The 68413-nt window shown below is 39.3% G+C and overlaps 2 long non-coding RNA genes and 1 pseudogene across 6 annotated transcripts; 1 reads left to right on the forward strand and 2 right to left on the reverse strand.

The window, feature by feature from the left end:
- The first annotated feature begins 18894 nt into the window (after positions 1-18894).
- Positions 18895-38514, forward strand: LOC145657365 (uncharacterized). The gene is made up of 4 exons (XR_014122988.1): positions 18895-18975; positions 36791-36955; positions 37053-37095; positions 38197-38514. It is a non-coding gene; the product is annotated as an uncharacterized LOC145657365 (long non-coding RNA).
- Positions 38515-39789: 1275 nt separating this feature from the next.
- LOC113591993 (CMP-N-acetylneuraminate-beta-galactosamide-alpha-2,3-sialyltransferase 1-like) lies at positions 39790-49715 on the reverse strand (annotated as a pseudogene). The gene is made up of 6 exons (XR_014122984.1): positions 49434-49715; positions 46758-46952; positions 42165-42362; positions 41184-41229; positions 40935-41046; positions 39790-40563 (listed from the first exon to the last, which is right to left on the reverse strand). The product of XR_014122984.1 is annotated as a CMP-N-acetylneuraminate-beta-galactosamide-alpha-2,3-sialyltransferase 1-like (transcript).
- Positions 49716-49993: 278 nt separating this feature from the next.
- On the reverse strand, positions 49994-57159 carry LOC145657642 (uncharacterized). Of its 4 annotated transcripts, XR_014123518.1 has the most exons (5): positions 57021-57142; positions 55687-55780; positions 53081-53290; positions 51895-52000; positions 49994-50279 (listed from the first exon to the last, which is right to left on the reverse strand). It is a non-coding gene; the product is annotated as an uncharacterized LOC145657642 (long non-coding RNA). The 4 variants fall into 4 exon arrangements; XR_014123517.1 differs by lacking the exon at positions 55687-55780 and having other exon boundaries at positions 57021-57159; XR_014123516.1 differs by lacking the exon at positions 57021-57142 and having other exon boundaries at positions 55687-55815.
- Positions 57160-68413: the final 11254 nt, after the last annotated feature.

Below are 68413 nucleotides of genomic sequence, written 5' to 3' on the forward strand. Positions count from 1 at the left end.
TGCTCTGTACAAGAGATCTAGCTCACTCATAAACCCACATGAAGAGAAGGTGATGAGGTTCTCTAGCTCCATGGTACATCCTATCTCAATCCTGTCTTGGTATTTGAGTGCAGTTCCAACAATAATGTTTATATTATGTCGTAAGAATGTTTACATTTCAGGAGAGTTTCTGTGGAAATGCCAGTTTCGAGTTTACACCCAGAATTTACAGTCATAGTGGCTGCCCTCTCTAAATTGGAATAAAGACAATTAGATGAGTCACAGACAAAAGGGGAGGAGCAACCTACTGCATGTTCACATGGAACAGCACATGCACGATCCAGGAAACATAAAGTACACAGTGTGTAATAGATGACTAGAACTTCCATATGACATATGAAGTTAGTTTTCATTTGAATATTAATAAATAAAGTTCTCTTTCACTGTACATTTGTAGATGAAAAAACAATAATTTTATTACACAAGAAGCAGAAAACTCAATAGCTTTCTTCCTGATAGATTTTTCAGCAAACTCATGATAACCTGAGATAAATGTAGGCATACACCCTGATGCAGAGACTTATGATTACAAAATACCCAGAAGACAATAACTATATAATAATGGTTTGTGGTGGTATTGGAATTGCTGGCCCATACTGAACTTTACTGAATTGCAGAAGTTATTATTTATGAAACATAAATTAAATGGTGATGTTTTCAAATTGAACTGAATAATTTCAGTAAAATGCTTGAAAAATATTTTTATTAAAAACTTGAATGGACTGGCATATATCTAACGAAAACACAGTGAAAGCATTTCACTGATTTCACCTGAAGCACTCCCCTCTCTGTTTTCACCTTTAGCTAGCTACTTCAACTGTCAATGTAACCTTCATTTCCAGAAATATTGACACACTTAATTTAATGCCTAGGAGGCTATAGAATAAACTGAAGAGTGTGTCATATCTCCCTTCCACACATAACCCATAGATAGAGTGGAACAGTTTGGCAGTCACTCCTTTCAAGTGGGAGCACTGTCTCGCTACCTGTGACACTGTTTGTGAAGGTACTGTATAGCTACCCGTAAAGTGAGTTGGAGCTTGTCGGAAGCTAATATTGGAAAACTTATGAAGGAGCCTATAGTTTGCACTGTTTTCAGATATGTGAGAATTGTTATATTAGCTACTTTTTAATTAGCTACCTTTTTTGGAATTTTCATGGTATTTACTGCTCTGTATGTCAGAACACTCATATAAAGTGTTCTCATTGGAATATGAAGAATGCTGTGTCATAAAATGTTTTATAAATTTATAAAATATCTAAAATTATAAACTTATACAATATTTATTGTACATTTGCAGGTGAAAGAGTGTGTGTGTGTGTGTGTGTGTGTGTGTGTGTGTGTGTGTGTGTGTGTGTGTGTGTGTGTGTGTGTGCAAATAAATCCTCTATGCATTGTCAGACACAGTGTTCCAGTAGCAACAGCACATGCATTGAGAAAATACTGCTAGGGTTTTATTAACAAACAAACTGAATGCAATAAACTGGGTGTAGAGTCAGAATCCTGGCCACTTTCCACCTAAGCAGAACATGTCACTAATTTGTGTGTTTGTTTGTCATTATTTGTACGTAGAATGGGAAATATTATGAAATGCCTGAGTCATACACCAAGCAGTATTTGGTGTTGAAACAGAGAGACAATGAAAGAATGAGAGAGAGAGAGAGAGAGAGAGAGAAAGAGAGAGAGAGAGAGAGAGAGAGAGAGAGAGAGAGAGAGAGAGAGAGAAGAGGGAGGCACTAATGGGGAGGTTAAATACCTTCATTGTTTGCCATACAAACATCTAGTGTGCACTGCGTCAAGCTGTTTCTACAGTGACAAGCAGACAAAATACCTACTGTTGTGAATCTGTTGAAATTTATATTGCAGTGCAGTGACTGAGATTGAAGATATACATTTCTGATAAACCTGGCAAAAGAATGAGACACAAATAAGAGAGAAGGTGAAAAAAGAGAGAAAATATAGATGAGAAAACAAGAGAAATAAAATAAATAAAGGAGACGCAGAGGGACTGAACATCATGTGGCTTAGGGTGTGGTGCACAGGCATTTTACATGACTATGAGACTCTGAGTATGGCGTATGTGCGTGTGTGTGCGCGCATGTGCGCGTGTGCGTGCACGTGTGTGTGTGTGTGTATGTGTGTGTGTGTGTGTGTGTGTGTGTGTGTGTGTGCGTGTGTGGTATGTTTGAGAGGCATACTTTCAAGGAGTGATTTTATTTTTATATTTTATTAAAAGTTTTTTTATTGATGCACAAAAAAATAAATGATCATTTCTACTTTAACTCATACCAGATAATCTCATATTCACAAAATATCCTAAAATATATGGGGCTATTTGTCTTTGAATTGAATGTAATTGTACTGAAATGAAATGCACAGATGTTTCTGGTCTTGGTGCACTGCAGTGGCTCTCTCTCTCACAATGAATCACACATTCATTTACTCTATTAAACCCTATGCAGAAAAATCTGTTTAGTTTGCTATGTATGGAGTTGGCCAGTAAAGCAAGATGACTGCTTTCCGAGATGTATTATATCAATTACCTAGCAACATTTGCAAAACTGAAAGAATGTAGCTATGATTTTGACAAATGGAAGGCTTATCCGGTTAGCAAATGACATTCACTCTTATACACAGCGACTCATATATTTATCAGGGTTACAGTACATGTGCACCATGGGAAATAACCCATGATCTTGGTGTTGACAGCACCATGCTCTGCCTGCTTTGCCAGATTTGAATGAAGCAAAGTTTAAGGGTTAGGGGAAGAAAAATAAAAACATGTTAATATCATAAATAACTAAAATAGGAACATTTATGTTCTTAAATGTTTCAAAATCACTATTCTCACATCAGTGTATGTTTACCTGCTAAGAAATTACAATATTGTACCATCTTTCCAGAGAGAGAGAGAGAGAAAACAGCACCAAGACACACCCTGAACAGGAGAGGAGAGGAGAGGAGAGGAGGAGTAGACATTTATTTTGTGACAAATATGTCATTATATTAGACTAGATCTACAACCATACATTTGTTTACATTTTCATTTACATTTTTGGCATTTAGCAGACCCTTTTATCCAGTACAGTAGTTCAAACTCAAGATTACCATTTAACTAGAATACTGTTGTAATACAGGGATTAAAGCAGATACCGAAAAGTGTTAAATAAGTATAAGTTCTATAACCAGACAATGATAAGTATAATAACAAACAATATCAAACTATCAAGCTAGAGTTTCTTTTACCCTACAGGTGCAGGATCAATGGTCAATTTAAATATTCCACAATTAGATATGTCTTCAGCCTGTGTTTGAAGACTTCAAAGGACTGCTGTCTGGACAGACAGTGGTAATTTATTCCACCATCTGGGAGCCAGGACAGTGAATAGTCTTGATGCTTATCTTCCATGAGACTTGAAGCATGGTGTATCAAGCCGAGCTATACTTGTGGTCTGAAGTACTTGAGGATTGGGCTTCGAACATTATCATCATGTATGGAGGGGGTGGTCTAGTTTAAAAATCTGAGTCGGGCAGCTACTGGAACCCAATGAGGGCAATGCAGCAGTGGAGTAACATGTATGAAGTTCGAAGACTCATTGCAAGTTATGCTCCTGCATTCTGGATCAGTTGTATAGGTCTTATGGACCATAGAGGAAGACGAGAAAGTAGCAAGTTGCAGTAGTCTAGCTTTGAGATGACAAGAGCCTGCACAAGCACCTGAGTAGCTTCCTGTGATAGAAAGGGATGAATCCTTTGTATGTTATGAGGAGCTTCAGATGGTGATACCAGTGAGTTCTTGAAGGAAACTGTCATGGTAAGGATTGGGAGTTCCTGGGATGTACAGAAGCTTGGTTTTACTGGCGCTTTAAGTGATGGGCTGTCATCCATGCGGCAATGTCAGTAAAGCATGCTGAGATACACCTGGAAATCTGAGTGTCAGAAGGTGGGAGGGAAAGAATTAATTGAGTGTTGTAGCATAGTGCTGGTAGGACAAGCCATGAGAAGCTATTATATCACCAAGAGAGCGAGTATACAACGAGAAGAGTAGCAGGCCTAACACTGATTCTTGGGGGACAGTGAAAGAGAGGGTACATAGATTGGATCCTCACCATGTTACCTGATAGGACTGACTCTCCAGACAGGACTGAAACCATTTCCATGTAGAAAAAGTCACACCGAGGCTGGAGAAAACAGCAAGAAGGATGTTATAGTTTACTGTGACAAAGGCTGCTGAATGATCTAGAAGAATCAAGTCAGTTTGGCATCTTTGACAGCATGACATTTCTCTGTCACTGCCATTTCTGTTGAATGTGCTGGTTTGTAACCAGACTGATTGGGGATTGTGGAGCAGGTTCTGGGTGAAGAAAATAGATAATAGATTGTAAACTGCTTATTCAAAAACTTTTGAGACGAAAAATAGACGTGATACCAGTTTGTAATTGCTTATGTTTTTGAGCTGTCAAGTGTGGCCTTCTTTAACATTGGTACTACCCTGGCCATCTTGAACGCAGTTGGTACATGTCCAGTAATAAGGAGTTGTTGATGACAGAGATTAAAGGAAGCAAGTTCAAGTTCAAGTTTCAAGTTTGGTTTATTTGTCACAATATAACTTGCAGTGAAATGGTTGAGAGTGCGCTGTCCAAACTGAGGAAAAAGAAAACAGGGGTGCATAGAGAAATATATTATTCTATATATGTACAAAATTACATTAACAATGTATGTACAATATATGTATATTATGTTTATATACACAATGTACAATGTATATAGTTGCATATATATGTATGTACACAAGGTACAGATCCATTTTGTAAAATGACATAGTTACAGTTTTTTGTTACATGGTGGTAATTGAATATATATATATATATATATATATATATATATATATATATATATATATATATATATATATATATATATATATATATATATATATATATACACACAGTTATGTTACATGGTGGTGGTGGTCCCCACAGTTTATCAGTTTCCCTGATTCAGGGACCGAATGGCCTGTGGGAAGAAGCTCTTCTTCAGTCTCTCTGTCTTGGTCTTCAGGGAGCGAAAGTGCTTCCCTGACCTCAACAGAGAGATGAGCCTATTGTTGGGATGGGTGAGGTCCTTCACAATCCTCCTGGCCTTGGTCTGGCACCGCTTGTAGTAGATGGTCTGCAGGTCAGGAAGTTCCGTGTGAGTGATGCGCTCTGCTGAACGCACTACCCTTTGGAGTACTTGTCTGGATGTGAACACCAAGGTACCTGAAACTATCTACTCTCTCCACCGTGGTTCCACTGATCCTCACAGGTTGGTAGTGCCGCTCCTGCTTCTTGCTGCAATCCACGATCAGCTCCTTTGTCTCACTGACGTTTAGGAGGAGATTATTTTCCTGGCACCAGTTTTCCAGGTGTTTAATCTACTCCAGGTAGGCCCTCTCATTGTTGTCCGAGATCAGGCCCATGACAGTGGTGTCGTCAGCAAACTTGACAGTGATGGTGGAGCTGGAAGTGGCTGTGCAGTCATAGGTGTACAGTGAGTAGAGCAGGGGGCTTAGGACACAACCCTGAGGAGCTCCAGTGCTGAGGGTGAGGGTGGATGAGGCACAGTTGCCCACCCGTACTGATTGTGGTCTGTCTGTTAGGAAGTTGGAGATCCAGTCACACAGGGATGAATGCAGTCCTAGATCCTCCAACTTAGTAGTGAGTAGGGAGTAGATGATAGTGTTAAATGCTGAACTGTAGTCGACAAACAGCATTTTAACATAATTACCCCTCCCTTCGTCTAGGTGTGTCAGTGTGGTGTGGAGCAGATGTGCAATTGCATCATCAGTGGAGCGGTTGTGGTGGTATGCAAACTGCTGTGGGGCCATGGAGGCTGGCAGTGAAGATGTGATGAAGTCTCTGACTAGCTTTTTGTCAGCCAGGGGGCAGACGGGGGAGATCTTGCAGGTCTGGAAGAGAGAGGGCACAGAAGATTAACTGTTTAGGAGAGTGTAAAAAGGAAAGTATGAGTAACTGTAGCCAGAGAGAGAGAAGAAAGAGAGTCAGGGTGACGAAGGATATAGTAGAAGTAAGCGAAGAGGGAGTGAGGGAGCACAGATTGTGATGGAAGGAAGAAGATGATGTGGGAGAGGTGTGGATAGAAAGAGTAGGGAGGGAGAGAGAGAAGTACAGAAAGTGATGGTGTGAGAGGTGGAGGAGGGTAACTGCAATGTCCAATGCTGTGGTGGTCAGGGTGAAAATCAGTCGGCGGAGACGAGCTGAGGGTGAGGTCAAATGATGACAACAGTGAAAGAACACAGAAGTAAGGTTGAAGTTACCAAGGAGACTGAGTGGGTTTCCTTCAATAGGGAATTAACTCAAGAGGATATCAAGCTCATCAATGAAGTTATCTAGGGAAACTGGAAGGTGGTGGATGATGTGAAGTTTGGTGGGAAAAGACACCACAATAGCATGGAATTCAAAAGTAGAGACCGAAAGAGCAGAGAGGAAAAATGGGTGAAAAGGCAGAGGATAGGGCAGCCGGATTTGCAGAGTTCTCAGGGGGCTCTGTTAGATCCAGGAAGTCTAGTGAGTGTAGCGATTCTAGGGCTAAGATGAAGTCAGCCTTCTGGACAGCCAACTGGCAATTCATCGTGCCACCATGGTCTGAGATTGTACTGAATTTTGGGAGTAAATGAGGTTGTTGAAGTTGCATCCAAGACGATGGTAGTGTCTAAGAGATTTGTGGGATATGTAGACAGGAATTGAGAGACACATTTCAGATCGGAAAGATGTTTAGATTTGTCAATGTATGTGATGAAAGTCTGAGAAAGTATCTGAAAAAAATATATACTTATGTGACAAATAGGACCTGTATACATTGAATTCCTTTTGGTATGCTGGGTCCCTTTAAGGTTACCACCTCTACATGATTAGGAATCTCACAAGAACTATTTAACTTGCATTTGTTGTCATTTGGAAAAATAGAGGTGTATGTCCTTTGGTTAGTTTGCGATGCCCCACATTTTAATTCCTGGATTTTAACTTTTCAAACGGGCTGAGGCTGTAGACGTTTTGCGGCACTAGAGATTTGTCCAGTGCTGGGTTTTAATGTAAGTATATGATGTTGTTTATAACAATTTGCATTTTAATGCTTCCATGTTAGCATGAGAGTAATTATGTCTTTAAAGTTATAACGGACATTATGTTGGGAATCTAGGATATTTCGCTCCTGAAATTTGAGTCGCAGTTGGTGGTAAGCACATTCAAATGGCAGAGTTATTAAATCCAGCATTGGTTTTGAAGCACTCTATTCATATATGTGCCTGCTTGTTTAGCTTCAGTTGAAGAGTTGAAGACCAGTAGACTGTAGCAGAGTAGGTAACATACGTGAAGGGGTAGGCAATGTCATGGGTTTGGGTTAATTGTATCCTGTTTTAATGTTAATTGTGGTGTTTTACAGGGTTGAGCCTATCGTGCAGCAGAGCAAGCCACTGTATTTTCCCCTCTCCAGTTTTGTTTTGTTTATTTTTTGTTTGTTTTTCTTCCTGTACGGATGGAATTATGTTACATTTTAACTGTATTTAATTTGTGTTTATCGGCATCACTATTGCTGTTTAGGTTTTGTCAGCGGCGCTCGACAGTGGGGGGGGGGTGGGGTGTTGGGAACGGGGGTTAATGCTACGCATTGCGACTGTGGGAGAAAAACTGGTGGAATAGTAACTGTATTCTTGTTTTGATTTTGATGTGCGCCTTATTTATAGTGTGGGATTTAATTTTTATTTTGTTTCATTTTGGGTTGCTCACATCAGGAGTGTGTTGTGATTTTTTTTTATATGCACTGATTCCTGTTAGCTGGGTCAGAATGGTCGGTGTGTTGTATTGTACACCAATGACTAGTAGTTCCAGGTTATGTAGCCCTTAACTATACTATCCCGGATGAATTTTCTATGTTGCCAGTGATTAATGAAAACTTTAGTTGTTGATGTGAATGTAATTTACTTGATGTCATTAAATGATGTATTAACTATATTTCTTATGTGAATTAATAAATTATTGGTGCATCAGTTTCTGCTGTCCACCAATCTACTGCCAGCAGTAAACCTCTGTGGGTAGACATCCTGTATATGGTGTACTAGTAGATGCAATAGGTTTCCCTCTTCAATTATTTGAGGGTGGTGTAGTCAACTGGAGTTTGGCATATACTGAATAAAGGCCCTATAAGTTTGACTGTTGCAAGTGAGTGACATGACGACTGATACACTTAGATGAGTTTGAGAGCTCTGGTTTCAGTGTAGGTGAGGAACTAGATGAAAAGCAGAGCAAAAGCCTTTTACAGGTGTCAGAGGGCTTAGGACTCTTCCTAATTTAGCAGTTTAGTAAGTGTTATGTCCGCCACCCAATTCACACCTAACAGCAAACAAGCAACTAGGTCCAGACAAGAAGCCTTGAACTTAACAGAATTTAAAGCAAATTTAATTAAACTCAGAGCCTACCTTAACCAAACAGAAGATAGTCCGAGAGAAAAACCAAAACACTCCATTAACACTAACACTAACACTAACACTAACATTAACATTAACAGTTGTATGTATTAATACTTTAAATGTAAGAGCTACTTTCATAAAAATAAGTAATTATGATTAATTATAGATTATTCAACTTATTGAATTATTATTCAAGAAAAACAAGAACTAAAGATGCGGCATATGCAGTATTATTTATTACTGCTTATGAAGAATGAATCTGTCCCTGTTAAACTGAGACAGGAGGCACTAGCAAATCTAGACTGTAATGGATAAAATACTGTATATAGATATCAACTGGCCCATCCTTTGTGTGCATCTACCTCACTATCCTTCCTCTAATGTCCTTGTCACTTTATTTATCTATATATTTAACTCCTTCTGAACACTCTCTCTCTCTCTCTCTCTCTCTCTCTCTCTCTCACACACACACACACACACACACACACACACACACACACACACACCACACACACCTACACACACAAACACAAACAAACAGCATCAAAAGATCACATTTTGGGGGGAGGGGCAAACATTTGCTGCTTTTATGAATAATCTCCTTTGGGGCAAAATTAAATTAATTCAGATTAACTCAGATTTAAATTAACTCAGATAAATTAACTGTTGTTGACCTTTTATTTGTTACTTTCCAAGTAGAACAATAAGAGTGCTAAATATTATTTCATTTAGCTCCCTCCCCCTGTATTATAAGACAATATGCAGTTTGAATCAAGGGTTCACAGTTTGAATTAGGGGTTTACAGCAGGACACAACAAACTGCACAGTTCTTCACCTCTCCAGAACAGTGGCCTGGAAATCACATGATTGCTGAAGGAGGCAAGTTTATCTTATTTCTTTGTATACACACACACTTTCACACTCTTAGCAAAGCCTGCATAGACATACTAATATACACACCTAGAAGTCCAATATTTGTGCGCAAACACACATATGTATGCACGTGTATAACACGGAGTACAATGGAGAAAATGCTCTATGAAGTGGGAGAGAAACTGAAGGAGCTGTCTCACTGAAGCTCCATTGTTACAAGTCAGCACAGTCTCGTGCTGCTGAGGTCATGATCGAACCAATCAAGACAATGGAAAATAACCACACCATCCGATAGACAGAGAAAAAGAAAACAAGGCACACAGACAGACAGACAAGTAAATACACAAAATACACAGAATTATATTTCGGTGTATAGGTACCAACCTAGAGACAGAAACACAAAGATATAGAGAGTCCTGGAGACAAAGAGAGAGATGGCCAGCCATCAATTAAAGCATTAAGGAGCAGTTGTAACCTGATCATAGAATTGACACAGCACTGGCCAATTGTGGACTAATTATATCTTAGGGAACCCCCATGCGCACACACACACACACACACACACACACACACACACACACACACACACACACACACACATATTTTAAGACTGGTCATAAAGAATAGGTCTTTAAAGAGACCTGTTGGCATGCTAATTTCCATCACTACCTTCCATCCATTTATAATCTTATTACATAGTATTATATTTGTCATGTTCACTCACACCCATTAAGCAAAAAAAAGAACAAATAAACCAGGGTATGGCTGCCAGGTGTATGTGTTGGTAGTCAAAAAACATGATGGAATTATTCAGAATTATGACTGAACAGCATGCTTTAGTAGTCATCAGTGGCCAGCCCTGCTTCCTACAGTGCATTACCATGTTCAGCAGCAGGGTGTATGTTTTAGATTTGAGTGGGAGCCATAGATGTGGGGCAGTAAATCCCCAGGAACAGTGGGGTCTATCCCTGACCTGATGTGTATATTTAGATTTTAGGACTCTTAATTTAGAACCTTTATTTTAGAAATCCATGGCATTTTTCATGGATTGCTGGAGTGCAAGGGAATGTTTATAAGCTCACTCTGGCGTCATCCAGAGTCAGCAGAGTTGCTGTTGCTAAAACACCTGTAGCTTGTTGACAGAGATATAAACCAGTGTGACAGAGATATAACCCAATGTACTAATATGAAACTTTTTTTTCTTTTTTCTTTCTTTTTATTGCTAAATACGTCCAAGTATGTATGACATACAGTAAAGCTTCATGACTATACTGGCAGTACAAAACATGACCTGACTGGCAGTACAACACAACCTGACTGGCAGTAAAACACAAACTGACTGACACTACAACACAATTTGACTGGCAGTACAGCATCTGAGGCTTAATGTCTGTGGGTTTGAATAGTGAAAACAGGCAAATGAACCCATAGTGAAGAAGCTCTGTTGTCTGCACTGTTTATGAATACAGGTTAGCTATGATCTTATGCCACTTCACATTCACAGAAAGAGTAGTAAGATGTTATAACCGGTTCACAACCATTTTGCGCAGCTAAGGTTGAACTGCTGTTAATTCCCAGGAACACAAGAGACTCAGTTGGTGAAATGAAGTTCTTTGGTATAGCTCTTAAACTCTGGAACTGTGTTCAACATCGAAAGTAAAGTCAACTCAACTAAATCTTTATTGTCATCGCTGCCATATAAAAGTTGTAGTGCACAGTGAGATTAAATTACTTCTCCCCTGGACCCAAGGTGAAAGATACATGCATACATGTATGACATACATACACAGTGCTGAGAGTACAGACATGGCCAAATTCTAAGCATTTCATACGTTTTTTGTTTTTTTTTTAAACTTTTTATTGACAAATACATCCAGTTTAAGCAAAGACTTAATATTTACAGTGTTGTCTTCTGTTTTAATACTTCTGCAATTTGCCTTGGCATGCTGGATATCAGCTTCTTACCTAATCAGTGCTTGGAGTTGATCACAGTTTCTGTGTTTTTGTTTGTCCAGCCTCTTTTTGAGGGTTGACCACAGGTTCTCAATGGAATTGAGATCTGGGGGGTTTCCTGGCCATGGACCCAAAATTTCAATGTTTTGTTCACTGAGCCATTTAGTTATCATTTTTGCCTTGTGTATCACGACTATAAAAAGATATATACAAAGAGTGCAAACTAGTAGAGGTTTTTAATTACATATTTAAATCCATAAGAACTAATTAATATCATTGACCTTTAAATGCCTACATGGTCTTGCCCCGATTAATGTCAGTAAATTATTAGACTTACTCTCCCAAAAGCTTTCAGAACTGCCTACAGTAACATACAGGTCTTACTTACTACCTGACTACTTAGTATGGCACTCAGCTTCAAAATTCACTACTACTGACCTGAGGGTTGCTGGTGATCTAGGAGGATTAAGACATATATTAGCATCTAAATGTATTCATTTTATTTTTACATTTTTTTTGCTTTAGTATTTGTTTATTTTTATCTTAATGTATTTCATTTCATTTTATTTCTACTCTGTAACATACTTGGTAAATCTTGTGCATACAATATATAATAGACTGTTACATAAATAAAGCTTCTTGATCTTCATGATCTTCTTATCATTATTAGCTATTTAACCTGACATATATGTAGTTTTTTTGCTACATAACAATTGTTATATTGTTAGTTTCATTGAATAAATTTTATATTGTTAGTTTAATTTAATAATTGCTTTTCTTTCTGATTATAAATGTTAGAAAAAAGATTTGACAATAACAAAGTTGAAGCTGATTGAAATAATAACTCATAATGAATATAAACCCAGATAAATGTTTCACCTTTGACTCCTTGTGAGGTAATGTATCACTGATACTGTAAAAATTGTAAAGTCTAAAAGAGGTGACTATATTTGAGAAACACGAGAAATGTAAATGTAAATAAAAATAAGCTAAAATGGGATGTCAATGAAACTGTCACATCTTCTTCTCACATCATACCTGCTGCTATGCTTTCGCATTCCAGCTCCATTAATCCTCCTGTTGATCTTGTTAGATCTGATTCCCCTGCTATATATATATATATATATATATATATATATATATATATATATATATATATATATATATATATATATATATATATATATATATATGCAGATCTCATAGTTCTTTAGATGTCTCTCTCAGGTATGGTTATTAAGTGAAATTTACATATTACTTATTCATATATAAGCCTGCTATTACACATAAAATTGTACAGGTGTATGTATTTCATGAATATTTGGACCCAGAAACATCCCTCTTCAGTGTCCAGTAATAGTCTGCCAACACAGAGGGGCTCCTCTTTCCTTGGTACAGATTTTCCATAGGCCTTTTATAGGCTACTTAATGATATGTGAATGTGATTGGTTCTAAACTATTTGTTTACATTTATATTTACATCTAAGTAGACATGTCTGCTAAATGCCATACATATAGATGAAAATATAATGGGTAAAAAACCTGAAAATATTTTTAAATTTAGTATGAAAAAAAACCCATAATAAACAGCCGTTTTTGTTTGATCTGGGTCTGTCCTACTTAGTTTGTGTGTTACGTTTAAGCTGAGGTTTTTCATATTGGCTAAATAATGTACATGTAACATAAGCCACAAGCAACACATTGGAATTAGTGATCACTTTGTGATTAGCACAATGTCAGAATATTCAGAGGTCTTGCCAAAGGTATCTTACTGGACATCTTATAGTTAATAATATTTACCTTGCAATTAAGTGACCAATGAGCCAGACCAGCTAGCTAGCTTGATATCCTACATTGATTATCTAACAACTGCACCTGCATGTGGCCAAAATAAATATAAATATATAAAATTAATAACAAACCTTACTTTTTATAACTTTGAAATCTTTATAATCTTGAAAATATGTCTCAAAATTGGGGTGTGCATTACTGCACGCCATGAGTTCAGTTCAGCTGCTTATTCTGATGCCTATAGTTTACAGCAACATATGTTCAACAGATTTCTCATTTGTAGTGTGTGTTACATTTGATTTCATAGGGTATTTTTTCTTCTGATGCTTGTGTGCCTTCTCTCTATCCATCCTTTCCAGTGAACTGAGACTTCCAACAGAATTATATTTGACCTCAGAGTCATTGTTACTATTGTTCCAGAAACTTCAGCTGCCACTCATGAGCTGTGTTTAGCATTCCAGTGGAAGCCATGTGCTGTGCTGAGTTTTTTTTCTGCTGCCATGCCAAAGGCAAAACTGGGTGTTGATTCTTGCATTATTGAATTTCTGTGTAGATGTGTCAGCTTACGCCTTCAGCACAGGATCATGGCACTACCAATATCTCCCCTTTCTTGATTCTTCCAGGTAGCAGGTCTTATCAGGCATAGTGGGCATGCTGGAGTGTTGGCTAGATCCCAGCAATGTAGGTTAGATGGGCTTGGGAGGGCATCATATACAGACTGGATCAGGAGCTTGAGACTTTCAAATCTCTGATCAGGTAACCTTATGGGAAGTTGTATGGTCCCAGTCCCAGGTCCCCTGCCTACACATGTTCACTGTCCTGCTAGCATGTTTTTTTTTTTTGTTTTTTTTTTCAAATCTGCATGGTTCTCTTCCAGAATCACCCAATGTTTCTCTTTTCCCCAGGATTATTTTAACAATGTTTCTGAAGCTACCAAGCCCAGCTTGTACAGCTGCTATGGAGACTATAAGGATGTCATTTCTCCTTGCTTCCATCTGACTGCATGCTGTACCCACCACTTCCTCTCAGTTCTAACTGTGATGTCTTCAGAGGATACTCTAGTGTCAGTTAAGTCTATATAAAGTAACATCTCTCTAGCTCAGGTAAATTGTCCTTTGCCGTCCTCTGTCCAGCCAGTGAAAGGAATCTGCTGCTTATTGGAGCACCCATAAGGGGCATTGCTACTGAGGCTCTTTGGTAGGCCCAGCCACCTGTGAAGGAACTGGCTGATGTTGACCATTTGGGGCTGATCAGTCCGGTTAAAGGGCATGCTACTTAACCTGATATCCAGCTACAGAGTTTATAAAAGGCCAAATAGTTAATGTTTCACAGAAGTGTTGTTACATAATTTAAATGTGTCATTATGGTTACTAGTCCAGGTGTAAGATCAACGTGATAGTCAAAACAAAGACAGAGACATAATTGTAATTAGTAAACAGTATATTCCAGTCTCAGGGATATTTTTTTCTCAGATAGCTAGTTCATTCATATGTAAGTGGTACTTTGTTGTGTCATACTTTTTAAACAAGTAATCTCTCATTGTGACCATTTAGCAAATGTATAATGATTATTTAGCTCAATTTTCTGGAGTTTACTGTCAAATTTTAAATAAAATCTTACATGACAGTCTACCCTTATAACTCAAATGCCTTTGTTTTTTTAAGCCAAGCAATGTTTTATAAGCACACTGTGAAACCATGTAACCATGTAATGTTTTCTAAACATTAAACTAGCAGTGAATGTGATGTGAATGTCACATATCCTGCAAGAAATATACTTAATTCATCTTTTGTTAAACAAGCTGTTGGAAGCTATTTGCAACTATTTTCTTTTAGTTCTGAACTGTAAGAAGGCATTGGGAGATTCATTAACCAAACTTAGGAATGACTTGTAACAATGTTAAATGGTAAAAAAAAGGCCTATGTCACCAGTTTATTAAAACAAAATATGCATGGAAAAGCTCATTCATTAGACTCAGGAATGCTGCACATGTCTTCAAATACAATGGAATCTGTTTCAAAAGAGTGGAATAGGACTGATAAATGACCATGGAGGTTAGGGTTAAGGTTACATTTTTCCATGAAAAATACTTTCACAAGCATAATACAGATGGCAAACATTGTATTTTGAGTGTATTTCTTCTCTAGACATTTCCCACAAACATATGAGGCTGTAACAGCCCAGCCCAGGTCTGGGCCATCTGACAGGCTTCCTTTGGTCACCAGTGGTTACAAGGTAATCAGGAGCAATTAGCCACACCTGTCCTCCTGGTTATGTAAGAGCAACTCACCGGCTGTCCTGTCTTTGTTCAGTGTTCTGGAAAAAAAAAAACAAGGCTAGTATTTTGGGTAGAGATTTCCTAACTGTCATGTCTTCTTCCTCTGTGAGTTCTCTCAAGTCCTTATCAGAGTTGCCCAGCCCTTCTGATTCCTCTGGCTTTCATTTTTCTTGCTTTTATTCCCTAGCCTGCTTCCTCTTTTAGCTGGGAAAACCAACTCCTGGTCAGTTTTAGCATTCCTTTTACTGATCTATCTTGAGCATGTTAATCTGCTCACCCCTGACAGGCTCAGATTTTCCTGTTGAGCGCCCTCTGTGGTGTGCTGGTAATGCATTGGCTTGGCAACCCTGAGACTGGCAGCTCCAACCCTACCTTGGGTCTTCTGGTTTTCTGTTTGGAAGCATTCCCCCAGTAGTTACAATTTTAAAGGGATTGAAGAAAGAAAAGCCCTTGAATGTGAAGAATATTCTAATGCTACTTCACTACTTTTCTTCTCACCAGAGCATCTTTCATAACTCTCCGTGAAGCACCTCCTTATTCTAAACTTCTGTAAGCCTCAGGCTGACATCTAGTGGTACAAATCAGGTTTAATCAAGACCAGTCAAGTCAGATTTATTTATGTAGTGCTTTTTACAACAGATGTTGTCACAAAGCAACTTTACAAATGTCCAAGTCCAAGCCCCCACTGAGCAAGCCAAAGGCAACAGTGGCAAGGAAAAACTCCCTAGAGCATGAGGAAGAAACCTTGAGAGGAACCAAGACTCAAAGCAGGGCCCATCTTCCTCTGACTGAAAACAGACACAACAATATAGGCAATAAGGAGTAGACTCAGTAGTGAAAGAGAAAATTAATAAAGAATAATAAAATGAAAAATGAGCAATTAATGTCTAGTCCAGTTCTGGACTAGTCCTAGTCTGGTTCCGATGGTGTGTGCATGTCCCATCCCGCTTGAGAACGTCCATTAAGGTCAACAGAGAACTATTTGGCTGGGGTGGAGGTATAGTGGGCTACAGCAGGGGACATCAGGGGGTGCTGGTAGTAGCCATGGCAGCTGAGGTTAGGTTGAGGCTCAGTAACATCATGACATCGGGGGTAGGTGTCAGCAGAAAGACATTACTAGGCATGTCCAAGTATGAGGGTGTGTAAATTAGGGAACTATAATGTGCAAAATTGGGCTCTGGCAGCATAGTTAAAAGATTACAGCCAGAAGGAACCACAGACATTAGGGCATCCTGGAACATTTTACATTTAGCCGACTTTTATCCAAAGAAACTTACAATTATGACTGATTACAACTTCAGCAATTGAGGTTTGCTCAGGGGCCCAACAGAAGGGTTTGAACCAGCAACCTTCCAATTACAAATCAAGTACCTTAAACACTGAGCTACCACTGTGACTTTAGCAAGCTGTTGCTCTCAGTCAACATACTTGAGTGACAAAAGAAAGGTGAAGTGATAACATTCTAGTTTACCATAGCTCTGGGAAGATGAGAAGTAGTTAATGAAATGCCTGAGTGTACAGATAGGTTTTCAGCCTAGCCTTAAATATTGAGACTGTGTCTGAATTTTGAACATTTAGAGCAAGATTATTCCACAGTGTGTGAGCTTTATAGGAAAAGGATCTGCCCCCTGAGGTAGATTTTCTTATTCTTGGTAGTAGTAAAGAGCCTGCACCTTTCGGTTTAAGCAGACGTGGTGGGTTGTAATGCACTAGAAGTTCTCTAGGGTACTGTGGAACAAGACCATACAGTGCTTTGTAGGTTATTAGAAGTAATTTATAATCACTATGAAATTTTACTGGGAGCCAATGTAAAGTAGCTACGATAGGAGTTATGTGATCAAATTTTCTAGTTATAGTAAAAACTCTGGCTGCTGCATTTTGAACTAATTGAGCTTCTTTAGGCACTCAATGGAACAGCCAGATTGTAGTCCAATCTGTTAGCTACTGGAGCCTTTCTGTCTTCAGGCACCCAACACAAGATCTCTGCCTATCAGCCATGACATGGCAGCTTGATCTGCTCCCTCTTCTTGTCTCCTTTACCCCTCCCTTTCTCTTTCTCTCTCTCCATCTCTCTCTAAGCACAGGAGTGGCTCATGGCAGGCACAGGAACAGCTCGTGGCTCGTTCATGCAGAGAACATCTAATCTTTACTAACCTTGTCTCTTTCCTTTCTACGTAGACCCTTAGAACATGCCTCACTTTTCCTCATCATCCTGTAGATTTAGATAGTAGATATAGGACACATATATACTCTGTGCTTTTCTTAATAAAGTGGAACTCTTTTGATTGTCACTTGACTTCCCCGGATTGATCCGGCTACAGAGGATAGAGGGCATAGGGTAATTTGGAGGAGATCGAACCTGAAGGACTGGTCACTTTGAACCAGTTTCTAACAGTCTGAGTTAGAAGTGGGACACTGTGCAGGTAAGTGACACCCTAATATTTAATGTGTCTTCTTCCTGCTCAGTATCTCTGTGCTTAAATTTAGTTTAGGTGCATTTTTATCTCAAATAAAGTGGAAGAAGTCTCATCCGTTAGAATGAGCTGAATGTTGAATTTTGTATTTGTTATCCTGCCTGTTGAAAAGGTGGAGGAAGTCTCATCTATTGGCACGAGCTGAATTTTGTGTACACTCTGTAAAGATTTGTTATCCTGCCCGAGACTTAATGAAACGCAATACCTATCTGTATCTATTTGTGCGGTCTTTGTATAGCTGTATACTGGTTGTAATCCTGCCTGTTGAAAAGGTGGAAGAAGTCTTGTCTATTGGCCCAAGCTGAATTTTGTATTTGTTATCCTGCCTGTTGAAAAGGTGGAAGAAGTCTCATCTATTGGCACGAGCTGAATTTTGTGTACATTCTGTAAAGATTTGTTATCCTGCCTGAGACTTAATGAAATGCAATACCTATCTGTATCTATTTGTGCACTCTTTGTATAGCTGTATACTGGTTGTAATTTTGCTGGGTGACCCATGGGTTCCGGTATTAGTAAAACCCAAAAAGGGGGAAACATCGAAGGATTGGATGTTTCAGTGTGGTTTGAGCTCACATTGTGATCTGTACATTGATTGTCTGGCTAGTTGGATTGAATGTGCTGGGTTTAAACTCTATCCACGTACAGGCTTGTTTCAAAGGGAGTTTATAGTGCTCAGTACTATGTTTGTTTATGAGGGATATGGGGACCCTAGCTGGGATTTTCAGTATATGAAGAATTCTTGGCAGGCCTGGAGTAAGGCCAAGCCGGTGTCGGACAAGGCGCATGGGATAAAATCCAATAAGACACCTGGGCCTGAAATAGCTGTTTTTGCTGCCACACAGCTGAAAGGATCCCCTCCTCCACTTGTGAAGCATGCACTGATAAGACAGGCTCCTGCTTGGGCAGATGTTTCTGTGCCAAATGCCACAGACACGTCTGAGCTTAATCAGTAAGCTGAGAGGGGGGCTTCTGGAGGAGGAGCAGACGACAAGCCCACAAGTAAGCCCTCTATCCTAATCTCGCCTCTCTACAGCAGAGCAAGACTTCGGGGCATGGCTCCAGCCCCCTGTGAACGGTTCTGCTCCATTCATGATGTTGGGTGAGAAACTGTGTAGAATTATGCCTCCTAGCATGACTGATATTAAAAATATTTGTGACAGTTTACCTGATCCAATTAATGTTCATGTATTTGTGGATGCTTTAAAGGGATGCACCAAATATGCTCAATTAACAGGACCTGATTTCAGGACCACTCTGATGCATTGTTTAAAGCACAGGTTTACTGAGGAGGAGCTGATTAATGGCATTAACCTGTTCTAGAAGTAACCAGGGTAAAACACAAACCAGACATAATGCCTTGCCGGCTCCTGAATATCCCTTTCAATGTCTACAGATAGACTTTATGCACATGCCACCTTGTGGTCAGTTGAAGTACCTGCTCGTGATTGTAGACAGGTTTTTCAAGTGGACTGTTGTTTCTTTGTTCTAAGGAAGACGCCCAGACTGTGGTTAAAATCTTAGCCAAGAAGATAATACCAAGGTATTATCCTTAATAAAATTAATGGTTTGGCATAGCAGGTACTTAATTGAGCCAATAGGACTGAAAACGCCCTGGCATTGCTCAATGATGAGGTAGATAAGATCTGTACCGTTGTCTTGCAGAACCGCCTAACCCTAGAGCTCCTCTTGGCAAAGGAGGGAGGCATCTGCAAGGTCATTAATGAAATGTGTTGCTTTGACATCCCTAGTTACTATAACAACATTACTGACATCATTTCACACATGACGACAGCTATTGCTGAGCCTCCACCCGCCGATTATTCTTGGTTCAGTTGGTTAACTGACCTTGACGGCCCTTGGGGATCTTGGCTCATAAACATATGTTTTCCCATACTCCTGATTATTGTGTTGATTCTTGTTTGTAGATCCTGCTTATTGTCACTGCTGTCTTCTTTCATAACTCACATTTCTACCTCTGTGATTAATCATGCTAATGTTGCCTTGGTGCCTGCGTATGAGAAAGGTCTATATACTGATATGTGATTCCTTTGGAATCAAAGGGGGCATGTTAGATACTGGAGCCTTTCTGTCTTCAGGCACCCAATGCAAGGTCTCTGCCTATCAGCCATGACATGGCAGCTTGACTGAGACCTGGTCGCCCGAGGTCATCTGCTCCCTCTTCTTGTCTCCTTTACCCCTCCCTTTCTCTTTCTCTCTCTCCGTCTCTCTCTAAGCACAGGAGTGGCTCATGGCAGGCACAGGAACAGCTCGTGGCTCGTTCATGCAGAGAACATCTAATCTTTACTAACCTTGTCTCTTTCCTTTCTACGTAGACCCTTAGAACATGCCTCACTTTTCCCCATCATCCTGTAGATTTAGATAGTAGATATAGGACACATATATACTCTGTGCTTTCCTCAATAAAGTGGAGCTCTCTTGATTCACTACCTTGGTGTCAGTGTCTCTTGACTTACCTGGATTGAGCCAGCTACAGAGGACAGGGGTCATAGGGTAAGTTGGAGGAGATGAAACCTGAAGGACTAGTCACTTTGAACCAGATTCTAACACAATCTTAAAGTGATCAGTGCATGGACTAGCTTTTCTGCATCATGTGAGGAGAGTATGTTCCTAATCTTTGCAATGTCCCTGAGGTGGAGAAAGGTAGTCTTAGAAATATTATTTACATGAGCTTTGAACAAGAGACTGGGATCCAGAATGACTCCAAAATCTATAATTGTTAGAGAAGATGTGATTGGGAGACCTTTGAGAGAGCGAGGACTTATGCTGATGTATGCTGAATAGTCCCCATTTATGTTAAACTGGTAGTGACCAGCTAGATAATATTTAAACCAGGAAAGGGGTAATCCCAACAACATTTTCGAGTCTATCTAGTAAAATGTTGTGATCTATAGTGTCAAATGCTTCACTCAGATCAAGCAATATAAGCAAAGATACATAATCCTGGTCAGAAGCCAACAACAGGCCATTAACTACTTTAATCAGTGCTGTCTCTACACTATGATGAGGCTTGTGCCCTGAGTGAGACCTCATGACTCTGGTTCTAATTCTGGTACAATCTTAACTGCTGAGCTACAGCTTTTTCTAGGATCTTGGAAATAAATGGAAGGTTTGAGATTGGCCTGTAGTTTGACAGCTGACATGGGTTAGATTTTTTGATGTGGTCTGATTATTGCTAATATGAATGATTTAGGTATTTTTTGCAATGATGTTGTAATCTGAGTGTCATGGTAATCTCTAATAAAGAGTCAGAGTTGTCCTTACATGGTCAAAGAAGATTTAATTAGCAGAAGAGAAGAGGTGAAAGCATCAGGAGAATGATGAGAGTGCACTCTGCCCAGTGTGAGTGAGGCACCCCTTAGAAAGATAGAGAGCCTGGTTCTAACTGGTTTAGACTTATCTAGTAACATGTAGCTTCACTATCAGTAACACTCTTGTTCTGTTATCTAGGAGAGAAGACAAGAAACACCTGCAGACAGTTTCAGGGTGTGGGGTCAAGTTTTGCAAACAGTTTCCACTTACTGGCACATTCAAACACAATTCACAGATTAAGATAGTATGTTAAAATCAGTCTCTGCATATTTGACGTATTATATATATATATACATTTCTTCCACATTTACCCCCTTTTATCATTTTAAGATAAACATCTAACAGGAAAAAAAGAGTACAAAAATTCACATCAGTGATAAGACTTTAGTCTGATTCAACTTATCCTGTCATAAACTGTACATTGAAAAAGGCTAAGGCTGTTTATGTGATGGACAGGGCCTCTGTGTAATGGCAAGCTGGAAAGACTGAAATGCACTACATTCATGCATCTATAAATGGAATTTATAGATTCTGTTTTACAGAGTGATTGGGAGTTTTTAATCAGGGATGTCAGTGAAGGGTGGATTGTAGTCTTCCTTTGGATGGGGTGGCCAGTCTGGAATGTCCTCTGGACCAATCTTGACTAGCTGGTAACCATCTCCTACCATACCTTTTATTGACCTGGTGATGCACTGCCTAATCAGCAAAAATATGCAAGGACCTCCATTCCACTGAAGATGCTACGAAGCCAGGCAAAGTCTGTTTCTTCAGTGACTCTTGGTGTTTGAATTTTTGTTTCATATGCTCGATAATCGAAGTAAGGCTGTAGTGATTGTCTTTTGTTGTAACATGTACTGGATCATTAACAGTCTAATTATGCCTTATCTGATGGCCGTAGGCGATGAGATTCATCAATGACTCAGGTGCGGAACGGTTAGTTGCCAGAGGGGCATTCTGCAGTAAATGGTGATGCCTCCTTCTGCAGTACTGCCAAAGCGCAGGCCATATTGCCATGACATTGTGATACAGCATGTCTTGGGCTGCTATGGGTGTGTTCTGGGACTATAACTGATAATGCTTTGGCCCTTATTTCATCTTAATTTTCATCATGTTTCTGAGGATCATCCTCATCAGTCAATGCCTCAGGATCTGGGGATGACTCTGGGGTCACTATCAATGTCACCTCTGTGCAATAATCTCTGCCAGTTCATTCAACACAGCACCAATATATGCCTGAATCAGTCATCCTCGGATTTGTCCAATTTACCTCGTTGGTATTTTCTTCTTTCTCACTGACCTGCACCTCACTATACCCATATGTGAACAGTCCTGTTTCTCCCACTTTAATACAACTATTTTTTTATTATCGGGACCCCGCAGGTCACCTGCTATATTTTAACGAGTGTAAAATCTGCTCACCACTCCCCTTTGGCTTATCAAGTACAGCAAGGAGGCAAGCAGAATTATCAGATGTTGTGGGGATGTCATAGTTATTTGTTTGTAATATTTATCAATGGAAATGTGTCTGGACACTAGGTCCTATTTCACAAAATGTCAGATCTTAAGTGTAGTCCATTTAGGGTAGAACCTTGTCCTTCTTGACCTTTGTTGGTGCTCAGAGTGCGGGTATTCCCAATCTGCACTCTTTCCACCTCACCGGGGCTTAGTGGTACCCACGGGTTGTTATTAACAGGTACACCTTATCTATTGGTCTGGCTGATTTGGTTCTTCTGATTTGGGTTGTTCCGCTATTTCAGGGACTCTCATGTAGTGACTGGCATGGACCCACGTGGTTCTTCCTGCTTTCTTCACTGCTGTGTGTGTAGTAAGTATTACTTGAAATGGTCCAGTCCACCTAGGCTTGTTCTACCTCATTCTTCGGAAATCTCAGATTGCCAACCAGTTCCTGGGTTTCAGGTCATGTAGGGGTTGTTACGAACCCCAGGAACAACCCTCAGCCCCGCACAGCCACTCCCACTCGCACACACCTCCGATCTGATTCCCTGGAATTCTAGCACACACCTGATTCCCATTTCCATCATTACCTACCCATTTATAAGCTTCTTCTCCCCGAATACTAGTCGTGAAGTATTGCTCCTATGTGGCATACCGAACGTTTCCTCATCCTGTGTGTTTTCTCGGTTATTAACTGCTGCCTGCTTTCTAGACCTCATGTCCTGCCTGACCCTCGGACACCTCCTGAACGCTACCCCATGCATCGACCCTGGACTGACCCTACCATGCTTACCTGTCTGACTATGCGTATTAATTTGGTTGCTAAAATAAAACCTCTGCAACAGGATCTTCTTCTATTTGTGTGCATTCGTTACAGGGGTCCTGTTGCTGGAGCCGGTAGGGCTGCTTTCACCTGCTTGTGAATAGATTCAACAGCACAGGACAGGGTTGCGCAATAGTTCAGTATAGCATCATCACACATGGGTGGGTCAGATATGCAAGGTTTCCAGTGTTGGGTGGTCGTCCGAATGAAATTTCAAATGGGCATAGCCTGTGTTTTGGTCTAATCTGTAGTCTCATTTGCATGAGTACTACAGGGAGGACCTTAGTCCATCCTAGCCCCGTTTCTGCACATGCCTTGCTCAATTTATTCTTCAAGGTGCCATTTTCCCTCTCTACTACCCCTGCACTAGCTGGATGGTAAGCACAATGCTGTTTTAGATCTATTCCCAGGAATTTTCCCACCATTTTCAATGCTTCGCTTACAAAGGGTCTACCATTGTTACTAGATATCTTACTAGATATACCCCATCTTGGAATTATATCTCTCAGAAGTGTTTTACAACAGCATCAGAGTCTTGCTTTGCTGTTGGGAAAAACTTGATCCATTTGGAGAACCTATTGACTATTACCAGACAATATTTCTTTCCCTCACTAGGTGTCAGTTCTATAAAGTCCATTTGTAAATGATCAAATGGCTGGTATAGGGTGTGCTGCCTGTTCCACTTTAAAACCTCGTCCTGCGTTGTGTTGTGCGCAAATAACACATTGTTTAAAAAGTTTGAGAGCAATTAGAAAAACCCTTACTGAACCATTTTTTTGTTTACTTTTTCTTTGGTTGACTTCTCCCCCATTTGACACGTGCTTTACCATCCGTCAACTTAGCGAAGAATGGAAACATGCATTTGGGTAAGCACGGACGCCCCTTGCGCACATGCCCACACCCCTTCTTTGAGGATACATCCAGACTTCCTCTAGAGCGCTTTCCCGTCCATTGTGGCTCTGGCTTGGAGTTCTGTTAGGTGTAAGGGAGGGGTCACAAGCTGTGGGCAAGAAACAGTTAGTTCGTTCTTCATTAGTGCTGCGTTCTTGGCTGCTGCAACTGTTCGTGTGTTACCTAGAGAGACTGGATCAGATTCATTAGTATGAGCTGAACATTTACATACTGCAATTGCTTTGGACAGTTGGATGGCATCCAGGAGGTCATATATGAGTTGATGATGGGCTATTGGAGTGCCTCAGCTTGTGAGAAATTTCCAGATGCTGTCAAAGTTGTGAGTTCCACCGAAGGCATACCTGCTGCCAGTGTATATGGTGTCTGAGTGATTCTTAGCTATTTTACATGCTTCTATTAATGCATGGAGCTGAGTGCTTGTGCAGAGAGATGTTATGGGAGAGGTGCTGCTTTCAGTACCTCGTGATCTGTGACCACCACATAGCCCACATTGTTTTTCATAGTGTCTGATCTCTGGATGCTGACCAATCTACATACATAATCAAATCAGGGTTCAGGAGGTGTTCATCCTTCAGATCGATCCAGGGAAAGCATTAGTGGTTAGTTAATGAGATACATTCATGAGGTTCCCTAATGTCCTCTGTCATGTAATGTAGCAGGGTTAAGCACTGTACATCTCTTAACTGTGATGTTTGGCATGTCTAGAAAAACCATGTTGTACTTGAGCCACCTCTGTGTCAACATATGTGATGTTCTCCAGCAGGAGCAGGGAGACGGCACGAGGAACAGAGAGTGTTTACTAAAAATTTGAACAACTCCCCATCAATAGTTCATGGAATACACAGTAGTTGGTTATAGGGTATACAAGCATTTTCTGACAGTTTAACTTCTTCATTGTCATCAACCTTTCCTTGTTTGGGCATTTGGGGCTCGTCTTTCTGCTCTGCATGTGTGTGCTTTGTGGTATGTTATGTATCCTGACTAATGTGAGCTAACTGATTTTGCTGGTGTTGTGTGTTACATTCCCTGCTCCCAGTGGAGGGCCATCCTCTGCCCATCACTCTGCTTGATCTTGTATGGAGACTGGGCTGTCTTCTTCCTCCTCCTTGGGACAGTTTTTAGCAAAGTGTCCAAAGCTCCCACAAGTGAAACAGGCCCATCTCTGTCAGCCTGACTCATATCCTCCATTCCCCCTCTTCCTCTTCCTCATCCATTGCCTCTTCTTCTTCCTCCCTCATGTGAATGTGTAGCTTGGAACATCATGAGGGTGGCTATGTACAGATCTTTTTGCCGATTCTCATTCTTTTGCTTTTCCCTTGCCCTTCAGCAGTTTCTCAGCATGTACAGCATACTGCTCGAGCTTTGTGAGATTTACAGTTTCCCACAAGATACAAAGCTGCTTCATTGTGTGTGCAATATCTGGTTGCAGGCCATTTATGAAGCTATTTCAAAGATGGGCCTCCCATACTCCCGGAGCTTTCACCCGCTGATAGTGCTTCTGGCTTTTCAATGCCACAGTGTTTCTCATGCAGCTCTATAAGACATGCGAGATAGGAGTTCACTGTTTCCCCATCTTCTTGCTTGTACATTCTAATTTTGCCTGCCGGTTGCCTCTCTCTTTTATGTGCCTCCATCTGCCAGGTCCCAACGCCTTCCAGTCTGCTAAAAACACTTTATCTACCCATACCTTCTTTTCATTTTGTTCTAATTTCACTTTGAGTTGTTCTATCTGTCTAGTGCTCAGACCTTCCTTATCTGGGAACCCATAGTCCTTAGCCCATTAGTCGAACTGTGCTAAACATTCTCCATAATTGACCTTCATGAACTGAACATTTGGACTGTCAAAACAACATCCTGTTCTCTTCAACTCATGTGTGAAGGGGGGGGGGGGGGGTGGAGCTGGATCCTGACCCTTAGCTGGTAAAGTTTATTGGCCCCTTTTATTTTTGTTTTTACTATGGTTTTGTCCCATCTTGTAAATACACATATTTATATATAGTATCTTTTACCAGCGAATGTTCATGATATCTAGAGATTGAAAATTGTTCTTATGATTTGGCATTTAATTCAAAGCACAGACAATGTTTCACATAAGCTTTAGACAATAAACTTTACTAAGTAATAAATTACAGTAAGGACAACGACCAGAAACACAATACAGAATATATTTAACAGTATGTGTCTGTTACATATGCTCATCAGACTGTTCCCTGCACACCGGTGTGTCTTCACTAAACACAAATACTTGTCAGTATAAGGCTCCTAGTGCTTCACTTCAACTAGGTGAACATCTGTGATCATCATAACCAGTACAATGAACAATCATTGACTATCTCTTATAGTCTTTTGAGATTATCTCCTATAATCTCTTGGAATTATTTTTTATAATTCCTTGTTCATTATTATTTCTTTCATTAGACAAAACTCATCTTTACTCCGCACCATTTCAAGTTTCATATCAATGCCGTTCAGTAAAAGTTTATCCTGAAAAAATATGTCAGAGTGTATGTTACCGATCAAGTCAAAGGTTTTACTTTCGAACTGAAAGTGGCTCTGGTCCTGAGTCTGGGGTTATGCCCTGTCGGGTCCTTCACCTCCATTTGCCCTGACGTGTCTTTGTAAAACAATCTGGCAGAAAACTGTTTCGAGGGTGTCCCTACTATAATTCAAAAGACATTCGATGACAGCTCTGTAGGGGTATGAGTTACTCACTTGGTTGATGAGACAGTCACCCAACATAACATCAACTTGTGAAAATAGAGATGCTATAGGATAGTTTACCACGCCAACCTTAGCATCATTAGCAACGTTACTCCTGTCAAGGTTTGTGATTTTACATCTTAGATGTAAGTCCAGATAATCATCTCCATTGCCTGCCATGTAAAATTTGATTGGAGAATTGTCGATAATGGCTGAAAGCGGTGAGATTTTGACGTATATGTACTTTTTGATACTTGTTTGGGTGTAAGGTAATGTGAAAATGTCTATTTCCGACTTGGTGCACTTGGTCGACAGACTATGCAGGAAGGCCATAGCATTAGAATATGTTCTGTTTTCTTCATTTGTTAGAGGAAGAGGATGAAGAATGCTTGTTGCTTCTTGGTCTGTTCTTTTTCACACTGACTTTAATCTTGGTGATCTTATGATTTTTATTTATGGATACAGCACACCTTCCCAGAGCACGTGTAGCGTTCTTGTAAGCGATAGCCGCTAGTCCTGACCCTTCTTGCGCATGCGTTTTACGAGCGATAATATTACTTCCCACGTCACTTACAATTACTTTTGCGGCAGATTTTAAATGAGGTTTTGCTATAGAGATGCCTCTTTTAATACAGCTATCCTATATAGCGCATTGAATATACCACCGAGCCTGGAACCATACATCATCGGGGTTCCTGCAAACCCGGGAAGTCCATTCTCTGCCTGATGCTTGTAGTAGTGCACATAGACCTGAGGATTCAACTTGCACCGATCATTTAAAAAAAAAAAAGATTGTTTATTTAATCAAATACGAAATGTGTGTTTTGCAGGTCTAAAGTGAAGCTTTGCCACAATTTCCCGTACAGAAAATGTATATGAACGTTTTGATCAGATTTCACTTCGATGGTAATATCGCTTATGGGAGATTTGCTAACAGGTACATAGTGTGGCTTGTTGTACATTAAAGTGATGATTTCATTGTTCTTCCCAGTTATATGTACACATGTCAGCAAGGGAACAAAATTGTCCCCTACTCTCTGATATTGTATAATATCCGTATATATGAACATGGTGTAAAACCCCACGTGAATGTCAGCAGGGAATGGTGCTTCTGGCTCGTCACGTGTGAGAGGTTTATGATCCAGCCCCAGAATGAGTGAAAGGTTTCCTTGAGTCCATAGCGAGTAGGGTTTGCTAGTCATCAGACAAATTTTGTGTTTCACGGGTTGGTAATCTATTTTTAGATCAAGAGATAAACTTTTTATCTCCTTATTCATTTCCTTAACCAGATGTTCTATACTATTATAATACCCTTGGTTCAGAAGACATGTAAATACCATACCATTTTCTCCTTCTGCAGAGAGTTTAACAAAAAAGACACTTTCCATGTCCAGCTCCTTCAGCGAGTACATGTATGGGTATTGTACCTCGGTGAGTGCGACCACCCATCCCCCCACCAACTCTATCGGCTTCAGAAATTTGGTTGTGTAGCACAAAATCTTATTATCAGGGTAAATGTCTTTGGTGACATTGCTTGACAGAGTCACGTAGAATCCGCTCTCTTCCATGGTGATCAGATTATAATTTCATTTTGATTTAGCACCCGCCCTTTTAAACTTTCACAATGTTAAGGACGTCCTCGGCCGGAATCCAGGAGTTACATTTATCCGGCCACCCAACCCACTTGATCAAGCACGTCTTTTTTTCGGTTCCTAGTTTTTTCAGATATTTTTTTTTTCTATTTTAAAGGCTTTGTCTTTTCCCACTCTAATCTTTTGCAGCTCCTGTTCATAAAAGGTCCCATCTATATTTTCCCCATTGAAATCCTGTAATTTGTATGCAGGAGGGTCTCTCCTTAGACATTCAGAAATGGTAAAATATTCATCCGTAAAGTTCTGCTCATACCCTTTCTCTAACTGTCGTTTTAATCGTGAAATTCTGATGGTATCACCGACTCTTAGTTTTTCCAGCTTTTTCTGTTGAAACAGCCCATACAAGGTTATAAAACAACATGAAGGAATTTCCTTCTTTCACTTCAACGGGTTTCATTTTAATACTACTGTGATAACTGCATGAACCAAGCATGAACCAAGTCCTGTAACACATCAATGTATTTTCTCTTATTGGCGGCTGTCAAGTATCTCCACATTCTGGTTTTCAATGTCCTGTTGAACCGTTCACACACTGATGCTTTTTGCCCCGTCCTGGTAGCAAGGTGATTAACGTTACGTTTTTTCATTCATGTTTTGAAACTTTTATTACAAAATTCTTCCCTTCATTAGTCTGAAGTTTTTTAGGAACTCTGTCTTCTTTTAGAATCAATACAAAGGTTTTGGTAACCTCGGCACTTGTCTTGTTTTTCATCACACGTACCCAAGCATACTTGGAAAGTATATCTATACACGTTAGCATAAATTTCATGCCCCTGTTATGTTCTGCTATGTTGGTCATGTCCACCAAATTGGCCTGCCATTGTTCATCTATGTTTTTCACAATGACTCTGTTTCTTTTAAATTTCATAGAGATCGGTTTATGTAGTGTGTACGCATCCTGAGCTGCTTTTTGATTTCCTTATCACCAACCCGTTTACCGATTTCATCCACCACGGACCTTTGCAGACTCTCGACCCCTCCATAGGATCCCGGGTTTGAAGAAGTGTAGTAAATATTTTTCAGCAGACGTTCAGTCATGGCGAAATGATTGAAACACAATGAAGAGAGTGCTAGAATGGATTATGGTTTAATTAGCATCTTTTCAGCAAAAGAGGTTATGTTTACGTTATGTTCAATTAAAAATGAAAGCATGCAATCAAAGGTTTATATACATCAACCTTTTCATCGTCATTTTTTTCTATGAACTCTTTGAGTGCGGATTTGATGTTCTGTTTCTCCTGCAGGTCGGTTACCACTGCCTCAGCGATTGCCTGAATCTTGCTAGAGGAATGAGGTACCTGAATGCCGCACAGCTTCAAAGCTCTGGCTAGAGTGTGTATGAACCACGGCTTGAACAGTTTTTTTTATCAGCTTAGGTGTGTTGAGGCTGAAATAGGATTCATCCGGCTCGTACAGGCATGTGTGCTGACGTTGACTAGGATGGTCAATAGCACAGCTGTGACAGTTTTCTGTCATATCTTCATCAATAATTCTATACATCAGATTCCCGATCACAGCTCGAACGACCCTCGGAACACCACAGCTCTTTCTCGTTAACATAGTCAAACTCCATGCGCCATCTTCTGAACTCTTTCCAGTCATGGTGGTGAAACACCACTTGTTCTATAGTTCGTGTCCAATGGGTCTCACCCAGCTCTGAGATCGTGAAAAGCGTTACCTTGCATTTTTCCGCATCAAAAACGTATCCCACATTACGATTATCTTTCAATAACCAATAATTCATTGAGTCACTCCACACCAATTTCTTGATTCTTTCCATAGCAGCGAATCATTTTTTAGGTGTGTACGGATATACGGGAATTGTTGACATTATTTGATAGTATTATTATTTCACTATTAAAGAATTCTTTCAATGATTCCTACTCATACACTGGGGGACACAACTAAACTTAAATGAGTGGGTATGAGGGTCTGGTTTTATGGGGGAGTTGCATGCTACACAGGATTGGTCATACTGGGTGTCTGGGTACAAAGAAAAAAAAGGCACCAAAATTTGATCTTTCTGGCCTAGTTCTGACCCCTGGGAGGAATTTGGTTTTGAGAGGGGGTTTCCTGCATGGTGGTGGTGATGGTGTGTGTGTGTGTGTGTGTGTGTGTGTGTGTGTATGTTGAGGGGGGAGGGGAGGGGTGTGACTTCTTAGAGAATCAGCCAATGGGAGAGAGTGGGATGGGTGAGTGAGTGAGTGGGTGAGTGAGAGAGAGAGAGAGAGAGAGAGAGAGAGAGAGAAAACCGAGACCCATACGCATGTTTGAGTATCAGTACATGACCAGCAGCTGATCGGAGCAGAGGGTGAGTGAGTGAGTGAGTGAGTGGGTGAGAGACAATAAGAGACATGAAACCAAGACCCATATGCATGTTTGAGTTTCAACACATGACCAGCAGCGGAGCAGAGCAGACATTAAAGACTGGGTAGTACATAATCGTTTAAGACTCGAAACTTTTATTTACTTTAATCACGTGAATATTTCACAATTAAATAATTTTTTTAAGTCATTAAAACTATTTTGAGGATCCGTCATTGTGTTTCTTTAAATTTATTTTCATATAATATTGTCACTTCATAAAGCACATAATAATAATAATAATAATAATAATAATAATAATAATAATAATAATAAAATAATAATAATTATATATATATATATTACCTGCCTCTTATCAACATCCAGTCAGGATGCCTTTTGATAACAACCATCAATTCCCTCACCATCAACTATTTCCACCTTCTGTCAGGCTTCCAATGTTATGAGGAATGACATCACACAGTTGCATCCTCAAAACCTACACTCATGTTCTGGTTCATGTACCCTTCTTTATTCTTCACCTGGTTACATATAGTCATGTATTGTCAGCAGTACATGCTCTGCAAAGACCAAACCCCAATTTAGACTCACGGCTGAGACATCCACACGTTATGGTAAGGGGAGGCCACAGAACCAAAGGGAAGTGGAGAATGTCTTGTTATCTCCCAATGGTAAATCCATGGAATGGCTTTCATGATGCTGAAGTAAGACCTCATGAAGTGGTACTTTGGCCCATTTATTCTGACCATACATGCTGATGGGATTGGGGCAATTTTCTTACAGATGCCACATGTTGGGAATGTTGCCCATGTGTCCTTTGCAATAAAACTACAAATCTCAGACAAACTATCCTGACCATAGATTAGAATGACTAGTGCTGAAATGGGAGATTTGTGACAAGTTTAGCCATTGTTGAAAGGCATCCACTTTCCAGTTTGGACAGATAATAACCCCTTGACATACAGTACATATTGACCAAGCAATGGTTTGATACATGTGAACTACAATGTGTAGCCAACCTAACATTGTACAGCTTTGATTTGAAGTACATTCCTGGCACTAAGAATGTTGTGGCCAATGCACGGAGCTGGCAGCCATTTGTTCAGTCATGTGTTAGCTACAGTCTTGTGTCGAAGCCCCATGTGTCACTCCTCAGTCAAGTCACTGGTGTTAGTGGTGGAACTGTTCAAGATGCTTTCAGGTTGTCCAGCAATTGTCAGGCTGTGCAGGACATAAAAGAAGAGGTTTTAAACATAAACATGTTGACAGTCATGGGAAGCTTTGTTGCATCTGATGAGATTTCTGCCTTCTTTGACATGCATTGCACTGGTGTTGTGAGCCAAACGAAGGGAAAAGGAACTGCAACTGTCCAACTTCTGGGAGAAGATCAAGCCATTGTTATCCTTCAAAGTTGACTCTTCACTGTTTACAAGAGCAAAATGGTACAAAATGCAGGACCATGTTCTATGTGCATGTTGTATGTAGCAATCGAGAGTGGGCCATTGAGCTTCGAAATGTCATGGAATTTTTTATGTATTGGAATCACCTTACCATTAGGAATGGTATGTTGTATAAAGTGAGATCGCTACACAAACAAGAAACACTTCCTTTTTATTGTTCCTGACAACCTAATGAAACACATTTTGCATGGTCTCCATGATGCAACAGCTCATTGTGGTCATTCTCGCATGCTGTCCTTAGTGTTTCTTTAGTGAGTTGTTTTTGTAATGGCATGCAGTGCAACATTGTTAACCATATTAAGACCTGTCCCAGATGCATAGTGGGTACACCTGATACACATGCTTATGCGCCGCTCACAACATTGTGATCTCCGAGCCTATGGAACTAGTTTGGAAAGATTTTTGGACTGCAGAGCAGGATGATAAGTCTGTTGATGTCCTGGTTGTTATTGATCACTTTTCCAAGATGGCACATGCTTTTCCATGCAAGAAACAATCTACCAAGCCAGTGGCACACCATCTATGGAATGACTTTTTTCTCATTTATGTATTTCCCATGCTTACCTGACCAAAGGTGCCAATTTTGAAAGCAGACTCATTCAGGAACTATTAGACATTGCTGAAATACGGAAGTCACACATGACACCATATCACCCTGTAGGGAACAGCATTGTGGAGAGATTTAACATAAATTTGGCAACATGATTAGGTTTCTGCCTCCTCAGTCTAAAGCAAGGTGGAGGAGTATGCTTCAGATATTGACATTTTTGTTAGAATTGTACAGAACATGAGACTACTGGTGTCACACCATTCTGTCTCATGTTTGGGAGGGTCCCTCGACTCCCTGTTGATGTTATCTTTCAGCACATCTCTGGTTCGTGATATGTTGACATAGATATGTTGATATGTTGTGTTTTGCTAGACACAGTCTCTAATTCTAGTTCCCCACCCAGTGGCTCTAGCCTTTCAGACCCTTGCCATTTTAGTTTATGCTCCACAGACAACAATGTAACACTTCAACCTCAGTCTATTACTCCACCTGATCATGAACAACCATACTCAGTCTCAATACACACTGTCACTCAAGACCTAATTATCTGCTTGCTGTAATGAATGCACACATGTAGAAGAAGATCCAGTTGCAGAGTTTTTATTTTAGCAACCAAATTAATATGTGCAGTCAGACAGGTAAGCGTGCTTGGATCAGTCCGGGGTCGCGTTCAGGCGGTGTCCAAGGATCAGGCAGGAGACGAGGTCTAGAATCAGGCAGGATTCAATAACCAAGAAAACACACAGGATGAGGAAACGCTTGGTATGCCATTTAGGAGCAATACTTCACAACTAGTATGCAGGGAGAAGAAGCTTATAAAGGGGTAGGTAATGAAGAGAATAGGAATCAGGTGTGTGCTAGAATTCCGGTGAGTCAGATCGGGGGTGTGGGTGAGTGGGTGTGGCTGAGGGTTGTTCCTGGGGTTCGTAACACTTGCAGCCGATTCCAACTCCCACTAGGGTTGGAAGAGTTGTTTGGGCCCCCACATCTTTTTGTGAAATGAATGACAAAGTTGTATATAATTTTGACTCTGCGTTTAAAACTTTTGTTTTATGAAGGATGTTCTCTCATTTTAGACACCAGGTCAGTGCATGTTTAGCTTCTTTTTGTTAATATTTCTTGTTGCTGCTTTCTTTGAGTGATTGGAACAGTGTTTTATTGTAAGAGGTGTACAGGGTATCTTTGGTGTCTGTGTTGTGTGAGAAGTTTGGTACTGCTCCTCCCTTAGGTTCACAGCAGAGCGAGACGTAGCAGTCATGTCCCAAATATAGTCTATTAACTGTGGTTGCTGAACTCATTGCAGTGTGGAAAATAATAGGATACACCTTCATCACTAGAATCTAGTGTGGATCATTGATTGTGGCGGAGCACAGAGGTCACATAAGTACTATAGAACTTCATCATCAGAATATCATCATACTATAGAACAACAATTGCAATTTCCTTTGGGATCAATAAAGTCTTCTTTTGTCTTGTATCATCACTTACAGTTTACCATAAGAACCCAAGATTCCTCTGTCAAATTCCTATGAATGTTTGCTTTTCTGCTGAAGGAATTCTCATATGTATATTTATCTGGCATACGTGTTTCATTTGAGATTCTCTGTTTAGTCAGATTTACACCTAAGGGTAAATACTTGTATGATTCACTTTTTTTTTATGTGATGTGCATCACTCTGACTGTCCTCCCCACATTCTCTCCTCTTGTTTCTCTCTGACTCATCCCCTGCTGCACTCTCTATCAGGCCATACCAGTCAGCCTTGCTAGTCTACATATCACTGGCCATCACTCTTTAAAAGCTTCTGTCAAAAACACCTTAGGGTGTTTTCCCATTTGAACTATTACTACTAGGACCACTGTGTCATGATTTCTTTTGCATATGGGAACAAGAGAAACAAACTCAGACCCATCCAAAGGGCCCCCAAAATTAATCAAACCTTCCCACCTATTGAGAAGGTCTGATCAGTTTGTTTGTGCTACATGGCATGCCCCGCTTGATTTGTGCATTGTGAAAAGAAAGTGGTCCATGTCCACTCTGTGATCTGTTTCACACATAGAACCTCTAGGCTTGCCATAACCAGCTACAATTTTCACAGATTAAAAACAATTTGAGAAAAATGGCTGCATGTGAAACTGTGTAGCCTCACAAAGAGACTGTTGTACCTTTAGATATCTGGAAATAGAAGCATCACTATAAATTTATGAATGGGGCTCTAATCCCCCCAGGAGAATTGTGGAAATGAAAATAACAATGCATCCATTAACACTAAATTCTGCATTAACATAGAAGTAATTTTAGTTTGGTTTTTAAATAACGTTACATTAGAATTTGGTCATCAGAGCTTCTCTGTTATAGCTTTTACTAGTTAGGTATTTTACTAGCATGTTAGTTTGATTTCATTTTGGACAATTGTATTAGACATCCAAATTATGTATTCTTTACATTTATGTTGAAGATACAGTCTTCAGCAACATTCTCTGACAGAGATCCTTTGTCTCACATATAGCGTGATACAACCTGATTGAGATTTTAAAAAGTGGTGACTTTTAAATGCAATAAGTTCAATAATACTGTGTACTTTTGTATTTAGGAGAATTTGTAATTTTTTGGACTTGCTGGAAATCAGCATTTAAAATTTGGTCATAAAGTTTTTGGTGTGAAAGTGGCAGATTTCTTTATCCACGTGTGTACTTTACAAAATATTACATTAAAAATAAAGCACTTTGTGCTTTTGAGAGAAGCATTTATTTTATTACATTTGTTACAGATGTCACATTTTCAAATGCACTGTCGCAAAATACTTCAGCGATTTCTGTCAGCAAAAAAACACCTGCACCACAGAGGACACACCCACCTTGCACTTACTCACTCCAGCTCACCAATCATCTTCTATGCCTTCAGCATATAATCAGGGAGCTTCTATTCATGGCATCATTTTTACATTTTAAATTTGACTGAAGTAATGTGTTAAAGCCCTGTGAATATCTTGACCTGTTGAATGATCAAAGACTGGCTCCTCTCCTTCCTCCATATTGATTTTCTCTAGAGGAGGAAATGCCATCTGGCTTTTATTCTGCCAAAAGCTCTCTCTCTACACATATTCTTGCTGTGCTTGGTTTGTAGTTGTACATGCACTGATCCTGTGCAATCCCTGGACCTTCTGGAAATGGTTTCTGTATGTATGCTGCATCTGCTACAGTAGATACTGGAACAGGGGGAGCTGTTATAATCGTTGTTTTCAGAATAGCATTCCTGAGACACTGAAAGGTATAAATTAGTCCACATGTCTCCAGCTCACTGTGTAGTTGTGGTGAATACACAGTTTGAGCAAAGCTGATTGTAATAAAGATAAGTTCAAACAGGTGATGAACTGAAAGCATTTGTGGGCCTCATTTATTTGAAAAGGTAAAAAGGGCGCTAAAAGCATGAAACTGGATAAATACTTGTCTTTTGACTTGGGAAATCGAATTTTCAAAGAGACAATGTCTCAAAAGAAATTCAGAGATATCATGTCCTTTCTGCACTTTGATAACAAGAACATCAGTCCTGCCTGCCTTGTGACAAATGCATTTGCCATGATCTCTCATATATTCAATAAGTTAGTGAAAAACAATATTGCTTTTTACATAACTGTGGATGAACAATTACCAAGGCATGCTGTAATTTCACTATGACACCCCCCCCCCCCCCCTTTTTTTTTTTTAGGATCCAAGGCAGTCTTGTTCACCGGAAACTTGGTCTTCTGTGTTGGGGTTGCAGTGGGCTCAGAATTAGGTTCAGAATCAGGCTTGGACTGGCTCCGCCTTCAGCAGTGTCTGCCTCACGTTCAGCAGGGAGAGCCATCATAGGTCACCTGGACTCCCCATATTGGTAACTTGACCCTGGACTGTTGCGACACTGACTCTTGCTCCTAATAAATCTAATTTTTCTCTGCACATGTCCACCTTCTTACTGCTCACTGTTACAGAATGAACAGCCCAAGAAGGACGCAGCGAGAGATCAAGACACTGGTAGGTGGTTGTTCCGCTTGGATGAAACTCCAGCTGTTTTTACACAAGCCAAGTCTGTAATGTCTCAGCTCCACCAAGCCAGAGACAGCAAATCTCATGGCACTACAGGTACAAGGGCATCTCAGCGTTGGAACACATCACCAGTGATTTTTGGGACTTTTGAGTATTGTCTTCCAGGTGGCCAAGATGGGAGAGATCAGTTCCCAGGTGACCCAGCTGGGAGTGATCAGTTTGAGTAGCATGCTATCTGAGCTGGCTTTACTGGCCTTCATCTTGTGTGATGCCTAGGAAACTGTAGGTCTTGCACAGAGCCTGCAGGCCTTATAGGGGAGAGCAGTGTGTGCCTATAGACATGGACTGAAGAGGCTGTGCAGTCTCTGTGGAAAGCTTTTGGTTCTGCTCTTGAACTCCCCTGTTGGCATTGTGTGTTCTGCTCTGGTTTTGATCTCTAGACTGATTTTATCCATGAGTGTCTGTGTATTTCTGTCTCATCCCATGCTGAGCCTTGGTTCCTCTCAAGGTTTCTTCATCTATGGAGTTTTTCCTTCCCACTGCCACCTTGGCATACTGACTAGGGGCCAGTGTTATGACCTCTTCTAGGTTCCAGGCTATAACAGGAAGTGTGAGGAAAAGGGCAAATCAAGTGTGTGGTGGAATTGAAGTCAGACAGTGACAAACCAAAGCAATTCAATGATATACAATGTATTGTACAACAGACTAGAAACAGTGTGACACTGGACTATGATCTCAAGAGTGACCCAGGCCAAAACAACAAACAAACCCACACTAGAAACCAAAAAGACACTCACTAAACCTAAACAGACAAAAGAAAAATACACATACAACTTGACTTACTCACTAGGTGGAAAACACAGGGCAAACCCACACACCAAGTAAAACAGCAGTCACTTCCTATTTACCAGTAATAAAACACAACAAAAGGAACAAAGTGGAATATATACAAATACACAATGGCAAAAACTAACTATTAGGGCAAAGTCAAGAGCAAAGTCCAAATGGTCATACGCTAAGTAACATAAAACACTACTAACAAACATCTCAAGCAAACATTAATGCCTTCTTCCTTTATTTCTCCTCGAGGTGGGCGAAGTCTTTTCTTCTGATTTTCTGCAAACACAAAACTCTGTAATGGAATCTGGAACTGGAAACTGGATCTGGAATGAAACAGACACACACACACACACACACACACACACACCAGACGAACACAAGATTCTCTATATAATTGTATATATAGCTCTATATAGCCATATTCTGTAAAACTGTCTTAAAAAGCCCTTTACAAATAAAACTGACTTTAAATGAACTGAATAAATGGTACAAGCACATGCTTCTTCTGAAAAAATATTTACTGCAAGTGTTGGAGCTCATCTGAAATTAAAAGCAGATAAAACAGATTGAATGCAGAGTATGTAACTTGATAATAGTGTCAAGAGTATATTTTTAATACTATTAAACTTGTATTTAGCATTAGACTTGCTAAAAAACTCCAAAGGATTCCAGAATAAACATGAAAACTACCCTTAGAGGTCATTATGATATGGTTATTGAAATTTTCATAAGTCGTATGTCAGTTCCCACAAAGTGTAACGTTGAACGGTAAGGAGGCGGGTGCATGTGCAGGGAACAGCAAGATTTATTAGAGGCAAATCCAGAGTCAGTGTCATTGTAACAGTCCAGGGTCAAGTTATCAATATGGTGAATCCAGGGATACATAATAACAAACAAACAAACAAAAGCACACGAAGAAAAACAGGGAATGCAGGCTATAACAAAGAGTACAGGAATAACATAGACGCTAGGACAAATGAAGGCTCAGAATCTGGAATAACAAACAATGGCTCTACTTATAATGAACAGCCCAGACGCAGGGAACAAGATGGGGTTTAAATACATGAATAAGAGTTAAACAAGACACAGGTGCAAATAATAAGGTGCAGAGAAAACTAAACTAAGGAATGGAAACACAAGGAAGTAAAGCAAAACCCGAAACAGGGAAACATAGAAACATGGACGTTGGAGGGACCAACCGTGGCAGAAAGAGCTTACATAATAATTCAGAGAATTCTAACAGAAAGTGGTGTATGGTGTATTTATGCAAACATTATTTTGGAGAATAGTAAAATCAGTAAAATTCCCAGAAGCTAGAGCAAGTTCTATTTTACACTGAGGTCCAAATGGTTACCATGTAAGGTAGTTTGTCAATGATGTCAAAGCTTTCAGATCATTTAGCACCATGGATGTACCATATTCACTCCTGTCTGGCATGTCCCCAGTAATAGATCACTTTTGCTTTTCAGCAAAGAATATGGTGTAGAGTTCTCTCTACTTGTCCCTAATGTTTCCACATGCTGTGTTGCTTGTATAGTCTCTGCCCACAACTGGAGTGTGTTCACTGAGTCATCAGGTCATACTGACTGCTGGGGCTGTGATAATTAAGCAAAGAAAACGAAATCAAATGGTGCAGACTGAATCTGTGGGACAGTCAGACTCTTTTAAATTTGGTAACAAGATATTTTTATTTAACTTGGTAATAAGAGAAGCTGAAACTACCTAATATTTTATTTTTCTTTTTTTACTCACAGAATTACTTTAGAAAAAAAAAAAGAAATACAAAAAGAAAATGTTGACAGAATATGTTTTTATTCCTGCTGGAAGTAGGAGCAGTATAGTACAAGAAAAAAAAAAAGAAAGAAAACCAAACACCTCTCATATTTATTTGAATGTTGACCTCTATTGCTCTTTGGTTTTTAATCTCTATGCGCATGTCTCAGATAGCCACTTTCTCTTTTTCTTTGTGAGAAATAAAGTGCTTATTTCCTATGACTTCCAATCGCAGGTAATAACGTGACAAGTTGGTGGTTATACATTAGATAAATTTGTTACCAGCCATGTTATATGCCAACTATATATTGCTGATGAGAGTCATCTCACCAAATTTAGATACCCCATTACATCTCATACCCATAATTCTCTCTGATGACTGACGTGCAGTAATATGCACAATAATTATGTGCAGTAATTATGTCACATCTTGGACTAGCGAAAGGGAGCTACAGTTAGAGAGCCTTTTTCATATAGGCTGAAAATGTATAATCCAAAATTTCAATATTTCTTCACCATCTATAATAATATGACATTTTGATCCACAAAATCTAGAGACTGGATCAAAAATCAACAAGAAAAATTAAAAAAAATGGATCAAAATCAACAAGAGGAAAAATAAAATCAGAGACCTTATAGAGAGTCTGTTTTTAGAAAGTCTGACTATACTTTCAACTGGTATTAAGACCATGGGAAGCATCTGTAAGCATCTGCAAGCATCTGTATGATGATGTGCTCTTGGTTTGCGTCATGAACACGTGTTTTCCTTAAAGACAAGAGCAATGTTTTCTTCTACCAGTAATGGTGCCAGTTTCCATTTTGGTCAGCTCCAAACACATTCACCTGGGTACACACCTACAGGAGTTCCAGACATGGTCCAGGTGTCTGGCAAAATCAAAAAAGTGTTTTTTTTGTTTTTGTTTTTGTTTTTTTAAGACCCTCTAGTGTAGCACATTTCATGATCAGAATTAAATGGAATTCTTTCACAATATATGTTTATCTGTAAAACAATTTCTTGTTGTATTGCAGATCACCTGAATGGGTAATTTTCAGTTGATTATAATTCCAAGAATTAAAATAGCTGGGGTTAACACATAGCCCTCAAGAGGGCAATATTGTATCATTGTTCTAGGCAAGTAGACTCAGTCAAATAAAGCTGTTAAAAATTGCCTCAACATTGTAAATGTAATAAAAAAGCAAAAAACCGCAAATACCTCACTGCATATGTGTAGAGCGAAGATAAGAGAGAGGAAGCCAGTTGATGGGTATCTTCTGTGTCCTTCCATCATAGATGTACCTCTGAAAAATAGGGCTCAGCACCAACACCTGTGAGTTAAAACAACAAAAACAATAACAATGAACCTCACTGTGGATATGAATCTCTCTGTATCTTTGAGTAGATACAGGGGTAGCATTGGTCTGATAGTCAAAGAAGTGCAACATTTCAATAAAAAGAAATTCACCTTATTCCGGTTAACTTTGATTCAAGGCCTAACGGCCATGTATGTGCTGAGACAAAGAGACAGAGACAGAGAATGAGATTTTTACATATGCATCAAAGTTTATAAAACTGAAATAAAAGCAAATACTTTTCATATTTAAATCTCAGCAGAAATTATAATATTAACATTTTATTATTATAATAATTTATTAGATTATTTATTTATTATATAATTGGGAGTAGTGTAATGCAAAGCAAACATGAGTTGGATACAAATGCTGACTAAAGAACAGATCCAGAATCAGGGTCGATAGAATGGTCCAGGGCCAAAACATGAAGAAAGAGAGATCCACAACAAATAACAGACATGGCGATGAAAATAAAACAGGATGAACAAAGAAACAGAACAAAGTGGGGAACACAAAACAATAATCAGGCAGAGAAAACATTGTCTAGGTGAAAACATTATAACAGGATGAGATGTTAAACAACAATGACCTGCAAAACACTGAAGCAAACACAAATTAACGAGAACTACAGATTAGCAAACAAGAACTAACCAACTAACCAAGACACAGGTGAAATTAAAGGGGACAGAAAACTAAGTGAAATCAAGGACGTAAATCAAAACACAGACACGAGAGAGGAGACCATAGAAACCAGGACACTAGGGAGGGGCCAACTGTGACAAGAAGTAGTAGAAACTGGTTCCAAGCAAGATAAAGACCAGGTCAAACAGACATGTAAGAACTGATCATAGATTCCAGTCTAGACAGTCTATAGATAAGATGGTAGAATTTTAAGATTGACTCTCTTTCTTGACTCTCTTAAAGACTTGAGGTATGACCCTTTTTATGCTGATGCAATATCCTGAAGTTTTTAATCCCACCTCTAGTTTAACAAACCTGTCCATTATGCTTAGGTATCACACACACACACACACACACACACACACACACACACACACACACACACACACACACACACACAAAAAAAAACAAACAAACAAAAAAAAAAAACTATACATTGCTTACCAGTGCTCAGGGCACTAATAATCCACTGCAGGTCCAGGATTTTGAAAGGCACCAGCAGAAGATTGGTGTTGCCATTCAGATCTCTAGCACTCTCTGGGTACATCACATGGTGTGTAGACCTGGTTGCCACATCTCGCTCGTAACCTTTTGTGGTAGCCTTGTTTATTCTGCATGTACACACAAATACTATCAATCATCAACTCAATCAAATAAATCAAATAAAAAAAATCTTGTCATCCTCACTGATCACCCCATACTAGTGTTGGCAACATATGACACTCAAATGAAGCCTTTGTAGCTATAACGTCACTGTTGCCAATGGATTTTATGTCTGAGCTCTACTGATTGAAAAGGCATTTTTAAATCAAGTCCTGTATTAAGGCACAAGATGCAGTTTTTCAACATTGCACAAGATTGTCAGTTTCTGTGGTGCTGAATAACAAGATGGAATGTAATGCGTACGTGGATATCAAATGAAATAATTGCATCGAGGATAACACCCAACTTACCAGGGTAAGGGGGACAGAGCTATATCATCAATACACAGAGTGAAAGAACCAGTTTTATTGAGTTTTATTGAGTTTGATTTTTGTTTTTGTTAGCTGAGCTGAGTATCCTTGTTGGTGCTTAGTGTAACACCAAGGTTTTTATATAATCTTGGGCTTTAACTGATAGGGACTCCAGATAATTTGCTGCATCAGTATGCTCACGACCATTCCTGATGATGATAAATTCTGTTTTGTCATCACTGATATCTCATGATATCTGATAGCAATGATGAAAATGAGGTCAATGGAACACTGAGGGTCAGTGGCTAGGGGTATATACAATTGTGTTTTGCCTGCATAATGGTGAAATGATATATTATATTTACTGATGACTGTGGCCAATAGATACAGAGATTAAAGATTGCTGGCCCTAAAATTGAGCCCTGGGGGACACCACAAGATAGTGGATTGTGTTTAGAGGTACTTTTCCCAAGTGTGAAGTAATCAGAATGAAGTGTGACTAGTAATCAGGAGGTTGCCATTTCAATCCCCACCACTGCCTGGTTCCTGTTGGGCCCCTAAGCAAGGTCCTTAACCCTCAGTTGCTCAAGTCAGAATTGTAAGTCACTATGGATAAAAGTGTTAGCTAATGCTGTAAATGTCAATGTGTGACATAGTACTCATAATTGGTTAGATATGACTGAAACCAGTTCAAAGCAATACCAATTAGGCCAACCCAATCTCTCAGGGGGTTTAGCAGGATAAAATGGTTTACTGTGTCAAATGCAGCACTGAGATCAAGAAGAACTAATATAGGCAGGTTACAGGCATCAAGGTTTTGTCTAAGATCATTCAGGACTTTGGTTAGTGTGGTTTCTGTGATGAATTCTAAATCCAGATTAAAAGGTCTCATTTAGTTAATTATTATTTCAATATTACTGAAGTTGAAGAGCAACTACCTTCTCAGTAATCTTTCCCAAAAATGGGATGTTAAAGATCGGTCGGTAATTATTGAGGGTAATGGGATTTAGTTTGTTCTGTTTTAGAAGAGTCCTGATAACTGCTGATTTTAGACTTTGTGGGTAAATACCTTGTCTAAGTGACAGATTGACAATATTAACAATGTCTTTCAATAGTGCAGCAAAGGCTTGTTTAAAGAATTTTGTGGGTATGGTGTCTAAAAGACAGCTAGTAGTATTTAATAATGAGATCACTTTTCAATGTTTCAATGTCAATCTCTAAGAATTCAGAAGGTGCTGTGCTATGGTATGCTATGGCATAACAAGTTGATAGTGGGCTTGTGTCCTTGTATAAGGCTAATCAAAATGGAAGAGTTTTTACTATTAATTAATTCAGTGAATTCCTCACATTTATCATTAGAAGGTTCTAATGAGGTGTGGGGAGAGTGGTTAAGCAGCTTGTCAATTGTTGCAAGCAGGAATTTAGAATTATTTTGTTGGCTGTCTATCAGTCTAGAAACATACGCTGGCCTCGCATTTCTGGTCTGCACATTGAGTTTGGTTTGGAGAGCTTTACAAATTTCTAGGTGGACAGTGAACCTAGTTCAACTCAGTCTCTCTTTAACTTAACTAGTGGGGTTGAGTCTTCCATGGCGTTTTAGAAATACTGTGCCTGTGCTTGGTTGTTAGATGTGTTAGGCATATTTATATATTCATTTAGTCTTAATGTAAAGCTGTCAGGCTCTCAGAAGTTAAAGCCTTAAATAGAAGGTAGTGAGCTAAAAAGGTTAAAAAACCATGTCACAAAGGTATCTGTAAGGTACTGCTTTGTGACAGTTTTCTTAGAGGTTTTAAGAGAGGCGAGGACAGAGAATGTAAAGAAAACACAATAATGGTCCAAGAGCCCTTCATCAAGTATGCTTGGCACCTTGGACTCTACCTTAAGGGATATTATTAGGTCTAAAGTATGGCCATGTGTTATGTGTAAGACCGATTACATGTTGTGTGAGGTCAAAAGAATATAATAACATGGTAAATTCACAAGTAGTAGGATCCTAGTAAGATCCTGGGCATGTCAAGAAGGACTTTATTTTCATTAACAGATAGCCAGATTCATCAAGGAAATCAGGATGATGTCTAGAAAGGTGGTATAGGACAATCATTAGAACTGATTTTTTTCCCCTCAGCTTAATAGCAAGATATTCAAAAGTGCAGTATTCCCCAAAAGACACATCTTGCTGTGAAAAATACATGCTAGATGCTATATCAATATTGAGGTGGGGTTGCCTCATTTAGAAAAACTTTATCATTGCTGAGTCAGTTAGAAAGGTAATATCCAACATATAATCTTCAACTATTTGGTCTATTGTAAAATTTTTGTTAGCTAACAACCTAACATTAAGAGATGCAGCATTTAACACACATGATACTTTGGATAGATTGTCCAGCTTCACTATAATCAATTAAGATCTTATAGGCAGGTAGTCAGTGCTCTTTAGATCTAATAGTATCTAATAGTAGTAATAGCCATGCCACCAGCTATTACACAATACCAAAATAGTAGGTTGTTGTTTCTAACACATTAGTCTTCTCAATCCTTAGGGGGTGGTGTACCGCAGTATACTAGGCTTCCTGATTTGTTTTTAATGTCAGTCTAAAGGTGCGTAATTGATGTTGTGGAATATATTCAAATGCAGCAGCTGCGATCCAAAGAGATTTGGATTTATGCCTTCCAGCATAAAAAGTTCACCTTGCTCCAAAAATATAATACAATTGTCTATGAAATTCAGTTTGTGGTGAGCCCAGGCTGAAGAGACCAGCTAAAGCATTCAATTCTCCATCTGAAAGTTAGAATTGTTCCTGAGAAACACCCGAGGTTATTTTTGTGCCTGTTCAGCTCACAGGGCAGAGAAGGAGCAGTGAATCAGAGGCACTCAGACATCGAAGAGAGCTGGGAAGACACAGTACAAGCAGGCAAACTCCATCAGTGTACACAGCAGATAGCAGCAGGAAGACCAGAGATTGTTGGAGAGCAGAATCCAGTAGCAGTGTAAACTGACACTTTAGTCAGTGTGTGGGGTGTAAAACAGGTACGAGACAGCAGGATCTTTTGATAATCACAGTTCATTTCACAATTAAAACAAGGAACAAGCGTGCTTTTACAAAAGACTGTATTAGCAATTTCTCCTTCAGCTCTGCACATACTTAATGCTTAAATGAACAGTGAAGGTTTCATTTGTTGTAGTTCTCTAATTATGGATTGGAAAAATTCATCTCATTGTCAGACCCATTGATCCTCAGCACTGGTGAAGCTCCAGGCTGTGTGCTCTTGCTCTCTTTTTAGTCTCTACATAACAAGTGCTGCAGAAGTGTCTGTGAAAATCTTAAAGTTTGCAAACTAGCACCTCCCCTCATAATATAATATTATTCAATTTCTTTGCACTACCCAAACTACTCAAAACTTACTACTTACAAATGCTTACTTTGTGCAGCAATAAGCTGTACTCAGTGTTTATAACACTGCATTTAATATTTATCTAGACCTTGCTTAAATATGCTTATTCAGTATTTATTTTTAAATAATCTACCCAATCCTCTATTTAAAAATATCTTAATTTTATTTTGTTTTGTCAAAGTCTAGTTTCATATTACTTCATTTGCTAACTTTGCAGATGTAAGGTACATAAGAAGCAGGACTCTGGTCCCCTCTGTATTTCATTTTTAATTTTTTTTATAGCATGAGAGCAGGGGAACTTCTGTAGTTGGAAATCAAAATCACCAGGCACATGGCCTCAGTCAGACCTTAAAACAAAACCCCCTTTCTTATGGCAGTAGGGTCTCACATTTCAGCTCTGTTAGAGACTCCTGTCTATTTCGGTGTGGTATAAGCACATGGCACACCACTCAGATTAACAGGTTTGTCCTCCCTAGGAAACATATGTGCTCAATTTGTCTACTGACATGGGAAAGAGGAAGTGCAATGGCAAAACTCTGAACTCTGAACAGCTGACACCAAAATTACTAATATATGCTAGACTAGGCAATATTAGAAGAAAAAATAAATAAAACAATATTGGCATTCAGGGACTCTAATTCATAAGATAGGGGCTTTTACTGGATGATGAAATCGTTGGAGTCAATGAAACTCCCATAACAGGATGAGCGGAGGTTTCCGGAATTCCCCAACCATGGCGCATATCTGGCAGTGGGTAGGTCCAACATCCATATAGAGCTCTTCACCTGGGATGGTGCGGAACAACTTATCCAGGACCACAGTTAGGTTGTATGGCCCGCGCTCCTGCTGCAGCCTCTATACACACAAAGAAAACAGAAGGAGTCATAGTCACTTTGGGTGTGTTGAGTATTCATTTTATTCGTGGCTGAATCAGGCATATAGAGCAGGAAACACTAAGCAACATGGTGCTCTAACCATCCAGAACAGAGAAAACTGTCTGAAAATGACTATTTTGGCCCTTAATATAGGACTGTATATGATTTTGTCTTCAGATGAGTAGAAATGTTCAAGTTCAGAGTTCTATTCATATTGCTTCATTGCATTATATCAGTGTGAGTTCTCCAAATGGGCATGGTATGCACAGGAGGCATGGTTAGCCCACAAAACCCACCAGGGACATCTGTGCTGCTCCTGCCTTCCTTCCCTTAGGCAGGATATACCATGGACTCCACACCAGACCAGGAGCCATCCTCTCAACCTTTCAGCAGCTCCAACTCAGAAGACCAAGGGTTTGTTGTCCAGAGTCACCCTTCCCAGAGGGGGATTCCCACCTGGATTTTCTTGGGGGGGGGGGGGGGGGCAATAGCACTAGGGAAGCTCCTGGCCCCTGCCCTTCAGGGGCAACTGGTCTACATCTGACTGCTGTGCAGGTTGGCCTGAGTACTGGATGACATGGTGGTTCCTGGGCTCTGGGTGGCACAGTGCCCGCTGGGTCTGGTGCTCTGGGTAATGTGGTGACATCTACATCCTGTGTGTAGGATGGCTGGGCTGTGCAGTTTAGGGAAGAGTTCTGGTGTAGCTGTGTTTCCCTGTCTCACCTCTGTCACCTTTACCCTTACATGCTGGGAGGCACACATTTAATGGGAGGTATTGTAATGGTCCCCATCCCCCCCTTTGCTTGGTAGCAGTGGCAACTACATGGCTTTTTGTTTACGTTGTGTCTTTTTGTTTCTGTCAAGCTCATGGACCGGAGCTTAGTTTATTCTTTTCTCCTGCCCGCTTTACATTATCTTGGTGTTCTCATCTACATTGCTTTCCTGATCCATAATTGTAAACCTTAATCTAGTTTATTTCCTCCTTGCTTTGCTCCCTTTTAGGTTTCTATCCCCTTGATCAGTCATGCAAATGTTTTTGGTTTTCCTTTTAAATCTGTTTTCTGTATTATAGTCTTGGTTGTTTACCTAGTTAAGTTATTTGTACTCTTGTCTTTCTACCCTGTTTATCTTAGTTTCATACTTCACTGTTGTCCTGTATCTTCCTTTAATATTTAGCTCCCTTATTTATCTAGTGCTCATCCTCACCCTGATTAGCCTAATCATTTTGTTTGTTCCTGGGTTTTGTTCTTTATTGTTCTCCTGGTGTTTCTGTTATTAAACTTGTTATTCATTTACACTGTCCCTGTCTATGGTTTTCATTATGGCTTCCCCTGCTTTGGAGTCTGCTCACTCTCACGTCCGAGACGGCAGTGCTTCACACGTGTGTTCACCCTTTACCTTCCCTGCATTACAGATTCCACTGCTTTATATTTTGGTTTTCTTACCACACCCACACTCAGGTGTTGTATGTTTGTTTTATTTATCATTCCACCTGTTAGCTCTTTGTTTCTCTCCTTATAAAATCTCTTTTGTGTTTTTAACTTTTTGATGCTTTGGGTTTTTGTTTTCATTTGTGCACTAGTCTTCAGTTTACTTTTGTTTCATTAAATGTTTAGTTTTAAACTTGCATTTTCTTCCCTTTGTTTGCATGTTCATCTATACATTTTACTTTTTCCTTGCCATTTCTTTCTCTTCCCCCATTCTACCAAATAATTAAATTGCTTACTTTCCGTTAATCATGCCATGCTTGGATGGTTCTGGGTATTGAAATTAATGAAATTCTGGGTATTGTGGTTCAGCAGCTTTTGGTTCTTGTACCAGTAGTCTGTCACTGTTTTAATAATGAAATGAAGCCAAACATACAGGAAGCTTAGAGGTGTTAAGAGAGGCGAGGACAGAGAATGTAAAGAAAACACAATAATGGTCCAAGAGCCCTTCATCAAGTATGCTGAGACATTTTTATCCTTAGCTTCCTTGAAACTCTTAGGACCAACCAAGCACACCACACCCTGTACCACAGTTTCTTTCTTGTTTAAGTTACGTTTAGATTTTTAGCATCAATAACAAGAGGTTCACATGTTTTTGCCCAAGTGATCTGTTTCCAATTTACACCTACAAGGTTCAATTCCAATATAGTTAAAATGGGAAGTCTCTATTTTGTGCTCTCAAACAACTCTGCACAGTTTTGTACCTTTCCTGCTCACACCTGCTTGTGCTAAAACACTTAGTTTTTGAATCAGTTTCACATACAGGTCTGAAGTGTTAAAATTTCAGGATCCTCCAGGACTGCTATTCATCACCTTATGTCAGTGTTTGTCAGTCCTCCTTTTTCCTTAGTGTAACTGATTCAACTAGTTAGGAAAGGAATGTATGGAAAGCAATGAATTATGCAGTGTAGGAGTTCACTTAGGCCTTCACTGGGAAAAAGTAAAAACAATAAAGACTTTTATTGACCGTCCACCGTCCACCGTCCATAGGTTTCACTGGTCATGTCCCTGTTTGCTTTGGTCAGAAGTGGCTGAATAGTTAGGTTAAGTTTATTGTAGAACCAAGTGGTGTTCTCGTGCCCCACAATGCACTGCTGGCAAGCGTATGTGTTGAGGAGGATGCCCAGCAGTGACTGCAGGAAGATGGAGGGAGATCTGTGGGAGGGGCTTATAAGGTACATGGCAGCTGATGTCATGCAGAGGCCTACCAGCAGGAAGAGCTGCCTCCTCCAATTGATTCTTGAGCACAAACGCATGTGGCCTGTCCACCTTTAGCTGGAACTCTTGAGCCCCAGTGGAAGATGGCCTGAGCTTCTTGATGTTGCCACAAAAATCTTTAACACTATTGTTGAGGAACATTTGTAAGTCACTCTAGATAAGAGGATCTGTTAAATGTCATAATGTAAATGTTTTATGATGTGCTCTCTTACATGGTAATGCTAATGGGCAGTGGCGGTGTAAGTTTTTTGACATCAGAAAATAGTTGTAGAAAACCACACAGAAGCAAAGACTAAAGGACAGATCTGTTTATAGTCCTTGCTTTGCACAACATCAGTTCATTCCTATTCACTATATTTTATTAAAGAATATTGAGCGTAATTAAAACAGCTCCAGTAAGCATCAGCTGGGTTCATTCAAAGGTGAATCTTCAGCAGAAACCTTGCATTCATCACTGCATCAGTGTGGAAAGAGGCACATGCAGGACAGTCAGAATGTACAGGATGGTGGGAAACCTGGCCTGATGCTCCCTCTCTTCCTGCTTACACGGTTGACTTTACAGGGTGTGTGCAGACACTGCCCGTGTGTGTGTTATTATCCACCTAGGAGTCAAACAGAGGAGATTAGAAGAATTAGAAGAAGCTCTAGGCAAGATGGAATGCCTTTATTGATGATATACACATATATGCATGTACAGTATAATTAAATGATTTTTTACACATATCACTGCTTCTTTGAAGGCTGGGGTCAGAGTGTGGGGTCAGCCATTGTACAGCAGCCCTCAAGCCAAGATGGTTAAGGGCTTTGCTCAAGGGCCCAACAGTGACTGCATGGCAAAACCTTCCAGCTTGTTCCCCTCCGTTCTACCCACTGTTGTACCACTGCCCAATTAATGCAATGAATTAATGATATTCTATCCTCCTGAGATCCAGTCAAAAGTCTTCCAGTTTAGCTTTTTGTGTGATTTTCTGTCTCTTTATAGTGAGAAACATCTTACAGTTTAGTTTTTGAAAATGTATTTTATTTTTAATTTAACAATGTCCATCAGAATGATTTTAATGGGGAAAATGAACTTTTCTGCATTTTTTACATTCCATTAATAAATCTGGTTAAATCTGGTGATTAAACCAGATGCATACTGAACAATATCACATTCTGTATTACTGCCTTCAATTTCAATTTAACAAAAATAATTTCATTCTGTTTCTTTTACATTTATTTGCTTTTTAAAATTCTATCCCTGAAAAAAATAAGCATGTAACAGTTAAGATAAAATATGTAATCTGCTTTTGCATTACTTTGATTTTCAACTTTTTTATTTAAATTTTTAGTGATGATGATCCAGGAACCAAGTTCTCTTTTTGGTGATGCAGAGAAACATTTGCATTTGATGTATCTCATGTATGTCTTGTTTTTGCGAACCATATTTTTGCATGTTTGCAATCCACTATCTCTGCCATGTGCATGGCTCCATATTTATTCCCAGATAGCTCTGGTTGTGGAATTCTCTTTTTCACTGGTGATTCATATTCTTCATCACTGTCTTCACTATTCTTCAGCTCTTCAGCCAGATGCAACTTGAAGTCCAAGTATTGTTGAGTGTCCTTTGCAGGTTGATTTAGGACTTTGCTGTCAGATTTGTACTGGATCCAGAAGATTGTGATGGCAAAGTCAGAGAAGTGACCGATTACATGGGTAGTCCATTTTTTGGTTCTGCTTGAAATTCAGCATTTTGTCACACAAGTCCTCCCCACCCATGTTTTTATTGTGTTCTCTGATCACTGCTAGTTTTCTCACTTGGATGTTTGATGTGATTTTTTGGACCTTCTTGTGCAGCTATCCTCAGGATCTTTTCTATGCATTTTAGACATTATTAGGACTCGTTTGTTGTTAAACCATTTTGTAATGGTCATCTCAGGATGGCAGCTCCTCTGCCTTTTTTTTTGCAATTACTTGTGACCACTAAGTTGACATGTCTTTAGGATCCTTTAATTAGGATTCTGCAGTAAGACCCTTTTCCAGCAATACATCCATCAGGTTCATTGTTGTGAAATACCTGTCAAAGAACAGCTGACTTCCTGTGGGCAGAGATTCAACCACACCTAGGAGTGCTGCTGGCACAGTGACTGTTTTTTGTCAGCAAATGTATTTTTCCCCTGATACATTTCATAATCTAGCATTAAACCATTTGGAGAAGCAAGGACAAATTGTACTTACACATGGAATAAGATGTAAAAATATCCTATGCCAGTCCGTTGGAGCTCAACCTCATCCCCTCCAAACTCAATTTTAAACACCTTCAAGCCAGTAGGATACAGTTTGCCTGGAGAAAAAAAAACTGCCTAATTGAACAGCATCTTATAAAAGAATTAATTGCTCATTGATGCAGAGCTTTCCTAGTTTTTCAAGGCTAATACAGCCTTGCCTGACTCTGTCAAGGTGAGGTCTGACTTTCCACAAAATGTCTGTTTTCCATCCATTAGATCCAGATCATTTACAATTTTCAATAGGTTTATGACCTTGAATCTATCTCTTGCCATTTTATTGCTCATTATTTGCACTTTTATTTACATCTTGATTCCAAAGCAGGCAATGTGGATCTAAGAACACTTTAATTTCCTAAGGTGTGGTATTCAGAGACACCTCTAACTTGCAAACCCCTTTGATTTATGAATGCTGCCAAGGCTTCAAATATGTTGCTATCAATTTATTAGGAAAGGTACAGTTTGTTTGTAAGGTCATTGTGGTTATCAGAAAGCAAAGGTAGCACATATCTGAATCTATTGGGATGGAAAAATATCAAACTATGTGTAACGTATCCAGCAGGAATGAGGCGAGAGGCAGAATGCAAATGCAAGAGGCTCTTTATTGAGCGAGGGTAACAAAAACACGGAAGGCTAAGAAACAGAGACATGGGGGAAACACCGAGGAAAACGACAAAGCAAGGGGGCGGCGCCAGTGTTAAGCGAAAACAATCGAAACACGACGGAACAAACCAAAAATAACCGTCAACCTGGGAAACGAAACACAAGGCTTAAATAACAAAGACAATTCAGTACTAAACAGTCACAGGTGAACATATGAACAGCGAAAACCAAAACAAGGACTGGAATTCAGGAACAGGGGCGGAGAAAACGAAACCAAGGAACAGACACAAGGAAGTAAAGAAACACAGACACGACAGGGAATCTATGGAAACAGGGACGCCAGGAGGGTGGCCAGTCGTGACACTATGTTTGTAAATAACCAGATTAATTATTTTATCTCCAGTCACTTTGATCACAATGAAATGTAATTATTAGTTGTTTACTATAATAAAAACTATTTTTAATACTGTGCTGTAGTTAATAACAACAACGTAGCACTGTGGTATTTTATTATGGATAACATTATGCTTGGTTACCTTGGCGATGACAAACACTGACTTGCCAGTGTTTTTCCACAGAAGAGGCCAGGTTTCCTGTTCACACATGTCTGATAGCTCATTTGGTCAGCCTTCTGTCTCTTCTTCAGAGCGCTCTACCGCTTCCTCTACATCCTCAGAATTTTCCTCATATGCAAAATCTGAATCTCGCTTTATTATTCTGTGCAAAATCTCCTCTGTTTTTGTCTCCTACAGCAATGTGGAAAAAACATTGTGAAAATGAAAGAAAAAGAAGATTATCTTGATTACCACTATATAGTACATTCATAATATGGTATTATTTCAACACAGCAATTAGAAAACTACTCTCAAACCTCACTACATCATTTCTGACATGTTAATAAACTTAATAAACAAGACAATATAAAACCATTATAGTTAAACATCAGTAACTAATCATTATTTGACTTAACCTTTATATTTCCGTAAAATGTTATTGTTCCTATGGAAGCCATTTTGTACTGATAGAGAAGGGAAGCTGTGAACATCCCACTCAGACAAATATGGAAGAGGGGTTAAATGGAAGCAAATTAATGATCTTGCATCATCATTACAAATAGCTAAACTTAAAACTGAATTTTCTTTTTTTGTTTCTATTAACAAATGGCAGTGAGGATATTTTCTGTGATCCAGTTGCAGCTGTTCGTGTTTATTTTGTATCGTGAGCGGGGCTGTTTCTAGTAAGATGTTTTGGGGATTATCATGGCATCCAAGTTATATCAGTATCCACATCATGGCACTTGCTGAACCTGTTTTGTTTTAGGGCACTGGACACATGTTTCCTAAAGTATTGCAGTATTAAGAGCCACTTCATTATCGGAGAGTGTAAACCAAAGGTAAATCAGACTTATTTTGTTATTTAAATGCTAGAATATCTGCTATTCTAGCAGCCCAGTAGCACTCCATAGAATATGTCTTAACATTCTATTGCCCAAAAGCTGTTTGCTGTAAAAAAAAAAAAAAAATAAAAATAAAAAATGGCAAAAAATATACGGTACATTTTCTTTGCTATTTTTAGTGTAATACATACTTCTAGTTACCAAAATTAAAGGAAGATCCTGGACAGGTGGTGAGAAACTATTTAATTTTTTTTTTTTTCGTTTTTACCTATTTAGCTCCTTTCACCCCCATTCACTCTGTAGTCGCTCGTGGGCGTCCTCTGGCGTTCTGCAGTCATGTTTTGATATAACAGAAGGAGCATGATGTGGCCAGGTTCCCCGCACTGGTACGGCCGTAGGCCACATCCAGGCTTGCATAAGATTCTATTGGCCTTCAGATTCCCTTTCACAAATCCGGGAGCGCGGACATGCGCGTTCATCTAACGAAAATCATCTTCGTGTGTTCTACTGTTTTTAATGGACTGGTTACTGTCTGGATTACCCTCTGGATTGTTTGCCTGATATTCTTTTGATCTTGGATTTTGGGCTGTACTCTGGCTCTGACACAGTATTTCTGATGGCACTCTTTTACTGTTCTCCTTTACAAAAAATAACTCAGGGAAAGTCTATTGAACTTATTAGTTACGTGGATCACATGCATCGTCTTAACAAGAATTTTTTAATTATAATAGTAATTATTTAAAATTCAGATGTATATTTTTCACGTCATTAAAAAAGGCTTGAATTCATTTACAATGAATCACTTATGTTACCTTCCGCTTTAGATCGGATTATTTAATGCCGCTATTTTGAGACAAACACTATTTCGAACAGTGATAATGTGGCATTTTAACTAGGTTTTCTCCACATTTCCGTTATATAAATGTGTTTAAAAATTCAGTACATTAATGTCATTATCATTATTGTGTGATTGACAACTTTAATAGTAATGAAGCGCGGTATCAAATCAAGACAGGGCAAAATGTAACACGGATTTTTTACTGGCACTGATTCGGTCCCTGGATCTGGGCCAGCACCAATCCGGCATCAGAGCAGAGGTCACAGATTTTTTTACAAATACCATCCGTAATGGTTATTTCAGATGTGGATAGGTTTCAAACCAGATCTGTGAAAGTTACTTACACTTACAATTTATTTCATTAAAATCTGTGAATTATATGAATACAATATTATACCACCTAGATTCAAAAATTGCTTTCCAAACTAGGCTTTAAAATATGAATACAGTAGTTTAACTTAAAAAATACAGTATAAAGTATAATTCGTAACCACTAGCCTTTAACCAAACAAAATGTTATTCCACCCAATACAAAAAGACAGAGAACTTTCCATTTGCAGCTAAGAATTTGATTATAGTGTTTGATTATAAATTTACTAGGTTAGAATTCTCTACAATGCAACTCTCTCTCTCTCTCTCTCTCTCTCTCTCTCTCTCTCTCTCTCTCTCTCTCATGTTGTCCTATGCTGTTTACTTTTAGACAGGTTCAAGGCTATGTCAAATTGTCTGGAGTTACTGTCTCATTCTAGACAATGCATATCATATCTTGTCTGAACATCATCTCTGAATATATTGCACCTATGTCATTTACATATTTCTGCTTACTCCATCTGTATATTCCCATGTGTCACTGAATAAAGTGTGCGTGCTTCTCTCACTCTTGGTGTCACTCATTCTGAGACAAGTACCGCAGAGCCCTGAAGGAGGATCAACCAGACAGGCGAGGCAGACGATGAGACCAGAGGGACAGGGTGAAAGGAAATAAGAATATTTTCCCCAACACTATTCAAATGACAATTAAGAATATCCGCATTTACTATCTTGCTAGTAAGAACGACAATTCAGAATATCTATAATCACATTTTGACGAGTTAAAATATCTTTTAAGATCTCTTTAATTACGTCATCTGAATCGTTATTTGAAGCGTCCAAAATGCGAAATGATCATTTTAGAGATATATAGATAATTATAGATATCTCTAATTTTATAACACCTAGTATAAATCTATGGTAAGCCGTTTTATCTTTTATTCGCATTTGTCTTGATATCATGAATTTAATTTATACATGTGTAAATTTCTACCAGTAAATGTTTGATATCAAGAATATAATTTGTATTAGTAAGAATTTAATTATTGATATTAAAAATACAATTTTCACATGTATGAATTGAATTCATGAAAATAGAAATAATAGGTAAAATGGCTTTCCATATAAATGACATTTTTAGATATACGAGAAATCGTATGCATGACGGACTGTGTAACGCATTTTGAATTGATCAGTTGATCATTAATGAGGAAGCACATAAAATGGTTATTAATAATGTCTGGCACATTGTTTTGCTATAGTGTTGTTATAGTGTTCTATACAAAACGTGTGCAGGGCGTTGTAAGGGAAAAGAATAGTAGCCAAAGAAAACGTTTTTAAATCTATTCCTAAGCCTATTTTACCATTGTTAGGGTTACAGATATAAAACTTAGAATACGCGAGTTCACGGGTAGTTTTGCATATCAGATAAAAACTGCTATATTTGTATTGTTGACATCATGGCGTCTGCAGTCCGTTTTACCAGCTAAGTTCGATAGTAAGTTAGGGTGTAAAGTTTATACTAAACCCCAAAGCAGTTTAAAACTAACAAGTTGTATTATTTGTTCTACCATAGGGGCGGGCTTTCATGCTAAAAATGGGCTACATAAATCCGTTAGTAAAGTCGTCGAATAATCGTTTAAGATAACCACAAACACATTATGACTAGACGGAATGATCAATCGAAATATCTGAAATACAAGGGCTATCTAATTAACAATGCATTAAATCATGAAGAAATGTAATATATATTGATTAGACCTAAAACTAATCCGAAACAAAGTGAATATATATATACTTTGCTTTACTAATACTGATAATATAATTTTTCACATCTTAAATTTATGTTGCATATAGTTAATAATGAATTTGAAGCTCCCTTACAAATTAATTGCAAACTTGGCGTCATTCATTCTAGTTAGCGATATCTTACCTTGGTATTTTGCCTAGTCAAAATGTAATTAAGAGATATCTTGAACTAGCATTATGTGTAGTCGTAAATGTAACGTAAATCTGTTCAGATCAATAAATGTTCCTATGATTCGCGTGTTCGCCTGTCACTCAGGTGTTATCCATTTCCTCGTCCTTGGTAAGTCTGCATTGCATTAGTAGAGCAAAACGAGTTCTAGGTAACTGTACCGATACATACGGGAACCAGACGCCTGCAGATATAATCGACGAGCGTTAATTAATCCAAAACCTTAATCAGAGGGCAAGCGCAGGTCAGTAGCCAGAGAGATCGCAGCCAGAACATAAGGGGTAAGTACAGGCATAAACTGATGAACAACCCAAACGTGAAAAAAGCGGGCAATCCTAGATTACGAACTAACCAGACAGGGAGTAGACAGAATCAGTAACCGGATGGCAAAAACAAGTCGGTAGACGAGGAGGCAAACGGAGATAGTGCTCGGTACGCAGGGTTCAACCATGGCAAATTTGCTTTGTATGCCAACTACTCCAATATCAGGATCAGAATAAGGCTTTGTTGTATGTTTGCACACACAAAGAATATGTCTTTATACATAAAACATTCTCAGTTTAGCCAAAAAGCTTAATGCCAAATTTACTCCACATAGGACAATAGGAGAGAAGATGAGACAATAGGAGAGAAGCTGAGGGACATTCCTATTGACTAATCCTTAACTTTGATCTTACCATATCTGGCTAAACTGAGAAACTTTGCTTTGTGAAATATCCCACTGAAGCCAGAGTTGTCACAGACAAATACACATACACATTCATAAATGACCACATTCATAAATGATTGGCACACTCCAATATTACCAAATTATGGTGTATAAATATATAAATAAGACAAAAACTTAATTGGGGTCATTTCATGCTGTGTGCAGCATAGATATTTCAAATCTGATTCTTTCTTAATTATATGGTTGCCTGATTTAACTATTTTGAAAATATCTCAAATATTTTATTTATTTATTTTTTCATGGGATGGTTTATACTGACTTTTAATGGATCATTCATCTTGTATATGCATCAATTGCTTAACATTACATTACAGAATAATATATTTTTAAGTTCAAGTAAACATCAAAGAACACTTCCAAGGACTGTAAGGCTGTTGGCCCAAGTGCCAGAGGGCGCGGGGCAGGACGCACAGAATTCCTTGTTTGTGCAAGACAATTATTAAAATTAAACACGGACAACACAAGTGGCACTCACAAACAACTGCACGTGAACATTATTAAACATTTGACACTAACGACATACACATAAATACAAAATGGTGGAAACAAACACAGACGTTACGTGCTACAGCTACTTTTTACATTTATGACTCACAAAGAGACATAGGTAGCGACAATGACCAACAAAGGGTGCACACATAGACAGGGGTTTAAATAGACACATTAACACTTAACAGCAAATCCTGTACACATGTGTGCAATCGTGGGGGGCGTGGTTACAAAACAGATAAACACTGTACATATGTGGGTCCCCCTGCATGTGGCGGGCCATACCATGTGACTTATGGGGGCAGAGCAGTCTGTGACAAGGACATAATAAGATTTTGGGCATGATTGGGGAGTCTAACCCTCCACAGAATGTTTATTACAGGTGACTAGACTTGGAGGTGCAAAAAGCTTAAAAGGCATGGTAAGAAGCTTCACGACATTTTTCTTAACATCAAAGATAAATCCTGCAATGCATCCATGGTGCCAGTGCTCCCAGGCAGGGCCCATGAGGAGTAGATTGGCTCTTCTGGAACCACTACATGGGTGGTCTAGTGGGCTCAGTTGCGTGTCCTGTTCTCGTTACCAACATCTTTTCTCTCTTTTTCAACCACCCAAAGCTCAGGAAGAGGACTGCCTCAAGGGCTGCACCTCCATGATGGCCTCACCCTGTGTGGCTTGCAGCATGTGAGGAGAAATACTTCCTGGAGCATCTGGACCCAGAGCAGACGTGCCCCTCCACATGTCCTACACGGCCAAGGACACGCCTCCAGTGCCTAACCTCCCAGCAGGAGGTTCCTGTGGGTGTAGTACACTGTTCGTCTATGTTTGTGCTCATTTTCTCTGCAAGCACGCCACACTGTAGGGTCCCGGCTGGGTCCTGCCGAGGCTGCTGTCATTGCTGATCGCCACCACGCTTCCGGTCCTGTTGAGGGTGCTCCACCATTGGTCGCCTCTGCACTCCTGGTCTGTTTGAGGCTCATGCTGTTTGCTGTTGGTTGCTGTTGCACTTCCAGTTCCTTTGAGGCTGCTGCAGTCGCCGGTCATCGCTGCACCTTCGCTCCTGCCGCAGCTGCCACTGAACTCTGTCATACCACCCCAGGATAGGAACGGAGTTTGCCTTTCCCTCTCTCTTTTGAGAGACCTCCTTTGGTGGTGGCTCCTAGAACGCCTTGCACTGTACCGGAACCAGACTCTGCTGTATCACAGTAGCCTGGGGTTCCCTGTCCCTATCAGTGGCTGAGTTGTGAGCCATGGCTTTGTGTGTGTGTGTGTGGGGGGGGGGGGGGGGGCTGTAATGGTTCACTCCCCTACCCACACATCACGCGGTATGGCCCACCATCTGCTGGTGGAGTCATATTTGTTGATGACTCTGTAACCATGCCCCCCTTGTTGTCATTGTAATTCACCTCATCTGTACCTTGTTTCACATATCGCTAGGGTACGTATTTAAACCCCTGTGTTACTATAGTGAGTTGTCGGTCATTGTTCTTGCTCATGTCAGCATTAGTGTTAGTGTTCATGGTTCACTATTCTAATCTAATCCTGAGCCTAACCATGACCAAAATCTTGATTGATCTACTGAATGTATTCAGATGCTTCACTACTGCTACATCATTGATATGTTACTGTATGAGTTTTTATGTAATCTAAAAAGGGCTGCTCAAAATGGTATTACCAAGAAAACATTATATATTTATTTTTTGTTAATATATTTATGTTCTGTTAATCCAAAACTGGGCATGTATTTCAGCAACATCCCCAACTCCCAACAAAAACTGCAGATGCGACTAGATGTTTTGAAGGGAATCAGGGAGAGCATTTGGGGAAACATACAGTTTACAGATAAATGCCCCGATCAGCACTGTCAGGAACAAACATTGTGTTTCTAATGCCATTCATCAGGTCACACACATTGCAACTGCCCTGAGAGGATGAGAGTTTTCCCAGAGCACCAGGGAAACTAAACAGTCTGTGCTTAAGGGAGGGCAGCGCAGACAAGGACAATGAGACCCAGTGACATTGTAGGTAGCACTGAAACACAACATTGTGAGTCACTTTGTTAGTTTTACATTGCCATCTTACCTTCATCCACGACTGTTGTTTTTTTTTTATTGGAGGCTGATGTCAATAGCTAGAATAGTGAGCACTGCCAATTTATGTCACTACTTTCCAACACAAATATGGAGAGGGAGTACTGTTCTAGAGTAGGTACAGTGAAAGTCAAGAGTTGTGAGGTGCTTTAACCATAAAATGAACATCTTGATTTGGGTAGTTTACCTGATTCTTCAACAATGTCAATGGGCAGCATGGTGATGGTTGAGCTTACTCCGTTTAAAGCCAGGCCTAAACACTAAAACTTGTTGGAAGAGTTGTCACTCCTATGTTGGGTGATCAGTGGGTCCCAGAGTAACCAAACCCACTAGTCACACTGGTTTCGAAAAGAAATGCAAAGATTGCAGATGTTTCTCCCTGCATTGAAGTGGAGGATTTATCCACAGGGATGAAGTCCACTGCTGCATGCAAAGCACACAGGTTTTAGATGTGCAGCGTAGGTCAAAGAAGGACAAGGTGCATGTCCTAGAGACATTGGACCTACAGGACCTGGATTTGGAGTCATGTGAGGTTTCCTCGCATTGGAAAAGTGAATTACTGCAACTTATTGATATGAGACAGTCTTTTCCAGACACAAATTGGACTGTGGAGAAGCTGAGGGCTTTGTGCATCACATTCGCCTGTTTGGCACTAAACTATTTCATCTGCCCTATCTGGCGCATGCCCCCAAGATATTATGCTAAGCTGAGAACAGCATTAAATTAAATGGAGTAAAAGGGCATTATACAGAAGTCACACAATGAACATGCCTCACCGCTTGTCTTGGTGTGGAAGAAGTCTCCTTTTGGACTTCATGAACATACTCATCTCCCTCAGGGCCTCTGTAATAGCTCTGCCACATTCATGATGATGTCCATATTTGGTGATGAGAACTTCACAAGCCTGTATGATCTTTTAGTATATGCACCTACAGAGGAACTTGCACTTCAGAATTTTTTTTTTGGCTTTCTGACCACATCCTCAAACTTTCACCAAAGTGAAATGCTACTTTCTCAGAATGACTGTGAGATTTCTGGGCCACATTATTTGTGAGAATGGTGTTCAAACATATCCAGAGAAAGAGCCATTAATGACATTGTGGTGTCTGACCTCATGGAGACATGAAAATATCTTCTATGAAGAAAATTAGTTCATATTATGTATGTGTAGGTGTTGGGGAAAGAAACAGCACGGAAGGCTTATGAACACTTCTGGCTCTTTATTCCAATAGACCCCATTAACTGGGATTTTGAATCAGATAATAAGAACAAAAAACAATACAAAGAAAAGAAAACAATCAATGCTAGTCTATTATAGGGGATCCATACTATGCGGAAATCAAAATTAAACATTCACCTCTGTGGTGAGTTTAAGTCAGAAACCTATAAACAAAATAACAAAGATAACCCTAATACTTTGTTATCAATGCAGACACTCAATATCGGTATCACTCGTCTCTGAGGTAGCTCTCACTCAGGGGTCTGTGCATGGTGCAACTCTACACGGTAGTCTCTGTCACAATTACTACCTCCCAGCTTCCGTGTTCCATGTTTTCCCTGTCTTGCGTTTTTTATACTCAGGCTTCTTGTCATTCCCAGAAAAAACAGAATCCCGTGTATTTTGACGACGAAGTTAGGAAATACTTGGAGACTAAAAAACACAAAGGCTAGGAAAAACACAAAGGCATGGAGTACAAATAAACAATGCATCAAATACAATCAAAGAACCTAGAAGCGAACACAATGAACAGCAAAAACCAAGGCAACAAAGCAGGGTTTAATACATCAACTAAATGAGGTGCAGGTGTTGAAAATCAAACGAGGGGTGGAGAAAATGAAACTATGGAATGCATCTAAAAAACACAAGACAGGGAAAACACGGAACACGGAAGATGGGAGGGAATAATCATGACAGTCTCTTCCATTTGGTGAAACCCAAACAAAATATACCCCTCTCCCCATCCGACACAGTCCTAAATAGTCTAATCCACCCAAAGCACAGAAAAGAAAATAACTTCTCCCCAAGGGAACTCTATCCCCCTAGCTATGTCCCCTCTCAATACAGAACTTAGCATGATACCATATGATACAATTGGCATAAATGGGGAAATACAAGTATGTGCTACCATAGACGTGCACAGAACAATAGGGCAGTAGTGCCAGTGGAGTTTGAAACACACATAATAATTATACTCTCCTGGTTACATTTATACCCTATTGCACACACAAATGTGCACACACTCACCTCTGCTCACACCCTTTACTCTAGGAATCCTTTCCCTTGCTAACTTGAGCAGAATCTGCACCCCACAAACATACAACATGGTCAACCACATGAATGCGCACCACACGTGAAGTATTCTATACATTTTTACATGAGTCATATATTTCCCATCAATATGCATTATTTGCAGATATACACATATACTGAGGTTCATTACCCTTTCGCATTAACATAAATTTTATTTCTGCCTTCTGTCAGGCTTCCAAAATCATGAGGAAGGATGACAAAACATAATTGCGTCTTCAAAACCTATTGCTACACTCATGTTGTGGTAGACTCATGGCTGAGACATCCACACATACTGGTGGAAGGGGAGGCCACAAAAAGGAAAGGCGGGTTTGTGGAATGGATTTCGTGATGCTGAAACAAGACCTCATGAACAATGTTACTTTGGCCCATCCTAACTTTTAGAGAGCCATTTATTCTGTCCATAGATGTTTCTTTTGATTTCTTTTCATTTTCTCACAGAAGCCACGTGGTGGGGATGTTTCCCAGACAGTGTCCTTTACAAGTAAAACTCTCTACGAATCCCAGATGAACTATTCTGAACATAGTCTAGAATGCCTAGTGCTAAAATGGGTGATTTGTGAAAATTTAGCCATTGTTTAAAAGGTAGACACTTTCCAGTTTGGACAGACAATAACCCCTTGACATACAGTACATATTGACCAAACCATGGCTTGATACATATGAAAAACAATATGTAGCCAACCTAGCGTCGTACAGATTTGATTTGAACTACAATCCTGGCCCTAAGAATGTTGTGGCCAATGCATTCAGCCAAGTCAGTTGATAGCTACAGTCATGTTTCAGATCCCTATGTGTCACTCCTCAATCAAGTCTGTGGTGGAATGGTTCAAGATGCTTAAAGGTTGTCCAATAATTTTCAGGCTGTGCAGGACATAAACAAGGGTTCAGTAGAAGAGGTTTAGAACATAAACACACTGACAGTCATGGGTAGCTTCATTGCATCTGATGAGATTTCTGCCCTCTTTGATATGCATTGCACTGGTGTTGTGAACCAATAGGGATAGGAACTGCAATCATAAGAGGTCACATAAGTACTATAGCACATCATCATCAGAACATCATCATACTATAGAACAACTAGTGCAATTTCCTTTGGTATCAATAAAGCCTTGTCTTGTCTTGTCACTTACAGTTCACACATGGCTGCACATGAAACTGTAGATATGTTATTATACGAAATGGATCTGTACATTCTGTAGACTGTGTACATATATACCCAACCATATACATTGTACATTGTGTATATAATCATAATATACATATATTGTACATACATTGTTAATATATTTTGTACATACATAGAATATATATATTGCATATATATATTTCACATATAGAGAATATCTATATTTCTCTATGCACCCCTGTTTTCTTTTCCTCAGTTTGGATAGAGCACTCTCCACCATTTCACTGCGAGTTATACTGTGTATGACTATGTATGTAACGAATAAACCAAACTTGAACTTGAACTTGAACTTGAACTGTGTTGTCTCAGGAAGAGACTGCTGAATCTTTAGATATCTGGAAATAGAAAAATATTAATGGGGCTCTAAGCCCCCCCATTAGAATTGCAAAAATGAAAAAGAACAATGCATCCATTAACACTAAATTCTGCATTAACATAGAAGTAATTTTAGTTTGGCTTTTAAGTAACATTACATTAGAATTTTGTCACCAGGGTCCCTATGCTATAGCTTTTACTGGCTAGGTATTTTATTAGCGCGATACAACCTGATTGAGAGTTTAAAGAGTGGTGACTTTCAAATAATACTATGACTTTCAAATAATACTGTGTACTTTTGTATTTAGGAGAATTGATCATTTTTTGGATTTTTTTAACTTGCTGGAAATCATCATCTAAAATATGGTCATAAAGTTTTTGGAGTGAAAGTGGCAGATTTTTTTTTTTATCCACCTCTGTACTTTACAAATATTACATTAAAAATAAAGCACTTTGTGCTTTTGAGAGAAGCATTTATTTTATGTTCAGATGTTCTTTTTTTGTTACAGTTTTGTCACATTTTCAAATGCACTGTTGCAAAATACCTCAGCAATTTCCCTCAGCAAAAAACTTCAGCGATTTAACACACCATTGCCACTAATTTTCCTACTGCCACCTGCACCACAGAGGACAGACCCACCTTTCACTTACTCACTTCAGCTTACCAATCATCTCCTATGCCTTCAGCATATAATCAGGGAGCTTCCATTCATGGCATCATTTTTACATTTTAAATTTGACTGAAGTAATGTGTTAAAGCCCTGTGAATATCTTGACCTGTTGAATGATCAAAGACTGGCTCCTTCCTCTATATTGATTTTCTCTAGAGGAGGAAATGCCATCTGGCTTTTATTCTGCCAAAAACTCTCTCTCTACACATATTCTTGCTGTGCTTGATTTGTAATTGTACATGCACTGATCCTGTGCAATCTCTGGACCTTCTGGATATGGTTTCTGTGTCTATGCTGCACCTGCTACAGTACTGGAACTGGAACTGGAACATTGAATTCATGAAAAATATATAACAGTTCCCACATGGGCCTTTTAGAGAAGTGTTTGTGGTAACTGATACAAGTACAACCAGTTTGTAGTAGTAAGTAGCAGTGGTAAGCTAATAAAGGCATTGTAGCACTAGCAATTATACAATTTAAAAAAAAAATCTGACTGACAACTTCATGTTTGCACAAGATATATGGAGTTTGAAGGACTGTTTTATTTTTGTGGCCACAGGCTCATGGAGGTGTCCCTTAGTAGCATTTTACTATTTTAGGCAAGTAAACTGTGCAATCCTACTTTCAGTAGATGGTGCCTAGTTCATGTCATGGCTGACATGACTTTTCTGATATCCTGGGAATTCAAACCAAAATTTCTTTTTCACCAATGCAATGCAGAAAATTTCCCATTGCAATATAAACTTTACAAAGACAATAGGCACTAAATGCTACACATTACAAAGGAAGGACAGTGGGTGGGTGGATTAGGCCATTCTAGATTTAACAATCTTGAGGGCATTTGGAAAAGATAAAAGGATAAAGTAGCTTGTGTGGAGCTTTTATAATCATTGTATTCAGAATAGCATTCCTGAGACATTGACAGGTATAAATTAGTCCACATGTCTCCAACTCACTGTGTAGTTGTGGCAAATACACAGTTTGAGCAAAGCTGATTATAATAAAGATAGGTTCAAACAGGTGATGGACTGAAAGAATTTGTGGGCCTCATTTATTTGAAAAGGTAAAAAGGGCGCTAAAAGCATGAAACTGGATGAATACTTGTCTTTTGACTTGGGAAATCAAATTTTCAAAGAGTCAATGTTTCAACAGAAATTCAGAGAAATCATGTCCTTTCTGCACTTTGATAACAAGAATATAAGTCCTGCCTGCCTTGCAACAGATAAATTTGCTGTGATCACTCAGATATTCAATAAAATTGTGAAAAACAGTATTGCTTTTGCTCGCCCAGTGAGAACATAACTGGATGAACAACTGTTCCCTATCAAGGCACACTGTAATTTCACTCAATACATGACCAATAAACCTGATTAATATAGAATTAAATTATGAGTAGCTGCTGATGTTAAAATAAAATATATTTAGACAAAGATGAGAGAAGATGGGCTGATCAGTGGCTATCAGAAAACATTGTTGTGGTTGATGGAGTCTTTCATATGTAAAGGAAGAAATGTAACCACTGCCAGTTTCTTGGCACTGGAAAATATCCTTTTGGCAAACAAAACCAGTGTTGTTGGAACAGTGAATAAAACAGATGTGAGATGCCTTTTTGTACACAGGCACAGTCTGAAATACTTTCCACCAAGGTGTTGAGGGCAGGAAAAGTAACACTGATGATTTACCAGGCCAAACCTAAAAACAATGTATGTATCCTAAACAAAATGCATCAGACAGTATCAACTGATAATGGTGGTAAGACATTGCCTGAAACTGTTTCCGACTACACCACCAATAAATGTTCTAGATCAAATGGCATGGCTGTATTTGGTATAGGGATGCACCCACCACTGGTGACAACCTCCTAGGCCTGGCTGCAATTAATGCACATATCTCATACAAACAGTACACAAAGACTAACATAAGATGAAAAAAAATAAATATATATATATATATATATATATATATATATATATATATATATATATTCTGGAGCTGGTATCTGTGTGCACATCAGAAAATGACAAAAGTAACTGTTACATTGGCACATAAGCCACATTTGTCTGAAATTCCTTCATCACCCGTGTAAAGGAAACAATGTCAAGTTGGCAGATGTTTAGGGAACAAAACATGTGACTGGTGTGTGCTTTGAATGTCCATAAATGCTACACAGTACATTAATGGGAACTTGAGTTGTGGAACAAAACACATTACATCTACAAGAAATTAAATTTTACCATAGATGTTTCAGGGCCAGAATATTTCAATAATTTTGTATTTCTTGAAAATTTTAAATTTAAAAGTTTCTATTTTTTTTATATTTACTGTTATGCTCAATGGTTACATTATGTTATGTTCCATTAAGCACAAATATTTCAGTGCTAGTGAGTTCTAGTAGGGTGATAATGTAGCAGGAATGGTTAGGTGTCAGATCCAAGAGCAGACTACTCACTGTGGGATGCTAGCAAGTGAAGGGGGGTTATGGAGTATGTGAATGGAGAAACAGAAGCTAATACTAAAGAGAAGGTGGATAGGTGGGAATGACATGGCAAAAAAAGTGAGATGTCCAAAAATATCCTCAAACAAACGAAACCAACAATGGGAGAAAGGTGAGAAAATCAAACAAAGGAGAAGTTCAAACAGCGGTTAGGAGGAAGACTCATAAACTGAGAAGAACAATATTTTTTAAGGGTAATTCCATAATCAGAGTCATTAGAACATTCAAGGGTCAGTGAGCCAATAAGAAGAGAAGGAGAATACATAGTTAACTCAAACACACAGAAACAGAAAAAAGGAACAGGCTATAACAAAACAAAAAATACAAGCAATAAACACAAGCTATAACAAACAAAGCATGGAAAACAGACAGAGGCTAGGAATCACAATATAACAGACACTGAAAACATGACAGAGGCCTAGATTACAAGGACCAGCAAACTAACAGGGAAAACACAGGGCTTAAATACACAGACTGATGGGGGCTAACAAGGAACAGGTGATAATTAATGAAAACAGTGAAAACCAAAACAAGGACCAGAACAGGAACAGAGAAGAAACTACGGAACAGAACCAAAGCAAAACAGACATGAGACAGGGTAATCAGGGAGACAGGATGCTAGGGAAGGCCATTCATGACACAACTTTTTTCCCAATAAACAATAAACATTTAAAACTTATACCCAAACACATCTGTTGTCTTTTCATTTTTGTGGTTTTTTTTCTTTTAAACTTTCACTTGGCTCTTTTTATTTTCTTTTGCCCTTTCAATTTCTTTCACTATTTTTTGTTTCCATGTTTTTTACATTTCTTTTTTTTTTCTTCTTTTTTTACAATGATGTGTGCTTATATATCAGGGCTGAGTAGCAGGTGTGCATGGTCAGCATTGATCCACCCAAAGTATTCTGGGAGGTGGAGTTGCCAGTGGACAGTGTAGTGGAGAGTGAAAGTGTGACACACAGAAAGTTTGAGGTGTGGGACATGGAAAGAGGGATAAATCTGCAATATTGGTGATAGCCATACCAGTAGGTGAGTGGGCTACTGGGCTAGTCCACCTTGA

Source organism: Electrophorus electricus, chromosome 4, assembly GCF_041902795.1.
Source record: "Electrophorus electricus isolate QZ-2024a chromosome 4, ASM4190279v1, whole genome shotgun sequence".
NCBI classification, from domain to species: domain Eukaryota; kingdom Metazoa; phylum Chordata; class Actinopteri; order Gymnotiformes; family Gymnotidae; genus Electrophorus; species Electrophorus electricus.